General features: G+C 37.3%; 1 protein-coding gene across 1 annotated transcript; it reads left to right on the top strand.

Moving 5' to 3' along the window:
* The first annotated feature begins 26,090 nt into the window (after positions 1 to 26,090).
* Positions 26,091 to 53,630, top strand: LOC140237349 (uncharacterized). The gene is made up of 10 exons (XM_072317286.1): positions 26,091 to 26,151; positions 35,591 to 35,714; positions 38,317 to 38,462; positions 41,942 to 42,156; positions 42,473 to 42,629; positions 46,510 to 46,601; positions 48,878 to 49,127; positions 49,946 to 50,233; positions 51,535 to 51,689; positions 52,707 to 53,630. Exons 1-10 carry the CDS (start codon positions 26,091 to 26,093, stop codon positions 53,628 to 53,630), a joined length of 2,412 nt encoding a protein of 803 aa, XP_072173387.1.
* Positions 53,631 to 72,089: the final 18,459 nt, after the last annotated feature.

The raw sequence follows: 72,089 nt of genomic DNA, 5'->3' as shown, positions 1-72,089 counted from the left end.
TCATTGCATCACAGATGCTTAGCTCAGTGAATTTAAAAACCAGCCTGTCTCTCAGTACAAAGGACCCTTTCTGCTCATGCGCAAATTGGAACCCCGAACTGGCTTATTATTGAGCCAAAGTTGAGGCAGAGACAGTAGCGTATCTACGGAAAACGGCGCCCGGGGCAAGCACGAAAATTGCGCCCCTAATTTCTGAAAAAGTGTTCAACCCCAACCCCATCCCGGGAGGAACTTTAAACAAAGTCCACATGATGCTTTTTCAAGCACTTAAAAGGGATCTTTTGAGGGTGATTTAAATGTAATGAATTTTGATAGATTTTGGCGAGCGAGCGCAGCGAGCGAGCGGAAAATTTTTGTATTTCAGCTTACAAAACATGGAATTCTTGTCATTTTTTGCTTACCAAATCTTACAATTCTAATCAAGATATAGTGACAGCCTTATAGATATCGATTTATACCAAAAAACTGAGGACTTTAAAAAATACTCTAAATTAGTACGAGCGAGTGAGCCGAAATTTGCATATTTCTGCGTCATCATTACGGTTTTTTCTTATCTTTTTTGATTTTTTTTTTTGCGCCCCCCTCCCCCTTATGTTCGAAACCGTTGGCGTCCTCTTTTGATCCAATCGCCGATCGCTTCAGAACGAATGAAATTGCAGTCGCTGCTCCGTGTAACATTTTTCCTGCTAAATATAAAATGACATGAGTGAACACAATAGACATCATCATTTTGTCCGTTTCGTCACGTTTTGTTGTTACATGGTGTATCTTCTTCTCTTTTTTTATACAAATTTTGGCGAGCGAGCGTAGCGAGCGAGCCGAAAATTTTTGTATTTCAGCTCACAAATCATGAAACTCTTGTCATTTTTTGCTTATTAAATCTTACAATTCTAATCAAGATATAGTGACGGCCTTATAGATAACGATTTATACCAACAAACTTGTTTGATTTGTTGTTGTTGTTTTGCGCCCCCCCCCCCCCGATGTTCGAAACCGTTGACGCCCTCTTTTAGTGATCCAATTGCCGATCGCTTCAGAACGAATGAAATTGCAGCCGCTGCTCCGTGAAACATTTTGCCTGCTAAATATAAAATGACATGTGTGAACACAATAGACACTGTCATTTTGTCATCATCACGTTTTGTTCTTACCTTCTTTTTTGTATAAATTTTGGCGAGCGAGCGCAGCGAGCGAGCCGAAAATTTTTGTATTTCAGCTCACAGAACATGGAATTTTTGTGTGAACACAATAAACACTGTCATTTTGTCCGCGTCATCATCATGTTTTGTTTTTATCTTGTTTGATTTGGTTTTCTGCCCCCCCCCCCACCATTCTCCCTCCCCCTTCCGGGCGAGTTTTTTTTCTTCTTCTTCTTCTTCTTCTTTTTCTTCTTCTTTTCTTTTTTTCTTCTTCGTTTTTTTTTCTTTTTTTCTTCTTCTTCTTCGTTTTTTTTCCCGTTTTTTTGCGCCCCAAGGAGTGGCGCCCGGGGCACGTGCCCCCTTGCCCCCCCCCCCCCTATATACGCCACTGGGCAGAGATCAAACGTGACAAAATGATGTGTTCCCGTTTTGAAAGGCATCAACAGATTGGAAACCCTACAGAATTTCATATATCACCAGAAACAATTCAGTGATGTGTTGACGCCAAAATGTAGGTCTTAAAGGGACATTCCAGATGATTTCTATAATTTCAGTTCATGTAATGCATAAATCGACAGTTCCACGTATAGATTTGTGGAATTTGTTGTGGTCCTTGAGCAGAGAAACCCTACTCTGAAAATCTTAAACAAATTCCTATACACTGAACAGTGTTGATGACATATAGGGCCTCACATATTTCAGAAATGTAAACAGTGTAATTCTATTACAATTATACCGCTTGCTTAACAAGTCCACCTGTGTAGAATCTATGCATGCCTTCTTCTTTATGTTCTGCTTTCTTGAGCCCCAACTCATGCATTCTTATGGTGAGGCTGCCATGTCATCATCCTTGTTCATTGCAATTTGTTATACATTTTGAGAACATTCTTATTCTTCATCTCAATCACTATAAATTCTGAAACTTTGTACTCAGTATAACTAATTGATAGTTGTTCAAATGTAAAAGTCTGAAAAAAAAATCATCTAGATGGCTCCTTTAAGACAGCACTCTGTTATCAAACCAACACGTAGTAAACAAGAAGAAAAAAAATTACCCAAGTATTAGTATTTGTTTCTTTTCATTGTAGCACCATGGATTAACAACTGCCACCGCAAATCATTGTGCTGAGACAAGGGACATTCTGATTAATGCTAGTTCCCTCCTTGCCTGAATGAAATCAGCATCCTTGAAAGGAAAGAACTCTCCTTTCGTTTCTTTTATTCAAAATGAGATGTCTGAAAGTTATCTGGCTAAATTTAATTCAGAAAGTTGAATACACTTCGAATGGGCTGATTGATTACAAGCTATTTAAGTCTGCCCGACGCAACCGCTTTCGAAAGAACGATCTTATAATGAAAGAGAAAACCTGACGTACAAAATGCAAGTTTGGACAGTATAGTCCTAATCAGGGCCAGCAGCGAGAGGGAGAGAGGGAGAGAGAGAGAGAGAAAGAGAAGAAGAAAGATAGGGGGAGAAAGGGAAAATCCCGCCTTCCATTGTTTGCAAAGATAATGTCAGTTTCATGAGCAATAGCTGTCAAAGCCAAAAAGAAAAACAAAAACAAACAAAGACAAAACAAAAAACAACCAAACAAAACAAAACAAAACGTAAAAAACACAAACAAAACAAAGCAAAATGAAAGCAAAACAAAACACCAAAAAAAAAAATGCAGAAAAAGAATGCGTTCCGTCAGTATCAATTAACACATCGGCTCCACATCATGTTTAATTTCGAGTTAATGAAGAGAGTAAAATCAAAGAAACAAACCGATACTAGTTGCATCCTCAAAGTTTATTTTCATGAAGAATTCAAATTAGCTATTAGAAGCAACCATATTATGCCGATGAAATTACTTTAATCAATGGTAATCAAAGGAGAAAAGTATATCAACTTACATCTATTTTGTCGTCACAATAACCTAGGAATGATGAGTTTCGTTTGATAGTGTTACCATTGCTAATATTCGACCAATACATGATTGGAATTAATGTATTGTAAACAGAGATCAGTTATTCAGTTGAGAACTGATGACGTCATTCCCTTAACTGATTGGTATATTTAGTTGCAACTACTATGAACTTTAGACAAACACTTGTACAACTTTAATAACAATCAATGATTTTTCTTTTAATTCATTACAGTTCAGTTGTGGCAAAAATGTAATTGCAGTATAACATTTACACACACACACACACACACACACATATATATATATATATATATATATATATATATATATATAGTTATAGTCAATTCAACATTTCAAATATAGAAAAGGAAAATACAATTATATACTATGACTTTTATAGCTAAACAATACTAAAGTTGTTGAGAATCGAGATAACTGCTGAAATACAAGACTTGTGATCTGCAGTTCCCTCGTGAACAAAAACTAAACACTGAATTAATGAAACTAGGGCAGATTGCCTTAATGCCCACAAAAGAAAGGCATAGAATAAGAAAGAAACATAAACATAACATTTATGGATGTGCATATATATTACACGCACACCCACAAAAAAAGAACACGAGGCAGTTCTCCTATACGGAAGGATAAGCATTGGAAAGTGACAAAAAACTAAAGAAGTCCTGTTAAGGGGGCGAAGCAAGCAGAGTTGAATGGTCTATAATACGCAAACGAGTGGTGTTCGTTAATCCGAAGGTTCAGAAATCCTTAAATCTTTAATCCGGAAATGAAATAAGGTTCGTTATTCTGAAGGTCCGCTATTCCGAAACATGAAATTTCCTTTTCCTAAATATTCTTTGATCCGAAAATCAAATAAGGTTCATTATTCCGAAAGCATGTTAATCTGAAAATGAACATGATGAAATAAGGTTCGTTAATCCGAATGATCGGTAATCCGAAAATACAGAAAGGTTTGCTGATCCGAACACGAAATAAAGTTCGTTATTCCTGAGGTTTGTTCATCCGGTAATGAATTTAGGATCTTAAAAAGAAGAAGAAATTAAAAATGCTTACTTACGAACCTTCGGAATTACAAACCTTCTTTCATTATCGGATTTCGAAAATTAGGAATAGTTTTTTTTTTCGGATTAACGAACCTTCAAAATAACTATCCTTTGGAATAACGTATTTCGAAAAAATATCGGATTTCGAAAATTAGGAATAGTTTTTTTTTCGGATTAACGAACCTTCAAAATAACTATCCTTTGGAATAACGTATCTTGTAACTGATATCAAGGCACGCGATGCATGATAGAATGATAGAGCTCACGGAGGTTTAAAAGGAGGTTGTATTTTAAGATAATACACAAATTCTAATAAGGAACAAATTAGGACTTGAAAATTGAGGCTTTCAAGAATATAAAACTTCTGCTATGCAGGAGTTTTTATCAAAAATAAACCTTAGTTTAAATGTAAAGATATTAAATCTTAACGCTTCGTTTATGCTGTAAGTCAGAGAATTTCAAATTTTGGGGCAGTAGAAGGAGAATATCAGATTGTGTAAAAATGGTCCTAGTCAATGGCAAGTGCGTGGACATCATTTATTGGTCACGTTGGTTGCTGGGTAGGACATGAATAAACGATTTTTTTTCATTATATGCTGTATTCTTTTTTTATGAACGTAAAATCAAGCACAAAGGGGGGGGGGGGCAGTTATAATTTTGTAGTCCTAAATTGCAAATTTCTAAATTGTCCTAAATGCAAACGGTGCATATCAATGACCATTAAAGTGTAATTCTCATGAAATAAAACATCAGCGTGATCAGTGTGGCATCTCAACTATTGTCAATAATTCATTACAAATAATACAAAAAGCTTTTTTTTTTTTCTGCAAAAAAAAAAATCACGTTCTTTCTATATACGTACGAGGAATATGTTTCCCTATGCGAGTACATGTCATAGTTAAATTAAGATAAAATCAAAGTGGCATATAGCATTAAAAGAACGTTTGTAAAAAGATAAAATCTAACATTTTATCTAATCTAACTTTATCCAATTTCAAGTATCCTAATGTTAAGTCCGATTGTTATGAAATATCTACCATTCTTTTCCTCTAATTCTGTTCTATTCATGAATTTCAAATTTTAGTGATTGAAATAACTCCTCAAGAAGTTGAAGACTGGATATTACTTAAATCAATTCAAATCCATGAAATTCCTGCGTTGAGTTGTTTTTTTAATGCAACCGACGAATTTTCCTACATCGACGGAAATATTTATTATGGCTACTACTAGACACTGATGAAGTCAGTGCTTATTTACGTCGATGTACGGCAATTTTGCAATCAGGTACAATAAAAACAAAAACAATTCGCCGCAAGAATTTCATTAATTTGAATAAATACGCAGTAACCGCTGCATGCTATTAGAATTTAGAACCAGCTTTGGCTGTAGGGCGGAAGCTCGGTGGTGTAGTTGATAAAAAGCCTGTCCGATGATCAGGATGTCGTAAAGGTTCAAATCCTGCCCGAGTATGTATTTTCATGATTTTTTTTTTAAATCATGGCTACTGGTAAACACTGATAAATTCACTGCCTATATTTGAGTCATGGTAGGACATTTTTATCAGTCATTTTCAATACTTGAATAGATACTCATATAATTATGTATTTTACATCCTTCAAATCATTAAAAAAAGCGGTAGTCAACTGCCAATTCGGGACACAAGGAATAACAGAGGAAACAACAAGAAATAAACTACAGATGGGGGCAGAGATATTAATAAATTATAGTACATTGTATGGTGACGATTCGTTTAATATAATGACCAGCGGCACTCTAAAAGGCATTATACATGACTTTGCTATGAAATTTGGATTTGTCCAAGTATTACGTCTAAAGTTCACGGGGAGAATTGTTCCCTATACTGCCATATTCCTCAAAAGCCCTATTACAACAAAAATATCTTGAATTTCACACTTATTTCAGAGAGGAGATTCTTAGACTTTGAACGTATAGATTGATATGGCTTAATGAGGTCACTGAGATAGCCAAGGGCATTTCCATGAAGATATTTGAATACAAGACAATGTGATAAGAACCTTCAACTTGACACGAGATAATGGCATGAATGCAGACTATGAAATATTGTCTACGAATTCAAACCTCGGGTCGTGTGTACTTTCATCAATATGTACCTCTATAGCAAAGTTAGATAGTTTCAGGCATCCCAGACAGGATGAGAGCGGCGTCAGCTTCAGGCAATAAGTGCTCTGCTAGGAATTTGTTTTTTTTTTCGCCTTTTCCTGGAAATTTATCACTTCCACGATCAAGTTAAAAAGAATAGTAAAAAAATGTATAATAATTACGACTTAAGAGGACGCTTCATGGAAAGTAAACCTACATAGCAGCTGAATCAAAAGTCAACTCCATTTCAAGTGGAAACATTGACAGAAACGTAGAAATACCTATGGCAAGCATTATAGAGGATGTATGCATGGAGTGTTGTAGCTCAATGTTCTGTTTTAAATTGATATTTTCACGTTTACTGTCATCTATTAACATTTCACATGAAGAAAGAGTGCATTATTTGTAAATAAAGACCAATTAAATCACATTTTCTGAAATTCTAGGGGTTCTCATTGTGCTACCAGCTATAGGATTCCATGGAAGTTAGTTCTGGTATTCCCATTGTATTTCAGAGAGTAGGGATGATACTGGATGACGCGGAGTGCTATTAAAAAAAAGCAACTACAGAAACCAACGTCGTTCTCCCGTTAGATCTCGAAACCGCCTCATCTCTTTGTAAACTACACTTGGTAGTATTTGCCTTGTTCCAAGTTTGACGCGCCTTTCCACAGTGCTGGAAGACAGCGTGTATTTCAACATAACTCTGCTGTTAAATAAAACGATTTATCCGGTGAGACCTCTGCAACTGAGACTAAGTAGGCGCGATCTAGGTTCAATGACCATGCCCGTTTCTTAATATTCATATCAAAATAAAATTCCCCGTGTACTTAAGCTTTGCGGTGAATTTGTCCCAGTGACTGTATTTCAACGTCTGAAATTGAATCACAACATCACTGCCAAGCGTCTTGTAAACCCTATTTGCTCAAAATGAGCTAGTAAAGTGATTGAAATTACTCTGGTTAATCATGATATACTGTATTGATTAATAGACCGCAATTGAGAAATCTCGGCACTGACTTTTATGATATGCATATTGCGGCAGCTTATAGTTTCCTAGTAATATTGAATTTTGACTTATATTATCGAACAACAGAAGTATTTTACATTTGTTTTCCCCAGAGCTCCCTTCTTCAGAACACGTGCTGTTTGCATTTTATGTCATTGCCAAACAAACGCTGTACATCAGTACATAGACAAGTTTCGGATAGTAGTTTATGAATATTGTTTATCGAGTGATCTACGTCTTACAAGCTCCGTTTTCAGTATTTACTCCACTTCCACTTATACTTATACTTATACGTTCCCCTTATACACTTCTTTGTCATCTATACTAAGTGTGCATGAACTGTTTCTCTCATTATACATTCATTCGTTCCTATATATTGGCTTATACTTCTTAAAAATTGTTAAAACAATATAATTTGTCAAATGTACACTTTGTATTATGCATTAAGTTTTGTTGGATGGGATAAAGTATAATTAACTTGAATTGTGCAGGATATTGTACTTGTCATGCATTTATTCAGCGTATTTCTGATAAGTTACTTGCACTTGTTATGGAAGGACCAGTACACATACGACAGCGTGTCACGCGACTGATAATCGAACACCATCACCGTCTGGTAAACCGCTGAAGGAGGAAACATGCTATACGTAGTACAAAAATGGACAGGCAAATACAAAAGATGAATGATAAAGAAATGTGCAAAATGAGCAGATTTAGAAAGTGCGAGTCAAATATCGAGTGTAAACCAATTTCAGCATACACCGAAAGTCGAGGAATGTTAAAGTTTAACACATTTTTCCCATAAAGTGTGATAACAGAAAGCAAAATGGATTGGGTAATGATGTCATAGTCTCACAATAGATAACTATTGGCGTAAAAGTGTAATCTTCACTAAGTTTCCTCCTTTTTTTTTGGGGGGGGGGTAGACTTAAATGAGAAGAAGGAATTACATCCGTCATATCAACGATTTTCAAGAGTGAGATATAGAATCGATGACTTTGTGTATGGAAAGCACGGCATATTTGCTGACTCACTGCCAGCACGTTTACATACAAACCATGGAAGATCGAGTTATACACAGAGGATGCGCCATCCATCGCTTTACGATCGTGACTGTTTCGCGGAACGCTCTATCATTGTATGAAAAATTCCATGCTATTCTCTTCCTAACCTAGTTCCAGCGAAAGATTGACTTTTTTTGGCGCGTAAATTTACTTTTCTCATAAAAGTCAACCCGAACGCATTGTGGAATGTCTATCCAAGGTTCAAACCAGGTTCCAAGCCTTCGTAGATCACATGGTTAAATTCTAAGAACCTCTTTAGATTTTTTTTTTTCATTTTTACAGGAATAACCCTTGCTAGCTCAAACCACAGCTCTAGTCTGAAACCTTTACAAAGGCAATGACTGGTATTGTCGGTGTAGCACTGGTAGTGGCAAAAGTAGTGACGGCGGTTCCATGACATTTGCCCGTGCGACAATTGCTCTGGTTTTATTTCCTCCAAGGACTATAAGGTTGGGGTGGTGAAAGGGTTTTATGTTTGGCTTGATAAGAGAATTAGGATTAGGATTAGGATTAGGGTTATGTTTTGGGGTAGAATCTATGTTTGGCTTAACGTGCAGATATTTCATGGGAGCAATTGCCGCAGGAGCAAATGTCATGGAACCACAGTAGAAACAAGTTAAAGACCCGGTTGAAGATTTCAGTTTGAAGACGCGCCGTTGCGGTATGACCACGAACTTTCAGCATTAACACTCTTAAAACATCCGAATCAGAACTGACCCGGAACTGGGTCCGTTGGGGTCACACACCGTTCCGGGTCAAAAATGACTTGGAATTTGGTCATGAAGACCCCGAATGGGGTCACCTTGACCCAATTCATGACTCTGAATGGGTCATATCTGACCCCATTCCTTGTCATTTTTGACCATCTTTTGACCGGAACGGTGTGCGACTCCAACGGACCCAGTTCCGGGTCAGTTCTGACTCGGATGTTTTAAGAGTGAAGGTTTCTAGTTCGAATCGGCTGAACGTAGCGGTTGCGTCCGAAGCCAAAGCACTTTATTCTCGTTGCCTTTAGTCTTTATCAGGGGACTTACAGTTTATGAAAAACAGACAAAAAGAAAAACATCAGGTACTTCTTCACTGGACATGTGAAACATATCCAAACACACAGACTTGCATTCACACACACTCGTGATTTCGTGGTGTTAAATAAAATCAAATAAAAAATGGGACCCTATTAAAAAAAAAAATGTCCCAGACAATACTGACATCAAATGTTCAGACCATAATAAATCCTATACAAATATATGGCGATATATGGCGCTAATCAAATGCTGTGGATCATCATCATCATCATCATCATCATCAAATCAATTGTTTCTCATGAAATATACTACTAATGCCTCCACGAGGGACCTCATAAAAATGTCTCCATACACGAGGGAGCTCATAATGAATACCTCCACAAGGGGAATTACAAAAATATTGATTTTGAAGATAACATTCAATCATTACAATAATAGGGCCTAACCATGTCCCCAAGAAGGAGCTCATACATACACAAACACACACACACACACACACACACACACACACACACACACACACACACACACACACCTTTATACATTACCATACATTATAACTAGGATGATAGTAAGGTTACAATGTGATATCATCATTGATCCTGGCATATTACACAGACCCGGCCTCACTCAGGCGGTCAACCATACCAGTGCATACAATAATCCTGTTCCAGATTCCTAGAAATACCCCCTTTACGGAGGGAAATGGGTTAGGATTTTGACCCCCTATCATGCCTATCACGGGTTTTTGGAAGGGCAGCTATCAAAATTACCCCCGAAATGAAGGAAAAGTGCTGAGGTGAAGAGTGTCCACAATGTCAACACCTGCATGGACAAATACAATTATACTTAGAAACATTCTCATGCTGAATGTACCAGAGAACATCACTTTTCCTTCATTCAAGGTCCAGGTTGGGATTTCTACAGATGGACATGTCTGAAAGAAGTTGGGAAAGATTAGTAAATTACTCCTAATTAGAAATATTCCGGGGGGGGGGGGGGATAGTAATGAAAAACCCCCTATTTCAAGGAATTTTCAGGGATTTTTTTTCCCCGAGCTGAGCCCCGAAAATATACCCCTTTCGAGAAAAATTGGGAACGCGAATACGGTACAGATGACTACCTGAGTGTGTGCGTGTGTATGGGGGGGGGGGGGTACACAGATAAGATGCGAAGAAAGAGAAGTAAGAATGGAGGAATTCTGTCGTCCATGCAAAGAGTCAGGGATGTCAATGTCCTGCGTGAATAGTAACTTTCGTTGCAAATAGTCGCTTAACCACTTTTCGTGGTTGACTTCTTGTGGTTGACTTGTAAGACGCCTGTATAGTTTCAGGGAATCGTCTTCTCAGTAAATATATCGCCGACCATGCACGTAAAATTCTGCAGAAATTAACTCCGTTTACAGGCTGACTTCGGTGAACAGAGTTAAATCAGACAGGCAGAACAGGACAGATTCCAGTGAAAAAATAACAGAAAGTCCTTGAAAGTCAGTTTCAGGGAATCGCCTTCTCGGCCTGAAAGCCTAAGTTACCCCTACAGTAGCTCTTCCTCTTTTGAGCTTCTGGTAGAATTGAGAGCACTATCGTTAGGAGTAAAGAAATCAGCAGGCTTGGAATCAGCTCAACCCTGCGGTCCTGTTTATAGAGGAGACAAGACATTCAGCTCTCAACATCCGAATAAAAAAAAAGTACACTAAGAGAAATACATTAAATCAGGAATGGACTAATGTATACAAGAAAACGACAGCACAAGCAACAACAACAAACACCCCACAAAAAAAAAAACCACACACATAGCACTCAACCCCAATAAAAAACAATAAACATAATGAATAAAACAAGCGTTTTATTAAATTTTTCGTGTCCATGTTTTCCTGTTTACCAATTTCTGTTTTCCAATTTCTGAGTAGTTCATCCATTTGATAATTTTCTCTGTCTGTTTTTACTTGCCTCTGTTTAAGACTGCTGTGTGTGTGTCTTTTTTAACACGTTATTGCTTAATTTAATCCTATAGTTTCAATAATTCGCACGCATTATTACTTATAGTTGAGAGTTTTTAGTGTGTAATTTTACATTAATTATGAAGTTAAAAGCATTTCACCCTATAGGCCTACTGGCTGCTATGTTTTACTTATGTTTTAAAACCCCTTCACTCAATCAAGCAAGCAGTTAATCAATTAAACAACTAATATCACTATTTCTCCTTCTTTCGGTGGGTCGGTGCATAATTTCGTTTATTTTACCATATATGTTTTTTTTTTAATCAATAAACCACTCTCTCCACCAATTAATCAATCAGTTGACAGCCTAGTATATATCACTCTTTCTCTTTCTTTCTGTAGGTTTGTGCATTATTCCATTTTTCTTTCGTGCTATACTGGATTCTATGTTATGTCCTCTATAAAATTGAACGCGAATCACCAAAAGGGGTGATGATCGTTATTCCACAGGTTTGTTAATCCAAAAATGAAATAAGGTTCGTTATTCTAAACGTTCATTAATCCGGAAATGTAAGAAGATGGTGAGTACTAACGAACCTTCGGAATTACGAACCGTATTTCGTTTTCGCTTTAACGAACCATCCGAATAACGATATTTATTTTTTCCATTTTCGGATTCACGAAATTTCGGGAAATCGATCCTTGTTTCATTTTCGGATTAATGAACCTTCGGAATAAAGAATCTTCGGAAAAACGAAATGTCACCTTAAAAAAAGTATATAACGAGTGGGATGGTACAGGATTCCGCATTCACGAAGTGACAGTTTTGAGGCGTTTTTTTTCAATGAGGTGAAACTGAATTTCAATAACAGAAATATAAATCTTCATCCAGCATAATATTCACCATTATACCTTCCGAAACATTTGAAACGTTAACGGGCATAACCCTAGCCCAAACTTGAATGGCAAAACTGTCAATTGGATGAATATTGTAAGAGCCTATCATCTGTTCCAATGGAAGTATAATAACACGATTTTGTAGATGTTTTTTGATGTAACATTTTTCAGGGGGTAAGAATGCCTTTGATTTCCTTTATAATAGATCCATTTAACTTAGATAGAAACAGATATGGAGCTTGACCTGAAAGTGCAAAATTGCAAAGTTTAAATTAATTATTAAAAACTAAATTGCATCTCTTCCTTCCGAGATTCGAAATTCAATCAAGTAAAAAAAACAAAAACAAAAACAAAAACCACCAACAACGATCACTACTTGTAATCTGCTCCTTATGTAGGGAGACCTGGCATTATTTTTTTGTCGGAATTCAAATAAAAAGGCTTATAGAGGGCATGTAGCCAATACAATGTTTACGTGAAGTTTCAATTGCATTGTATCCATAACACTGGAATCTTTCCAGCTTTGACACAATGACACAAATGTCCCAATTCTTTAAAAATTGCAAAGGTAAACCCAGTGTTTAAGAAAGATGATCCTTGTCAAATTAGTAACTATAGACCAATTTCTATTCTTCCTAGTATTTCCAAAATTCTTGAAAAAATTATATATGATAGATTTTATAAATGTTTGCATAATCATACAGTTTTGAATTTACCTCAATATGGTTTCCGAAAGAACTATTCTACAGATTTGGCTTTGGTCCAGTTGTGTGATCAAATTAAAAGCGCAATGGCAAATAAAAAACATGTTATAGGAATTTTTATGGATTTAGCTAAGGCGTTTGATACGTTGCAACATGATATTTTACTTAAAAAGTTACAGTTTTATGGTGTTCGCGGTGTTGCACTCTCGTGGTTTCGGGATTATTTATCATGTAGACAGCAATATGATGTACATAATGACATGTCGTCAAATTTTTTACAGATAAAATGTGGTGTGCCCCAGGGCTCAATATAAGGTCCCCTTCTCTTTTTGTTATATATCAATGATATCGTTAATTCGTCGTCTATGTTATCATTTATATTATATGCCGATGACACCAATATCTTTTATTCCCATGATAATATAGAAACGTTAGTATCTATACATTTAATGCAGAGGTACCAAATGTATCAAACTGGTTTAAGAACAATAAATTATCACTTAATATTGATAAAACAAATTATATCTAATTTATGCATATGAAAACTCATACAAATGATTTTGTAAATATTATAAAGATTGATAATGTACTTCTTGAATGTAAAAGTTCTGTTAAGTTTTTAGGCATTTTCATTGATGAAAACTTAACCTGGAATGATCACATACGTGATGTTACAACCTGTATTTCTAGAAATATAGGTATTCTTTCAAAGATGAAAAGTTATCTTCCTGAACGTACTCTTTTTATGCTTTACAATTCTTTAATCATACCATATATTTTGTATTGTAATCTAGTGTGGGCTACAAGTGCAAAAACTAAACTCAATTCTATTCATTTATTACAAAAGAAAGCCATTCGCATCTTTACTGGCTCACAATACTTAGCCCACACCAATCCGCTTTTTTATCAGTTAAAAACACTGAATATATTTGATATAAATGCATTTCACTTTTTGCTTTTTATGTTTAAGTATTTGAACAACTTACTTCCAAACACTTTTCAAGCATTCTTAAAACTGAATTTTACTGTCCATTCGTATCCCACTCGTAATTCGCAAAAATTTCATTTAGTAAATCCCAAATCATTAATTGCACAAAAATCTATAAGACTTAATGAACAAATCTTTGGAACACACTCCCAAATTATGTTAAATCATGTAAAACGTTATATTCTTTTAAGGCTAGATTGAAAACTACGTTACCGTCAGATTACAATCTGTGAACATAGCATCTGAATATAGATTTTGTTTTGTTTGATCACATTTCTATTCCTGTAAATTGGATTTAAAACTACAACAAATATGCGCAATGTTTCTGTGTCTACCATTTCATTTCATTCCCATTATCTTCATCATCACCACCATCACTTTCATCTTCATTATCACATTTTTTCCTCATCATTACCCTGTCATCATCATCATTATCATCATTATCATCATCATAATTCACTTAAAATTTTATTCGTATCTATGCATATAAAACATAATGCATTTACAGTTTATTACATTTTGTAGTATTTCCCCATTCCGCAAACATGTAGATACATGATGTAGGTCCCTGGGCTGCCACGTGTGCAAGCTTTTGCTTATAGTGGCAGTCCTTCTTCCGCATAATTTCCCAGGTAATTATTTGGAAATTTGGTAATACGAGTTATATTTTGTTAATGGAATCAATTTACACATCAAATTTCCTTCTTTGAATCATATTCATTGTAATCTGCTTACTGATATTCTATGTGATATTACTGAAAAAAAAATCTTGATTTATGTATGTAATAATTTCATACATAAATCAAGATTTTTTTATTATTGTGTTGGAAGAAAAATAAATCAAACAAACAAACAAACAATGTCTTGTTCTTTACCTCGAATCTCCTTTGTCTCTTTTCTGACTTCCCTATCTTTCTACTGTCTCTCCTAAAACGACTATGATGGCAACATCCTCCACTGCAAGTACTTGCGATAATCGGGGTGGTGTAAACATCTTTGGCATTGATGAATTAATGTTTTTAGTTTTTCGTTTGCTATTGCGCCATCGCTATCGTTGTTATTCTCATTATTTCCTCTCTCTGTTCTTCTTCTTCTTCTCATTATTATTATCATTACCATTATCATTACTGCTGTGAGATAGCACGTTTTCTCAAAGTGATAATGAAGGAACCGCAATGAGAGTTCAACTCGTGGACACGGGTAGGTATATAATCAATTTAGAAACGGCACTGCCAAACAGAACTGAAACTAGGTCATGGCAGTGACATGATGGACCTTGCACTGATAGCCAAACGTCTCACGTCTTTTTCGTTCTCTCTGGTATGATTGATAATTCATAAGAGTCCAGGATATGACCTCGGAGTCAAGACTACCACTGTGGTAAAACACCGTGTTCACAAGGGGCATCGATGGAGGGGGGGGGGGGGGGGGCAAACGTATCATTTTGCCTCCCCCAAATTAACAAACGTTGCATCTAGCTACATCTAAACTTATCAAATGCTTTATTATTCTCCAAATATTCCACCGTGTACCAGACCGTGTTATTTCAATTCTAGTAGGAACGCCGAAGTTCCTTCTTGTGGGAGGGGATACCCCCTCCCACCCCCTCCCCTCCCGTCCAGACTTTGTACACAGAGAAGGGATGCACACACGGAACCGCAAGTGACAGATAAACAATGAGTATTATAGTAGTCATTCATATTTGCCCTGAATACCTATTTTCCTTAATATTTTAACTAAAAATTTCCCAAATATATCACCCAAAGTGTGCATCCGCTCAATCCACCTTCTGAGCATGTAGGACCTTATGTGCACTTTGGGGATTGAAAAAAAAAATCTAAATATTCCTCAAAAAGTGTGCGCAAGATTGTTCAATTTGAATTTAACAAACCTCAATCATGAAGAAGGGTATATCCCCCTCCCACACCATTTCACCACTAAGCATACCTCCATAGACTTAGCACTGGGGAATTGAATAATTTCCACATATTCCACCCAAAGTGCATCAAGTCGTTAAATTTCAAGTCTAAATTGTGCAAAATCACCATCATGTCGGGGGGGGGGGGTGTTACAGCATCTGAGTATAGAGTATTTTAGTTTTTGTGTTTACTTGCTCAGACCTCCAAGAGACAAGTATCAAAAGACAAGTACCAAAATAGCAGTACAGTATTTATATTGGCTTGGCTCCATATCAACGGAAATATAATGGAGGCGTAGGAAATTGAACTTGGTTAAATATCTCCTCTATTTCAGTTATTCGAACTGATCTCCACATTCTAGGATTACTTCGTCAACATGTAGAATCAACCTAATCGACAGTAGATGAGAAAACAAACACGGGGAGGGGCGGGGGGGGGGGGGCAAGGAAGACGGGGGTAGTGGGTGAAAAGAACGAGAAGTTGAGTGGAGTAAAGAGTGCGGGGGAGAAGGAAGGGAAAGAACGGATGAGCTGGTGTTAGAGAGAGAAGAGAGCATGATTACCACAAAATACGCACTCTCTAAAGTCGTAAGATTAAAACTTTAGTCCAATGGATTAACTTTTTAAACTCACGCGAATTGTCCTTTTAATCTAAGAAAGATTACAAATATTTGTTATCTTATAGGATTAAGAACTGATCGATCATTATTACAAACTAATCAATTGTTATTATTAATTTTGACCAAAATCAAGCTGGACTTTTTTTTGGCCATGCTAAATCGGAGGGGAGGCGGATTCCCAGGCGGATTCCGCCACCCACCTCCCCACCCCCTCCCCCTCCCCGCCCCGACCTTGAGATCTCGGCCTTCAGTGGCACGATCACACTCGCAACACCCACGTCGTAATAGGATGGTACAGTATTGGTGGAGCTGAGGATTTGGCTTTTAACTTTTTGCGAGATACCAAGAGACAACTTACGAAATGGTACAGAGCATGCCATTCTAAGAGGAATTCAAAGTTTACTTGATGAAAATCGGTTTTGGAATGGATGAGGCATCCAAAAACAAAGTAAAACAAAGCGATCGTAATAAAATGTGGGTCCCACATTTTATTAGTATTGCTCTGTTTTGGGTATCTGAGTCATTTCATAACCAATTTTCATCAAATCAACTTTGAATTCCTCTTGGAATTACATGCTCTTTCATATTTCATAAGAGGTTTCTCATTATCTCACCCAAAAATGTTAAAAACCTGAAGTTAGGTCAACCAAAACTATACGAACCCTTTAAGTCTTATTTCATTTATTTATTAAGAAATTATCAATTTCTAATCTTAAATACTGAGTAGTCGATTGTGCAAATTAAGCCAAATTTTAGTCTATCAAACGCGAATTAAAAGCACTGAGAGTCTAATTTTTGGTTCTATTTTAACATATTCAACCATTATACATCATCATAAGAACTTACAAATTTCACTTCAATTCTTTTGTATTTTTTTATAAATCTGTTATGTATTTTGTTTTTGTTTTTCGACTTTTGTCTTTTCTTCATTGGAAATTTTCACTGACCGCTTTTCTTCTATAATTAGCATAAAATGACAATCAATCAAAGTGATTAATAGTAAAAGTAATCATGTTTTGATGAGTTTCATTACAGAACACTGTTTTCCATAGAAATGGTACATAAAGTTACAAAATTGCGCCCGTTTTGGGATGACATGCAGTTACAAAAATTGGGCGTGGCTTCGTAAGGTTATATTCGCGAGGACATTGCAAAGTTGGTCTCAGAAGCTGCGAGTGACTTGAAAAAAAAAAAGGTCAAGAAGCCTCATGACGAGGCCTTCTCGCGTTAAAATATTATTGCGCGAAACGTGTGTGTGTGTGTGTGGGGGGGGGGGGCAATTCCACCCCCGGCCCATTTAGGGTTACAGGAAATTCAAACCCCGGAAACAAGTTGATTTCAAATGCAAAATATGAAAGAGGTTAGTGGTGCAAAACAAGTTTCATCCAACTTATTTTTGCATTGCTATCCTCTTTTATATTTTATCATTAAAATGAACTTGTTTCCAGGGTTTGGCCTCTCTCTCACAATTTCTTACACTAGTAGGCTTACACTACTTACCTAAAGCAAAAATAAAAAGCAATATTGAGAAAATGTGTGATAATATAAGTTTTATATCTTATCTATCTATATCTATCTATCTATCTATCTATCGATCTATCTATCTATCTATCTATATTTAGCAATCTGGCGGTCTCGGGTTCGGATCCTGATGGAATCTCATTTTCTTTGACCATTTCCCACTAATTATATTCATTTATGGTCAGTTGCGTTTGTTGCATACTAAAAAAAAAGTTCCATCACTTCGGTGATCCCTCGCATTTATCCGCAAGTTGAATTAATCTTCGGGTTTATGTCAGAGTGCGTGCGTGTGTTACACACACATACACACACATGCACTGCTATAGCTTCTGACCACACGAGCATTGACAATTAATGGTTTCTGGGGCTAACACTATGTACTAGGGCTTTTTATAGCTCAGTCGGTAGACCAACGGGGTAACAATCCGTAGATCTCGAATCCGATGCTCATTTTTCCGTGAATAGATTATATAAGATTTTATTCTTATTTTTCTATTTTCTCATCACAACAAGCAGTATACCCTACAATTACAAAAGGATTGCATAACAGCCTCAAAATACTGGCATACTCAGTAATGCTAATTCGTGAAACCTCATCGGCATCTCAAGTGAGTCACTTAAAAGAAAGGCGAGTTGCATAAAATGCATATAAGTAGTAATTAGTAATTCAATAAGAAAAAAAAAAACTTGCACGGAGCCCTAATCGTTCACCACTTGGCTAAGCCCACTGGTGATTTCATGGGACATATTCTACTTCAAACATATAGGTCATCAAAGTAAATTAAGAAAGAAGAGATAGAGTGATTAAAATCGAACAAATAGCAATAAAGTGTTGTTGGTCTCAGTCAGTTATTCAAATAAGATGAGTCAAATATGTCTCACCATGCAACTCTTTCATTCGATTGTGCTTTAAAAAAAATACACGCAACATATACATGCAAACCATCTCTTTTCAATATATTTGTTACCCCACGAACCTAGCAAAACAAAACGACTTGGAAGAAAATGAGAATGAAATAAATGAATTGAATTAAATTAAATTGAATTGGATTGAATTGAAAGCATCATGTAATTTCATTCTATACCAAATTAGAATGTCTACTTTCCAAGTGTCATATACTATAAGGAAATAAGTACATCGGGTCGTCTATGCAGCACCTAATTTTTAACAACATGAATGTGCATGTACAGTGATAATGCAGATACAAATAAATCAAATCAAATCAAATCAAATCAAATCAAATCAAATCGAATCGAATAAAATCAAATCAAATCAATTAATACTCGCCTTCTTATTTCCCAGAGATTTGTCTCTCTTTTCCGTACTGGTCAATCCCAAAAGCCCCACCTGTGTAGTTTGGTGCAGTATCTCTTCATCACAAATTTTCCTAGTCAATATTAACTTGTGTACGAGGCAGAGAGTAAAATAAAATCTTTTGCTGTTCGTATATATTTCTTCGAGAACATCATATCTATATAATTCTAGAACCAGTCATTCAATTGAAAACATTAATTATAGAATTAGATAAAAGCTCCTGTTTCTCTATCAATTTCTTGCTTATTTTGTGCAGAATTATATCCACTTCTTCCTTCTCCAATAATGTAACATGTGTTCTGCAGCAAAATCCCCCACGGCTTACCGGGTTGAAAGAAAAATAACTAGTAATATATAACAAAAACACGCAAATTACACTGCAATTATGTAAGACCCACGTATATTTACAAAGATGGTATCCGAATAACTCATCATCCAGAAAATATCCTACACCAAAACAGGACCATGCATGTTCTCCAACTGCTATGAAAACTTCCGTTGTTATCTATCATACATTCAACGCTTTTGTTTTTGACGTGTCATATCACATGTGACATATCACATGTCACATAAATACCAACCCACACACACACACACACACACACACACACGCACACACACACACATATATATATATATGTATACATACATACGCACATATAAACAAGCAAAACAAAAACCACACACAAACTCAATATTAGTCAGAAACACATACGTTCAGAGGCACGAGTACACACATGGGTACACAACACATTATACACTGGATAGGTCCACACTCGTGTAACACATTCTTACAGGGCCTGTTTTATAAAGACTTGAAATTGATTATAAAGTTGATTTCTATGATAAGTCTATAGCAGCCTGTGTGTTAAGGAATTTAAAATCGATTTTATCTTTTGATAAAACAGGGCCCTGGTCTCCAATAGGGTCCTATAAATAAATATAAGTGCATCTTCAACTGCAACTAATGATAATTCAATTAATTCGCCACTCTTCACACTTATCATCTCAAGTTGTTGCTGTTGTTTTCATAAATAGGCCTACACATTTCTTTTCTCTCCTTCCCCACTCACTTCCAATTGTCGAAATCATTAAGTTACTACAATTCAAGGTTCAATGGCAAATTGTTTCTTTCGTTTCTTTTTGTCTATTATTTTTTCCTGAGGCTTCCATCATTATCTTGCATCATGCTTACAATGGTAGACTCCTATATTCTTCTCTCTATATAATTATCTGGAAATAAGTATACTGCTGATTTCTTTGATATCACTGTATTTGTTAAAACACTTTCAATATTATAGTGATTATCATACTGTGAATTTATTATGTATATATATTTTTTCGACATTGATATATCTTCCTATTCATCCAGGTAACGTTCAATCAAAGCAAAAAAAAAAAAAAAAAAAAAAAAAATCCACTGTATCTTGACTTACCGTTTCCACTCAGATTTTGTTTTTACATTTTCGTTCCGTTTTTTAAATTTTGTTTAAAATACACTGTAAATATATCATGAACTATGCATGATTTTTACGGGAAATGCAGAAATAAAATCAAACCGAATGGAAAAGAACATTAGATTAATATTGATAATTGTCTCTCAAAATCATTTATACGTTATTACAACTCAGAGTTCTTTGATACGTTTTGATTTAATTTTGTTTCTAAATGTATGTTACCGAAAATGCATTTCTATGGATTCTCTTTTGATTGAACATGGCTTTTCGTTTCTCAGATTTCCATTTTTTTTTTAATATTGAACATATTTGGTGAAGCCTTTATCATTGGTGATAGATTCTACAACTAAAGTCATCATGACTACTGACAGTCTTTAGGCGTACATGTTTTCGATAATGATGAGAAAATCATATTATCCACATCAGACATGTGGCTTTGTATACAGCGAGCTCAATATAATCAACGATAATTGATATGAGTATACACCTTACACACTATTGAAAGTATAATGGTATGCTGTCTGCTTGATTTGGAGGAAAAAAAAACCAAGGGAAAAAAAAGAAACTTGCTTCATTTCTGTAATGAATAGTAGGTCTAAAATCACAATGTCGACCTGTTTGTAATTTGAGATCTCTTCTCCATCCCAGAAACCTGCTGAAAAATAGATTAATTGCTAATATCGAAATATTATATCATAGAGATCAAGTCACGAACTGAACATGCGCATCGTGTCTATTTCAGCCCCACTTGCTGTTTTCATAGAAAACAATATCCTCAGAATGATATCCGTCGGCTCTGTGTAAAGAAAAAACAACTCACTCCTCCAAGTTTAGAGTAGCATGCCTCTCTCCTTTGAAATTAAGAATTGTATACTATAGTGACCGACTGGAAGCTCGATTATTATAACCCTCATGTCATTTAATTTTGAATTTACGCAATATACGTGTATCTGACATGATTCCACTATATTAAGAGATGGCAATATCATAGATTTTGTGGCAGAGGTTTTTCTTTTTCTTCATTATTGAAAGAGCTAAACATCATCGATCACTATCAGCCAAATTTAAATCTGTCTGCTCACGGGTATGCCAGACAATACTTTTACAATTGACTTCAACTGAATAAACTTAATTTCACACGTCTGCATGAATTCGCTGGTCAGAAATCTTAGGGCAATGAAAAGTTTAAAAGAAATAGATATCTTCGAATATTTTGTATTTAATAACGTTCTATTGCCTTACGAGTACTGCAAAAATCAAGCAGATTTTCAATGGCTCCTCTATCAATTCATTTTCCCCTCTTTACTTTCGATATCCTCGAAGTTTGTTTTGAATCGCTCTTGATGACCACTTCACATTGCGTGTTCATACCCGTGAAATGCTGCTATGGAAAACGCTATATGGAGAAGAGAAAGGCAATTATGGGAATTTTCAGTAGTATTTCCTTGTTATCATTCGTTTTATTTTCTCTCCAAACTCCACCTTATATCATTCTGATCAACCTGCCTCATAATATTAACAGTTTTCGTTTTATATATATCTGTATCATCTGCTGTGAAAACACAGACTTGTTTGGTTGTATATTTTCAACAGTAATATTGGAGTACATCCCGATGAAAACGCGTTCTTTCTATTTCAATATAAATAAACAGAATAAATAAGAAAAACAATAGTTGTGTATTTTCAACAGTATTTCCTCGTTACGATTATCTCACAGAGTATTTGCTTCGACTTATTAAGATCGTTATCCAAATAGGCGCATGACATGATATGACCTTTGAATGGTCAATTCTAAGAGGAGAGATTCCCATAATGCCGTGCGCCATCCTTCTCAGGAAATAATAACATAAATGACATTGATCTGTTATTCAGGGATTAACCTGCGCTTCAAATTCATTGAAAAGGCTTCAGATGTGTGGAAAAGGGACGGATGTCTGCATGCATCCCTTTTCAACTGTACACCATACGGTTTACATATAAAAATAATTTTCAAAAACTCCATTGCGTCTTGATATATAGCATTGTCAAGACTATTATGACGATTTTCCCTCTAGGTTTAATTTTACATTTTTTTTTTTTTTTTTTTTTAGTGGAAATCTACTCATTGTTCCAGAGGACTCGATTACACAGGGTGACTTGAAATAAAAAAAAAAAACAAAAACAAAAACAGTGAAAGTTTCATGTGAATCAAGTGAAAATTTAAAAGAAGAAGAAGAAGAGTTGTGTTCTGTTACAATTTTACATCAAATACCAGTAGCCTATCGGTTTATCTGCAAGTAAATCCATGACGATGCGAGGAGGGAAGAATCCCATTCGATTGCACACACGTCTTCACTATAAGTTTTCGTTTTGACGTTCATTAAATCGAGGTACATTGTATGATGGATAGCATCCATTGCATGTGTTTGTTGTTGAGGTTAGATGATTGTGTATAATATTACCTATACAAAGATAAAAAGGGGGATGTCACAGGTTTATTTTTTTTAATTCATTACAGATAATCGCTTTTATGTACAAACCAGTGGGAGAGTTGTAAGGGAATGGTATCGTCATTTCATCTAATAATGTGAATGTGAATGTCTATTCAGACGATAGTTTCATTATAACTCACTGAATTTTGAGATGTCATGATGTCAGATTATAGTGAAACACTTATCATTCCGATCGTTTAAGTTTGCTTTTACTAAGTCAGCATTCACAAGGAATTCACATTCCTCTCAAGATAGACAAACCCAACTATTAGATCACAATTTGTTGTTCTTGTTGTTGTTGCGTAACTAAAGAATATTCTTTCCACTATCTAGTTTTTTGTGCATTTTTTTTTGTTCTATCACAGAAAAGGATAAGATTATTTTACAGATTGCATTATGGGGCAGGCCCATAGGAGTAGAATTCAAAGAAATAAAGAAAAATATTGACATCTTACCCAACATGATGTAAGTTCTGATTCTGTTTCTTAATTGACTTCTCACCTTCTTCAGTTGGAGAAATTGGCAATGACAATGCCACTTTGCTTCATTCGGACTGAAACTGGACCCGATCAATGAAACAACAGTCTTATTCGTACCAAAGTATGTAATATACCAATCATTTCTTACTCTGAAACCAAATGAAAGTTCTCACGATCACAATAATGGTTCAAATTTTAGTTTAGTTTCTGACAGCCTGTGTGGTAAGGAAATTTAAAATCAATTTTATCTTTTGATAAAAAGGGCATCTGATCTTCTTATCAACTCTCCGTTTCATATTCACAAACATTGATCATTCGCTACTTACAGCCAAACAAGCTTGCTTTTTATATAGGTTCCGTCATAATTTTCTTTGTATAACCAGATTTCGATTTCGACCAGTTATCATTATAACTACTGTATGTAGTATGTATCCTTATTCTTTGTTGTTGTGGTTGTTGATTACTGACAAGGTGCTAAATATTGTGCTATTATTCTTGATATAATGTTGATATATGAGAAGTATGAAATAAATTGCAACTTGAAACTGAAACTTGACTACAAGCGAACTAAAGGACGGCCAAAATTAAAACCATCGTTAATTATTCACAAAGTGTTTCCAGCTCTCGTTGTAAATCTAGTTTCATGTACGAAAATAGAAGATCAATTATATATGCACAATTGTTGTTTTACTATGTTTGAGGAGAATGCACCCTACAATCATTGCTTCTTTAGCATTGCTCCCCATCCCCTGTATTTTCTAAACTTCAGAATGTTTGTTTTCTTTTTCACCCTATCAATTGTTTATCCATAAATTCCATTTATCTTATTTTGTAACGTTGACATATTATGTACTTAGGCCCTATACTTTATGAGAAAAAATGTATTTGTGTTAAACAAGTTTTGTTGGAGATGGAAAAAATGAATGAATAAATGCACGAATGAAAGGACATCCCTGCGTATGCGATGACCACGTACGAATACTTAATTCATGCAAACCATTTTAACAAATTTTGTTTCCAACAACCCGAAAGCTTGTACAAATCTAGCCCGATATAGCAATAACGTTTGGATGTAAATTGGATTCCGAGTACACTCAAAGTCAAAGGAATGGTTTTCTTTCTCCAGAAATCAGTTCGCTTCTACAAGAAAACGTGTCAACTGGACCATGGGGAAGAAACGTCACAAATGTAAGTACGTGTTTATACGTGTATTGTAGATGACGATAAAAAAATCTTCGGAGAACATGACGACGACGTGCGCATGACTGTTGCATACACCTGCTGCGCGAACACTATGTACCGCAATTGGTTAAAAGTTTCCCCGCATGTTTAATTTTATAACTCTATTACACTGTGCGCGACCTCTCGTGGATCCATAATGGCCAGAGTGGTTGGTGGTGCGTGCGCGTTGCTGCTCTTGTATCGAATCTGCAATCGGCACACAATACAGTACATGATGCAAGCAGCTGCTAACAAAAACGCAGTACTTCGCGATGTGATGTGCTTCGTCTACACGCAGTTATAGGTTACAGGTACAGTACATGTACGTGGTGGTACATGGTGGGTACCATAGAGTCTACTACATTAGTATCACGGTCCGGTCTATAGAGCTCCCGGCCCCCACAGGCGCTTGTGTGGATGACAGAAGGTCTTGAAACGTTTATGTGCCTACAGTTTTATAGACGTAAGGGAACGGGAGTAGACTCTTCACGTTGTTCTGTTTTGATATTGACTAACTTGGAGCGTGCAAGTACAGCATGAAGAGGTGCATGTCCGTCATAGGTAGTTGACTGTCTTCATATAAAACGGAGCGCATCTACACAATTGTTATCTAAGCACGGAGCTGGAGCCGGGTCTTTATCATCGATACGGACTGTTTCCTGTCGGGGAGAAGTCGGCGTCGTTGACGTTGTACCTGGCCTGGGTAACCGATCGTCCGCACGAGCGTTCTTCGTTAGCTCTTTGTAAATTTAGTGTTCAGTTCAAGGTTTTACTCAGGCTCTGAAATTCTCTCTTTGAACTGTTATGTGGAAAGAGAAAGAACTATCGACCCAGTATCACGATAAACATTGTTGAACGTTAGCACCGTATGTAACGGTGTTAAACGTAGGCCCTATGTCAAGGCAGAGAGAATCAACCGACATCAACGAGTGATTAACGCATTGCGTGCGTTGAAAATACAAGTAACAAGGACAGACCTTTTACCAGAGACAGATCTTCCACAACAGACTGAGTGTTAGGAGATCTGTATCCTACATTCAGTTACAAGAATAAGGGCCAGAATAAGCATCGATAGTCAAGTCTAGACTGAGGTCAGCTCAGGTACCAACATGATTTTAAGGAGACAAAAGTGCTTCCAATCCCACTGAACTGACTGCATGTTGTAACTAATTTCAACATGACGTTGAATTTCAGGCACTACCTGAAATTGAAAGTGAAGTCAGCATGGGAAATGCACACATGTTCAGCAGCTTTACTTGTCCTGATTATTCTTGCACTGATCAGCTGTCGTGGTGAGTATTTTTCAAATGAATTGCCATTGACCAATGGCAATATGCCAACAACAATTACAAAATATTCAAAACAACTTTTCCTGTTTTTATGCTTCTGTCAACTAGAGTTCTTTCTCTGCCCCACTTGTTAGTATTAACTAACAACAGTCGCATTAATTTCGTCCTGATTCTGGGTCTCGGGGGCGCTCCTTGTATGCAGTTACAATTGTGGGAGCTTTGCGTTCGGGCTGGTGGCAGTTAATTTCATCCCAAATTACGTAGAATGTGCATTGAAAGATTGATAATCATGAATATGAGGTCAGTGCCATGCATTTATTAAAATTAAGTCAGTGGACAAAAACAAGTGCAAGCTAGGCCGCACTACAATTGTACGTTGCATATCATTTAACTATACACAGCCCAGTCGCTGTAATAGCGACAGGCACAGCGTACTAACAGCGTCTGGTCGGGCTACATATCACCCTATGATGGGACACCCGTTGAGGATGGACTGATTTTGCTTCAACATGCACTTCCAGTAGACCCTTACCTGAGCGTACCCGGGACTCATCCTTGATGGGTTTGATAAATGCAATGTACAGTACATGTTTGTTAAAGACACACATGCATTTGTTTTTTTAGGCTGTAGCTGAAATACAGTTGCAAATTTGCGCTTTCATCATAATTTTTCTTTCCAGGCGATAATCAAGAAAAAGTGTTGCACACTGTCTGTTGCCCTCTGTCAATTCAATCCCTGTACACATGCTACTGCCCCCCCAAACTTTATGTGGACTTGGATATAAAATACATCTGTATTATTAGATTTTCTTACAATTTGCTCAGTAATTGAGAAAGTCATGCAAAAATAAAAGAATTTGTTTTTTTGATGTATTTCTTGTGTTAATTACATTTCTTGTGTCTCATTATTTTATTGCATGACACATTGCATTATTGTGGTATCTGCCACCACTCTAATCACTGCCGATTATTTTGTCATTGCCATTGAGCGTTATGCACCTCCATAGACTCGGCACACAAATGAAACAAGATGTGACAGATGCCACTATTTAGCCATTCAAATTCTTTTTTTTTTAACATTCCTTTCTACTATGAGTGTACCCCAGATCTTTGAATCTCAATTCTAAAAATGCAAAGGCTCCCACATCCTCCCCTGCTTTACCACCTCCATAAACTTAGAGCACAGGTAAAGATCATATGTATACATGTACATGTATAACTGTAAAAATGTCACGATTGTTGAATTTCAGTTTTGAACTTCAAGATAGAAAGTTCCCTCATGTGGGAGGGGGATACCCCCCCCCCACACACACACACACTCTACCCCTTCAGTCCATCTATGCTACAGAGTATTAAGGAAGATGCAGAGGCAGAAAGAGAGGTGGCAGATACTACACAGCCCTTCACATTTACTTGAATATTTTTTTTTCTTAATTAAGGGTTTGCAATTTTCAAAGTATCACACCAAAAAGTTAATAGGGATGGTATATGCATGTAGTTGGGGTGGAGATGAGGCTTCAAGTTTTCAGTGTACACGTATAATGCGAAACCTCTTTAATGAAATATAAAAGAACATAGAATTCTAAGAAAAATTCAAAGTTTGGTGAAAATTGGCTTTGAAATGGCTGAGATATCAAAAACAAAGCGATCCTATTAAATAAAAAGTAGGACCCACCTTTTGTTAGGATCGCTTTGTTTTTCCTTGTTTTTGTATATCTCGGCCATTGCTCTTTACCATCCAGTCATAAAGTTGTTTCTACAGTAAGTATCTCACAAAAAGTTAAAAGCTGAACTCTCATCGCAATCAATACTACACGTATCACTCCTTTAAGCTCCCTCGTGTTAAAGGGGTATACACCCCCTCCCTCACCTCAAGGTAAGTAAACAAGAAATCACTCAATAGCTAAACAATTTAATTTGTTTTTGTGGATGTCTATTCTGCAATTTTTTATAAATAACCAACACCTTTATGTATCCTCTCCTTTTTGGATAGAAATTTTTCCAAATATCCCACCAAAAGTGTACATCAGGGGGGCATTTCACGAAGCAGTTTGGTCGGATATTTTTCTTACAAAGCGTTACAAGCTACTGAAATCCTTGCATCTGATTGGCTGAGAGCAAATTTGTCTGACAACTTTGTCCGACAAAATGCTTCATGAAATGCCCCCCAGATCATTGAATTTCAATTCTAAAATTGAAAAGCTCCCACCTGTGGGAGGGGAACACCCCCCTCCCACACCCTCTTCCCACTCAGTCACCGTGCTCCCTCGCTTGCTTGTTTCCCAAAATAATGAACATATTGGCCCGAATTCACGAAGGTGGTACAAACAAAACCATGGTTTAAACCATGGACAAAAACCATGGAGCGCCAACTGTCGCACGGAATATTTCGTTACGAAATTGGTCATTTAGTCGATAAAATGACAGGTTTCGTTAACGAAATTATCATTCCGTGGACGAAATGTTCATTTAGTTACAAAATGTTGTCATTTTGTTACAAAATAATAATTTCATTGACGAAATGACTGATTTCGTGACGAAATATTCCATGCGACACTTGGCGCTCCATGGTTTTTGTCCATGGTTTAAACCATGGTTTCATTTGTACCACCTTCGTGAATTCGGGCCATTGTGGCGGGCTTGCTTGGGCTGTTCGTTGTCGTTGTGTGACGCCCTTCTTAGTTGTTGTTTGTTGTTGGTCGAGGGCGCACTGTCGCCACCACAGAATAAAATAATAATAGGACCGAGATGTATTAGCGGTGTAGATGTTGTTGTGTTTTTCCGGAAAGATTGATCAACTCCGTGGGCGAGATGTTAAGCCCAAATGTCCGAGCGGTAAAAACATATACAGAGTTAATCGACCTTTCGGAAACTAATAGTCTCGGTGGGGATGAGTTCTTAGGTCAAAGTATATGACCGTGGAGGGAAGATGGAATATACAAGGGGAGGAATATATGTGCAGTTTGTGTGTGTGTGTGTGTGTGTGTGTGTGTGTGTGTATGTAGTAGATGTGTATGTTGTGTATGGGTTGTGTGGTGTATGAAAATAGAAACTAATTCAAGTGAGTCGTACACAGAAACAAAGAAAGACACAAGGTTGTAATACTCAGATTTCAGGTTCAACAAAAACAAAAGTCAAGTTTAATATTCCTTTTACAAAGTTCCAAATAGATCGCCACTGTTACATACTCATATATATGAGACCAAATGCCTGAAGTAATTAAAACTATCTTCAAGTTATTCATGCATGCCTAGATACAAACCACTTCGTATATTCTAATATAGAATCCTCTATATTTGATTTGTACATTGCCTAAGTTCCTTTGTTCCGACTTAGTTAATGACTGGCCAGAATCCCTAAGATCTCCTGAAAGTAATACAAAGCATGTCTCTTATACTCTAGTAGAATTTGAATTTGCCAAAAGATCCCTGAACATAAGTTGAAATTTTACATGGGGACATAAAGGGGGGGGGGGAGGGAGGTTGTAGTTGGTATGTTGAGGAGTGAGCAGATGCTCGATACCTGGAGTAGAACTCCAAGAGTCTCCTCTACATATAGGGGGAGGGAAAGAAGAAAGTTTAAGTTATACTAGAGTGTTGAGGAGTGAGCAGAGAGTAGCTCGATACCTGGAGGGCTCCGGTAGTCTCCTCTACATATAGGGGGAGGGAAAGAAGAAAGTTTAAGTTATACTAGAGTGTTGAGGAGTGAGCAGAGAGTAGCTCGATACCTGGAGAAGGACTCCGGGAGTCTCCTCTACATATAGGGGGGAGGGAAGGAAGAAAGTTTAAGTTATACTAGTGTGTTGTTGAGGAGTGAGCAGAGAGTAGCTCGATACCTGGAGAAGGACTCCGGGAGTCTCCTCCCGAACTGAAAAATTTTACTGCTTATATAGGCTTAATGCGGACGTCGAGGGAATCACTACGCGGAGGTAGCTACGGTCTGCGCTAAGCGCCGAACTTGTACACTCCGTAGATTTTGTGCTAGTTAGACGTCGCAAATATCTTATTATCTCGACAAATATCACTCTCCATAATATGGGTTCCGTGTTACAATAAATTATGAGTTATCTACCTAATGACCAGATGCATACAACGGACCAAATTTCTCTAGTATTGTCCAGAATCAACAAAATAGCAGTAATTTTCACACACGAAGGATCCAAATCACACGCTGACGTGGCTACGTCTTAACAGCGATGCGAAGCCAAAGCTCGCATGCAAACTTATATCATTTTGCAAGTTAGCTTCCGAGGAGTAATAAAATTCATTTCTATCACCAAAAGCTAATTAGTGTATTAGTATTTCCACCTTATTTTTCTGAAAGAAGGTGAATTTAAGGAATTTTGGATATGAATTAAAATGAACAGCCAAAATATTAAAGATAATGAACGAGGGAAGATCTGTAATCCTGAATGAACACTACGCGGTACGCGCATCTACCGGCAGTGTTTGGATTCTTCGTACAGGACAAGATATCGTATTCAAACTCCATATTCCTTCATATTTCTGTCAACATGGGGTAAGTTACCACTCAGATATTCGCTACACATACTAAATCCTTCAATTATCAAAATATTCCTGGCCGTCAGTTCATAACAAACGATATTCCCTACATTCTTCAATGTCTTATAGAATGTATAGAGTTGCTGAATGTAATGTGCATTAACCGTTTCTATACTTATAACACGTATCCAAGCAAAACAAATTCAGCTACATTAGACCTCTATAGACCTCTAGGTCAAGTAGTCAAGTCAGGACTCAACAGTAAATGTCGCAAACTTCGACTAAAAACTATCTGACTGTTCGTGACGAGGTTGGCTCGTTACAATATTCTTGCCTCCCCATGAAGATATTTCTACTTATGTCCATGCTTGAAGTAATTCTGGGGGTAGATCAAGCACAGATTAATTCCAGTCAAATTGGTGTTGATATTTAATAATTTTATCACGCTGTTTTGGCTCAAGACTGGTCATGGGATGTATGAATTGTCAATAGATTACATACAGTACATGTACAGTACATACAACCGTACATACAATTGTAAGCACAACACTGTACTGTACATTGTGCATTATAGAGTGAAAGGTTTTTTCCACTTTTACAAAGAACCTTTTATGGCTTTACAACTTGTGTTAAATGTACAACTGTACATAGTAGTCAAACTTTAGGCCTAGCCAATCATGCAGTTTAGAAGAGGAAGCATAAGTGTGGGATCAGTATCGGTGTCTTTAGTTTCATAACCCTTTCGTTTTATTGTTTGTCCAGTTACTCCAACATAAAGAGATGTCTGTTGACAGAGGGAAATGCCAAAATACATTCATGTAGTCATTGTGACGTAAACGTTTTCCATCGGCATTCATAGAGCTCAGTCATTTCTTTCTGTCACCACATCTGCACTGCCAGCGGTGCACTGTATCAGATACCAGTGGTGTTGTAAAGAAGTGTGGGATCCTGACTTTATAGTAAACTATAACAACATCATGTCTGTGTAAGATTCCACACCGGATGTGTAGACTCACTGAATGACTGAAACAAAGTTGGCCCAAACGTGCTTAAAGTACAGCGCATACCATGTTTTATCATATGCAGTATTTAACATTCTCTGGCTGATGATTATCATCTGGTCATTTTCACAGTAAGGGGTATAAATTTGGCCTGACAGTGGTCAAAATTCAAAAATCTATTTCTTTCATAATTTATAGTATTACTGCAAGTTCTTTTGAATACTGTCAAAAGTGCAATATGTATTTTTGAGCTTACAATTCTAGGACTACTATGAAATTATGTGATCAGTTGAGAATAGTAACTTTGATGCTTTAAAGCAAACTCAACATAACAAAACAAATATAGACACGATAAATTGTGCAAAACTGCATATACATAGCCATACTCATATATAGTATATTGAAAGCTAGAACATTTTTTGGACCAAGCTGTCTTGGGTTTTGGCATTAATTATTATATTTTATGAATTTAAAAGTGTCCCCCCCCCCCCTCCCCCGGGGGGAATTTCCTGCAAAAACTCTAAGTTTATTGCATCTTGTAAAAGGAAATAAAAAAAAAAACAACAACTGCCTTTCACACCTGTATAAAAACACAATCCACAGAAATTACATAATTTATTTGTTTTGAAAAAGTTGAAGTATTCTGATTTCACTGTTTCAGAGACTCCAACATTGTTTACAATTAATCTATGTATCCAATACATACTGTAAACACAGGAATTTTTGTGGTACCGGTACCGATACATTAATTTTCACGTATTTTGTGCTACTTCTGGCTAGCGCAAATTCCAAAGCATGCAATAAGTATCTTAATGATTTTCTCTACACATTGAGAATGGATTGACAAAATTAATTTTGCAGCGCAAATTCAACAATCCGTGAATGTGTTTTTAAACCGCTCAGCGCGAAAATATCAATGTTTGCTACATTACAGTAAAAAAGTATATTTTATAGACCAAGCTCAATTGGTAAAAGTATAATTTCAGTTTTCTTCTGTCGCTACCATGTAGTGTCATACTAATAAAGTAACAATGACATTATAGACAAAACAGTTTCATAGAATTCACATGTCATTAACTAGTACATTACACTTCGCACTGGCTGATGATGACATTATATTTATTTGAAATTAAAAATAAAAAAACATTGGTTAAAAAGTTAAGGTGATCAAGAGCATTGATGCAACTTATTAAGTTTTCCATAATTCACAACATCTAGAGACAATCAGAGGTAAAGTCATCTATCGTAAATTATTAATTGTTGTAATATTCATAGAAGTTTGATTGAATGCCTAGTATCAGTGATTGAGTGATGTGCTGACAAAGTAAAGCCTGGTGTGCTTAAAAATAGCAGTTTAATGCTGTTCTGACTTCTTTATATTGAGTGTTTCCAGAAATGTATGAAAACACTTCATGTGACTTTGCATGTACACTTTGGATATGACTCAGACTTGAGGTATCTTAGTACTTTACAGGCAACCTCTCCACGTGGCTAGTGATTCAGGATTGACTGTTCAAAGGAATCAAATGTTGATCCCTTGCAAAAGCAGTTTCATACTCCAGCACAGTGTAGCCATCATTTAGGAATGAAGGCAAAATGGCAACAAAGAGAATATTGGTCTGGAAAGACAGTACAAGTTTCAGTGATATGACATGAACCATTTTACTGTAAGTAACTACGAACTTTGAATGTTACCTCACTGCATGTAATTTGGTGTGCAGATTTAATGGTAGCCAAATTGCATGCCATTATTTGGCTCGCTGTATTTTTAACAGGTTGATTTCATTTGCCCTTGCCTGTTTGCATACTGCCTGTATCGTAAAGTCTTGCTTCATTGTACAGTATGGGATGCAATTATGCAAAGAAGGTGGCGAAGTATTCACTGCTTATTAGCTCATTTTAATGCTCATTGTCTGTTAGAGTTCCATGAAAGCCCTACAAGTTGCCTACAATTGTCAAAGGCGTGATACTGTCGGTATAATAATATTCAGAATTCTTATGACCTTATAATATTACATTTAAACAGATCTTTTCTTAACAATATGGCCATCTCATCACTACAGTGCACTCCTGTTTTAGTGCACCTGGTTATGATAGCAAAATTTAATTTCCCAAAATTACTTTCTATATTCTCAAATACACTTTGTTTGTTTGATTATAACAAAATGTAAAATTAATGACGGTAAATTGTTGGTCCTGAGGACTTTGTTATAATGGGAGTTGCCTGTATCTCTGATATGAAGCTACAGTAAATGGCCCTATTAAGGTGATACATAGTAAAAAGTGAATAACATGATACTTTACTTTGAGATATACATTGTAAGCACCTGTAGTTTATTTTTAAAAAGTGTTCTTGTACCAAAGGATCATGATGCCACCTTGAAGTCATCAGACAATCTCTTTTTTTCTCTCTCTCTGCCTTTTATTTTGTGAAATTATGCCTTTTGTTGTAAGATCCTGGCTGTGAAGTATAGCAGCATTGTTACATTGTAATCAGTGTACCAATACCTTGGAAATCAAAGTTTTGTACAGCTAGAATGTACACCAAAACAATCACAGTTCACCTGTGATACAAGTAGCCCCTGAAAGTATACAGATTTTGATGAATCAGATCATAACAATTTGGCACTTGCGCTCTGCACGTTTTTGTTCTGCTTTGTAAGCGCCTATACTGACGTGTGTGCATCCTGCAGTAGCTATACAAATTTTAACGAATAATATCGAGATTCCATGTCGATCGGTTAGCTGATTGTGCGTATGCATTGCATTCTGTATCAGCATCATTCAGTCTTGACGTATTTGGGAAAAAAACTCATCAGTAGCGCTATCATTTGATTGAAAAAATCAGGTGATCGACTAGTCAGTTACAAGTCATTTTTGTTTTTGTATGTAACTTTTTAAAATTTACGTTTAAACCCCAATGAAAAGAAATCAAAGTGACAAAAATTGTCATATTTTGCAGAGGGCATGTTTCAAGTATATTCGACAAAATATAGCAAATATAATACTCGTGGTATTGATACACTTTGAGTCATTGGAGACAGACTGATTTTGCTATGTATACATGCAATTCCCATAGACACCTGCCCGAGAATTTTCGGGACTTTCTTCAACAGGTTAAAAGTTAACATGTCGAGGCAGCATTAATTGTTGTGTATCTCACATTCCATACCTTTTTTTACTCTATGAATGTAGGGAAGAGCTGATGCATTGTTGAAAATATGGCATTTGTATCAGTAACATACATGTAGTACAGCAACAAAAACTATATATAGAGTGACTTCACAAATGCTTATTTTTTTTTACAGCTACCACTAGTACATGTGTGGTTAGGTAGATCACAAAATTCAAAGTTTTGTGCGTTTGCCTTTTAGAGTAAGCTTCATTCGTGAAGATAAATACAGGCATTGCCTTTTGTTTTAATAACATGACCATTGGGACTCTACATTACAAAACCCCCAAAGTTTGCATGGGTTAATTTTCAGTACCGTTACGCATTAAAAAAAAGGGGAAAAAAATAATTTGGGGTCAACTTAACTGACAAGTTTTTTTTTTTTGTTCTTTTCAACAATTTCTGACCTAGTTAACTTTTTAGCTCACCTGAACTATTGTGGACATTCATCATCTGTCATGTGTTGTGCGCCATCTGCTGTGCATTGTGTGTGAACTTTTATGCATTTTTAGCTTCTTCTCCAAAACCCCATGATGGATTTTCATCAAACCTGTTTCTATACATATGCTTGATATTGAAAGCTCAATATTACAGATTATGTAAGTGGTGTTTTCAATAGGCTTTATAGCTATTTTCGAATCATTTATGAATGGTAACTGCTTTTCAGTTCATTTTTTTCTTATTACCCTTTATCTGGTCCTACTCTGTGGCTTGCCTCTGTCAAGCATTAACTGCTACCAACTGTTTTCTTACCTTTATATCCGTAGGAACTGTATATGGCAGGAATGTCTGTGGACTGAGTATCACTGGTGACAACTTCAATGTGACAGCCAGATGGAATGCAGCTGAAGGGGAAAATGTGACATATGTACTTCAGAGAGGTTTTGGAAAGTAAGTGAGCTTTAAAGGTCCTGTTTACCTTTGGGAACAGTGATTTAAAATTTTTTTTTCAAGATACTGTATGACATTGAATGCATACATAATGTACTGTATGTGTAGGTATGTTGTACCTCGAAACATTCAGTCATATAAAGTTTTTGCAGTAAAGCCTACAAACATCAGATATCTTTAATTTTCTCAATAAACCGTAACTGTACATACGGTTTAGTCTGGAAACATTTTTATTATAACTATTGTTCACATTTTGTATATTTAACAATACTTAACATCAATTTTACCAATTAAAATTTTTACCGTGGTTGTTTCTATCCCCAGCTCACATTTTAGAACTATTTTAAGGTGCAATGCTGTGCTTTTGTTTCATCTGCAAATGGTAAATTATGCCTTTAATGGCAGTTTTGCATGTTGGACTATCGTAAGGCCTTTGCCCCTTGGTTAACATTTGGAGGCTGAAACTTTGTGACTTTGGCTTATTCATAGTTTGAAAATATTATTTGTGTGTGTGTGTGTGTGTGTGTGTGTTGCTCTCTATAGTGTACAGAGATTCTGTCATTTGTTATTCCCAACCCCATTTGTTCATACCAAACAGCCAGTGGAAAAAAATAACGTGATGATCAAAGATTGGTGATGGACCCATTTACGAAATCTAAGAGTGAATATCTTACTGGGATCAATAGTTCTCTGAAAATGAAGTGCCATGTTATGTTCACTTTGACTTTAAAAAGTAAACTCAGACAAAAGGAATTAATAAAAAATTGTGATCAGACATGAAACAAGTCATGGAATTAAAATATATAAAAAATCAGATATAAAGCATGAAAGTCATGGAATTTCAGAGTTCTGCATGTTACTTGTGATACTGATTACCATATAAACTTTGATATGCTAATTTGACCTTGAGTTTTTGCTGAATATTTGTTTAACATATTGTTGACATCTTTGAAATCATATCATTGACATCACTTTATGTGAGACATGCTGCTGATATTTACAGCTGATGACTTTTGTAGGGGAGTTGCTTGTACTTGCTAAATTACAGGATATAATTTCCTTTCTCAAAATTAAATAAAATGTTAATTTATTCACATAGCATACTTGCCAACTAGTGTAGTAAGATTTTATCAGATTCAGTAAGATTTTTTTACGTTAAAAATAGCAAAATCAGATTTTCTGTCAGAGAAATCAAATTTGTAAAAAATATTTAGATATACCTTTCATGTGTATTTTCTGAAGATTTGACCGAAAGTAAGATTTTTAACTTCAGTTGGCATATAAAATAAGATTTTTGCAGTCCATGAGTAAGATATTTCATCTTGAAATGTTGGCAGGTATGACATAGAGTTGCATATTTAAAAAATAGTATACCATTCTATGTAATGAAATGTCACTAAAGCATGATTTTTCTTCATATTTTTAATCATACAAAAGTGATATGATTATGAGATACATGTAATTGTAGAGTATGTAGGCAAAGTCACCTGGATTAATTTGCATTTACATATGACTGCAATTAATATCACTATTCTGTATATTCAAGATCATGTGACCCTGCATCACAAAACCAGCAAAAAGTCGCCAGACATGGATTTTTAGTTAAGGGCAGATATTGAAAGAGCTGATTCTAAGCTTTAAAATGATGTATAACTCAATTCAAATGGACTCTCCTAACCTGTCAAAATATTGGAAAGAAAGCACACACTCAGGAAAAAGTGTGAACTGAGAAAAAGAGGCTCTGAAGTAAAGGATCTATTCAAGTGCTTTTATCTTTAGAAACCGTGCTGGCTGTGCGATGAATGGGACAAAAAACAGGATGTAAACTACCGTAGCAACAACAATGAAGGGATTATCAGTTTAAGCTGAAATTTAGCATGCTCAATGAACACATTCAGCCTATAAGAAATGCCATTTTTCAAGGTGGTAGCACTGGCTATTCAAAAGTTATTAGAGTTAAAGTGAAGGGTGTGCAAAGGATTTTAAAGAAATGAAAAGGGACCTCCAAAGACATACCTAATGGCACTACTCTACAAAAAGTGGTTGTAGAAAAACTGCTGAAAACACACTTTCCCATTCGTTTCATGACCCCAAATTTAAGAATAATGTAGACAAAAAACAGCTCTTTCAGAAAGTATGACAAACTCAAGATTGACTTGGTTGACCCGTTTCACCTTTTTGAGGTTCTCACGCAAAATCAAGGGCTGCGACTTTGTGTTCGTTTTGTGATGTACGGTCACAAATTGGGCCTCCTTGAGGCTGGTGTCTCACTGTACCAAAGTTTACACAAGATGACCATGTGAATACATGGAATTTCAAACTTCAAAACTAACTTGGTAACATGACATATGTGTTTGAACTTGTCTACAAAGAGTTCATTGGCCCATCTGAAAGAGCTATTAATTGTATAACAAAATCAATTTGTCCTCAGGAGAACTTCATGATGCATGTGGGATTTCATTTATGTAAATCTGTCAAGGACAATGGAGACCCCTCGTGGGGGGGGGGGGGGCACAGTGACATTTCTTTAATATTCATCCACTCAGCATCTTTGCTGTGTAAAAATAACTTTTTCCTTATTTTTTTTTTTTCTTGTCACCAGTCCCACTGTTCTTTGTGAAACCAGTGCCTTGAGTTGCTACCTCGGGCAGACCATATTGATCAACCACATAAGTGCAATTGGCTACTTTTTTGTGGCCCTGTCATATGGTGAATGCCGTGCAATTTACTCAAGTAGGAATGTTACCGGTGAGTAGTTTATGCAATCAGAAATTTTCCACATTCCATGATGCCAAGATTGTCTCAGTATTTTATCTGCCTCAGCTTTGAAGAGGAAATCCCGTCCAGTTATAAGTTAGTCTGATAAAAAAAAGAGTATAATTTTACAAATTCAACAGTAAAAATTTTACTGATATCGGATGAAAAATAAGGAAGTTATGAAATTTTGAAGTTTTGATAATTTCTGCAAAACAGTTCGTGTACAGTGGGTATGAATATGCAAAGTAGTGAGCTAACCATGTCACACCCTCACAATTTTCCACTGATCGTGTAAAAAAAGAAAAAAAAAGAATGATGAAAATTCAATGTGTCTGTCATTGAAGTCTGAAACGTGACATTATTCCTGGTTGAATAACTTCAGAATAGTGATCAGTTATGAGGATTTGAGCCTCAGGCATGATTGCGTTTGAATGAAAAACAGGAAATTTCATTTGCATAGTCATATTGATTGTTCAAGAACTGTTTCCCCCTAAAATAGAAAAACTTCAAAATGTCATAACTTCTTTATTTTTCATCCGATTTCGATCAAATTTATACCGTTGAACTTGTAATACTCTTTTTTATCAGACTGATTTTTATTTGGACTGGATTTCCCCTTTAAGAAGGGTGCACGAAGCATAATGTACAATGTATGTAATTTTGGGGGTCGTTTGTCCATCTGTCTATCTGTCTATGCTAGATCTTATCATTGTGATTTTAAGAAAAACGGAACATTGCTAATTTCTGTTTTTTCTTCTGTTTTACGTGACTCAGATTAGTAGGTAGAAGGTAGGGAGAAGTTTACATAATGATCAATCATGTGCTAGCAGTAGTACAAGATATATTTCTTGACAAGCTGCATGCAGTTCAATTTGAAGATTGTTGCTGCTGCTAGCAACCACATATGTTTTAGAGATTCTGTGAGATTACTTTTTACTGCCAGCAGACATTTTTGGCTAACAGTTTGCATTTTTGTTTTTACAACAGATACTGTGTCATCACAGCTTTATTTCACACATTACTATGCATATTTATGTGTCCATTTTAGAGCACATACATTACAGTTTATGCAAGCATACAAAATGTATCATGGAAACTGTTTTATCTTTGTAAACTTTCAAAGACATCCAAACATGTATATCTGCAATTGCACTCTTCACACAGCGTAGAGGGATCCACGTGCTCATTAGTGTGCAACAAGTGAATATGTAATTCATATTGGGTACTCTATAAATGATGTGTTCTTCACTTTATTGTGGATGTTGTTAATTTAAATTGTAGGAATTTCAGATGAAATATTACAATTTATGGAAATATTTCACTTGGTTCAGAAAGGGGGAATTTTGCCTGTGTTGATTATGTTCAAGATTAATTGATGAATGCAGATAAATGTTATTGGTGTTTGCCTCTTTATGAAATGAAAACTAAAACTAGGTGGATATGAGACAGACTATATCACATTTATATACATTAGACTGGTCTCCCATTAAGATGATCTACTGTGTGAAATTAATCGATTTCAGTCATTTAGTGAAAGTACAGGTAACCTGCGAATGCGAAACATCCGCGTCAGCCTTGTGCACAAAGTGCATCAACTATACAACTATCAGCTCATTTTGCTGTTGTTGTAAACATGCCACATTGTGGTACTTTTGAAACAGCAGCTCATGAATAGACCTGAAGATGCAATAATTGAAGATGCGAAAAAAAAAATGTATGTTCTGTGCATTATACTATGATGCTCCCCTGCATAGTTATTATGAATGAACACCTTCTTAGATCCAGGAGTGCACATGATAGTGATTAACTAAGGGACCAATGATAAATGAGTATCGTGCCTGGAAATGTAATATTCTTCACAACTCGGTTTACAATAAAGGCAATTTACAAAGTTAGTCAAATGTCGAGAAGCTGTGTCAGGATGGAAAATATGCTTAAACTACAGGTTGATACTGTATGACCTGGATATACATGCATGTGTTACTGTGTGTTTGCTAGCCTGAATGAATAGAGTTAATGCAGCGATATTAGTAGTGCTAACACATCAGTGAATTTTGAGGAATATTGGACAATCCATGCAAAAGTTTCGAGTATTTGAAGTTCAGCGCCACCATCCCTCGCTGAGAAAACTATTCTCAATTTCTAACGTCACTACAGGATGGATACATAAGAAAGTATTAAGAATTAATATTTTCATGTTTATAGCATAGTGGAAGAATGCTTGACTAGTACCTCTTTCTGAAAACAGGGAAATCAATATTATTCTTAACATGTGGCAGTAACAAGTAGAGGGAATGTGACTGCACTTTTCATTACAAAGTTAAATTTATGGAATTCCTATATTTTCTCTCTATTATTGTCCCTATGTGTACATAACAGCATGAGCTGTAGTAGTCTTATATAGCAATGATGGCACTAGAACTGTTAACATCTATAATATTTGAATTGATTGTCCGATTTTCCTCAAACTTTACTGATCATTGTGTTAAATGCTAATATTGCTGCATTTACTAAATCCACATGTGTATTTGGGTATCCCCCAAACAAAGTGTATGGCACAAATGCAGGAAATTGGATTTAAGCAGTGCACCTCTGTACACAACATACACTTCCCCAAATGGTTCTAGGACAATAACCCCATGGACAATTACCACAGACCCTGACCCTTACCCTAACCCTAATCCTAATCCTGAGCCTAACTGAAACTCTTAAAGGGAAGGTAAACCCAAAGAGCAATGTGGATTGAGTGAAAGCAGCAACATTAGTAGAACACATCAGTGAAAGTTTGAGAAAAATCGGGCAATCGATGCAAAAGTTATGAATTTTTAAAGTTTTGGTGTTGGAACCGCTGGATGAGGAGACTACCAGAGGATATGACGTATGAGTGGACAACAATACAAAGAAAATATAAAGGATATTCAACAAAAATTCACTTTTCTAGAATTATGAAAGAGCAGTGGACCAACCGCTTTCAGAAAGCAGGGGGAATAATTGCTACCCTTAACATATGTCAATATCAAGTTGATGGAATTTGTAATTTTCATGAAAAATGGATTTTTGTAGTATTTTCTTTATATTTTCTTGATATTGTAGTCCACTCATACGTCATAACCTCTAGTAGTCTCCTCATCCAGTGGTTCCAACACCAAAACTTTAAAAATTCATAACTTTTGCATCCATTGTCCGATTTTCTTCAAACTTTCACTGATGTGTTCTACTAATGTTGCTGCTTTCACTCAATCCACATTGTTCTTGGGGGTTATCTTCCCTTTAACACTTACGTTATTTAACCCTATGAACCTATATTTAATGCTGGGGTAACATATGGTGCCTTTCATACAAAAAACTGAATCTTTGATAGCATAAATACAGGATTATAATGTATAAAATTTTCTGTGATTGTTTGTTTGTTTGTTTTTTTAAGCAAGTATTCTTTCTGCTATAATTTCTTTTCTTTCTCAAATTTTCAGTCGGGCCACCAGATTTTATTGAACCTCAGATCCAGTCCAGAAACATCAGTGTGGTGGTACGTGGTCCAGGAACAAACCTAGCCTTCGAAGATGGTAAATTTGTCTGGTCAACCTCCGAGCAAGACCAGCTGTACATGGGTCAGTCGGCCCTGACTATCCAGCCAGTAAAGTGCCACATATACCTCTACAATGCTTCAGGAGTTGTACCTGTTTGGGTTAGTAATTTTATTAATCCAGAATTATTATTCAATTATTTAATTCTAATATGCTGATAGTGTTCAGTGCCACTGTTGTATGTGCAATGCCGAGCCCTTCCAATTAGACCATCACTGCCATTACATTGTACATAACTAGTGACAGTAATCTGATCATGTGAAGAATAAATATTTTGGATAGAAATACTATTCCAGCATGTTAAAGAGAAGAGGATGTCCTATTCCTCCTCATTCAAATGCATTCTGTTTCATTCCATCTCACAGGATCAGTTGCACTCGTAACCATCAGTTTGTTCATCTTTTTCAAATGTTTTAGCAAGGCATTCGTACGCTACAAAGAACATCTGGAACAGAGAGCGTGGAGATTACAAAGCTGAAGCCGTTTTCAGAATACACTATCAAGTCAGGCTGTGAAATCAATCATAAAATGAGCACTCACCTGTCGACATTTAAGTTCACCACTTTGGAAGAAGGTTAGTGACGCATGTTGTAGGTCAGATACACTGTATGTTTTTACTGTAAATCACAGGTTTACATGCATAATACTATTCTCACTTCTTTAGACATGAATATTTAAGTATTCTTGCTATTGATACCATCATGATGCATTTTTACCTTTGAAGCTGACATCCATCCTTGGCAATGGGAATTCAGTGAATGCCGCTTTCACTGCATTCAGATGATCACCCGCTCCACGGGGAATATCCCGTTTACCAGGACTTTCCCCGGAAATCCCATCGTGTGAACGCTTGATGGGACATTCCCCGCTCCCCCGGCAAGCTTGTCGAGTCCGGCAGCGAAATTCTGGCAGGGGACTGACCTTGATCTCTTGCGCAGCTGTTTTCCTCATAAGTGTGCATGCTCAAAATGTGGTGGGAAATCACAACAGGCAATTGTATAAATTTGCTGTCGCGCGCCCTACAGCGCCACATACGGTGACCTAACACACAGCTGAAACCACCAGCCATGATTTTGTCCCCCTTTCAGCGGGGGATTTCAATGCACGTGTGGACGGTCGACCGTAAAACTCTCCAACCTGCTCCCGTGATGCGGGGGATCGTCTGAATGTAGGGATAATCAATTTTGTTAAATCAAGGAAGTTCTGTAGATGGAGTTCCAATTGACTGCACTTTTACGAAACAGCTGTCAGTTTTCTGTGGATGCACAAAGAAATTCCTCAGGTGTGTCTGTGCCTCTAATGGTCAGGGTTCAATGCTGCTGTTTTTCTGAACAGTATAAACATTCATTTTGATCTCTGCAATAATGTCAGCTATATTTCCCTCGTTTATTTGTTCTTATGAAATAAAATAAAACCTGTAAATTCAAGTAATTTTGATTTATATTTCACCAGTCTTTACGTAATTCTTATTCATGCATTCCTGTGTCTGTATAAGTACATGTATGGTACCGCTGATCTTTTAAAGCAGGGACTAAGAAAAGTGATTACCATCAAATATTTTTGTGTAGCAGCATCGAGTATGGGATCAAAGGAATTAGACTGTTGTGACTCCATCTCTTGAACCTTTTTGGTTAAACCTAGATAACTGAATCTATAAAGTGCTAACTGCTACATGTTGGTATGTGAAATTCAGAGAATGTGATTCCAAACTCGAAAGGTTACTGTGATAGATTGGTAGTACACATGAAAGTCTCGTTGCTTTAGATATGATTTATATTCATTTTTGTGATGGGAGGAAAAAATATGGAAAGCACTGTTGAATCTGATCTAAACCAAAGTGAAAGTGGACTGTGATTAATGGCAGTGAAAGTCGTAGGTGTGCAGTTTTTAATAAAGAGGCCGATATGCGTGTGTATTGAATGGACAGAAAACACAACCGGGTCGGCATGATTTGTTTCGGACTCACTTGACTCAGATATTTCAGTCAAGTAGATGATTAATTCTGCATTGTGTTGTCAAAGTGAGGCTGCATACAAAACACATAACCATGTGGTGAGATCTCTCGGAATACAACCCACACACTTTTGTACACGAGTATTCCAAAGACATGTGCTACACTCAAGGAAACCTAAATCTATTGAAGTATAAATGTGCATTGAAAGAAAGCAGCAATATAAGTAGAACACATTAGGGAAGTTTGAAGAAAATTGGACTTTCGATTCAAAGTTATACATTTTTGAAGTTTTGGTTACCATCATCACTGGAATAGAAGTCTGCTTCAGTTCGTGATGATGTGATGTATGGACCACAATATAAAGAAAATATGAAGAATATTCAACGTTTGTTCACTTTTATAGCATCATGAAAGAGCACTTGGCTTGTCTCTTTTTAAAGAGAGGAGGGGAAATAGTATCACCCTTAAAGGACAAGTTCACCTTCATAAACATAAGGATTGAGAGAATGTAGCAATATTAGTAGAACACATCATTGAAAGTTTGAGGAAAGTCAGACTATCCGTTTAAAAATTATGAATTTTTGAAGTTTTTGTGCAGTCACTGCTGGATGAGAAGACTATTGCAGCGTATGATGTCACATGAGTACAACAATATCAAGAGAATTTCACAAAATTTCATCTTTTGAAAAAAGTACACATTCCCTTGACTTGTTACTGACATATGTTATGGGTACATGTAATATCATTCCCCCTGCCTTTAGAAAGAGGCAAGTCAAGTGCTCTTTTATTATGCGAAAAAAATGAAAATATGTTGAATTTTCTTTACATTTTCTTTATACTGCTGTACGCATATGACATCACAAGCTGTAGCAGTCTCCTCATCCAGCAGTTCCAACACAAAAATTGTAAAAATTCATAACTTTTGCATCAATTGTCTAATTTTCCTCAAACTTTCACTGATGTGTTCTACTAATATTGTTGCATTCTCTCAATCCTTATGTTTATGAAGGTGAACTTGTCCTTTGATATATATGTCAGTAATAAGTCAATGGAATGTGTGCTTTTTATAAAAAATGACATTTTGTGGAATTTGTCATATTTTTTCTATATTCTTGTCCATACATAACATGATGAACTGTAGCAATCTTCTTATCTAGCAGTGACGGCACCAAAACTACAAAAATTCATGACATTTGAATCGATAGTCCGATTTCCTCAAACTTTGCTGATGCGTTATGCTGATATTGTTGCATTCACTCAATCCATGTACACTGTAGGTACACCTGTATACTTGGGTTTCATTCCCCTTTAACCCATTGAGGATGGGCTGATTCTGCTCCAACACACATTTCCCATAGACACTTGCCCGAGTATACTCGGGACTCGTCCTCAACAGGTTAATGTTGATGCCCCCATGCTGAGGTTGCCAAGGAAATGTGACATGTCCCTGTGCAAGGCGGAGATAGTTTCTGAGTGTTGATTTTTCTGATTGGGAATATTTTTTAGTTCTCCCAACTCTATTGCATGCAGCATTTTCCATGGTACACAACTCCTCCTATGCTGCTGCCAAATCTACCACAGAAATATTGAGAAAATTTGCAAACCAAGTAATAAACTAGTATTGAGAAAAAGAAGTGTATATATATATGCAGTTGAATATGCTGGAATAAGGCTACATGTATTCAGTATCATAACAACATGCATCAGAAAAAAAGCAAACAAGAGTTCTATATTCTAAAATGACTTTTGATATGCGGTCAAGTTGTGGTGAAAATATCGAAGTTCAGATTTCTAAACAAATGGTACTTTTTTGTTTGATCACAAATAACCTCATCCAGTTTTTTTTTTTTTTTCCATCCAAATTAAAATATCTGCAACTTCATTGTTCAATGCAGTTTGATTATGGGTTATACACATCTTTTAATACTTGACACAATTTGTGATAGCCTTGTTTTTTTTTTTAACAAACTTTTCTACTTAATTGATATTTGTGGTAACAAAATCACACCAAAATATTTTCCCTAATATTTGAATACAGTGTATGTCAATAGATATTGTATGGAATATGCAGAATACAATCGGTTACCAGCGACCCCAGTACATCCGTATCAGCTACTGTGATTGTTGATCAAGAGCTAACTATAGATCTACGGGTAGTTACCTCACAGGTCGCGATTCACAAATATGGCATGAGATAAAATTTTATGCCTTACATGCGGTAGTTTTAACATACATGCCCATCTGCAAGATAAACCAAAGCGTTCAGAATATTCTCATTTCCACCACCCCTTGGTTCGAGTCTGAAGCAGTGGGACATGATGCTGGAAAATTTTGCACAGTCATGATGAAGTCTTGTCTTGACCATGCCTGATGTCAGATCTCCCCTATCATTGCATTGCAAATTATTCTTTGTTCAAGGCAGCTTCTGAATTAATTGCCAAGCTTCTTTATCTTGCCATTAATTTACATTGACTGTTTTAATGTGTGTTTGTTGGCCCAGTTCCATCGAGTGGCCCGTCCCTCCTGAAGCTAAGCTCAAGTGGACAAGGATGTGAGGATCGGGACAAGAGAAACATCACCCTCTCTATCCAGGTAGGAGCTGAGTTAGTAGTTACCAATCAATTACCGAGGGAAAAAAAAGGAAGCAACAGCACCAAAAAAACAAAAACAAAACAAAAACAATCTGTAGATTCACTCATGATTGTAGTGGACAGAGATTCTCATAGAAAACAAAATCATTTCTGTGCGATCAGCTCACCACTTTTAGTTTCAGTCTGCAGTTTAAAGATCGTTGAGTGGTATTGTTGGCCTTGAAACTTTCCAGTTATGATCAGGCATCTTGTGAAAGGCGGGCTATTCACGACCAGGGCCTCTCCTCGGTGGCATAACAACTGGTGAGGTGAGGGGGGGAGGAGGCTACTCTTGATGTCCAGGCTGTCGCTGGCCAGAAATGCGACTTTCATACAATTTGCCACATTTCCGGGTCTTGTCAAGATTTTGCAGCTAACTCTGATTATTTGGAATCCGTTTTAAGATGCGTGATTGGTGGAAAGGAGTCTTTGCCAAAGTGACCTATTCTTTCAGAAATGATTCCTGTCCTATCTAAATGAGGCAGTCATCCAGTAGGCCTACTCTACTAACATTGAAAGAGCTTCTCATGTGTGCACAATGTCTGTGAAGTGTTTTGAATTCACCTCTCAGAGATTCCAGTTGTTACTTCTTTGCAGTATTTTGTTTTGTTTGTTTGGGGTGGGTTTTTTTTTTTTTGGGGGGGGGGGGTGGTTTGGTAAAAAATGCTGCAGGTTTCATGAAAAATACTGTTTTCCCCAAATTGTCTTACCACTCATGTCTATAGCAGGAAAACTAAAAGTACTGCTTTTCCACCAGAGATACTCCTTTTGAAATTTGTTTGTTTGTTTGTTGTTTGTTTGTCTGTGTGCAAAATAACTCAAAAATTGTTAACAGATTTGGATGAAACTGGCAGGAAAGGTTAAGAATGACACAAGGAAGAGATTATCAAAGAAAAAATCCACCTTAAAATATTGATAAACTTCAGAAAAAAAAAGAGAAAAATAATCCCTACAGAATGATACAGTAATGACAAAAATTGGATGAGAAATAAGGAAGATATGACATTTTGAATTTTTTTTTTTTACATTTCTTGACCAGTCATTTTTTTTTTCCATTTTTGTATCGTTCTGAAGGGAATATTTTTTTCTTTCTCTTGAAGTTTATTTATTTTTTGTGGATTTCCTCGTAAAATTTTGGTTGTAATCTGGGAATTTTTATGGATTTTATAAAGGATTTTTGATATTTCGGTAGGGAGGGTCAATGACCTTGGGAGCTCAAGTTGCGCAGTCTTTTTTTAAGGTTTGTATACACACACTGAAGTACGTGCTCTACTCGGGCGAGGAGCTGGAACCCTGATGATGTAACAAATGCCACCTATATTGGAAAATCAGAGATTTTCAGCATACATATCGTACGTATGCGTGGAAATCACTGATCTCATTTTGGAGAGCAAGATCAGTGATGGAAATAAGCTGCTTGGTGGAGGTCTGCACTGTCAGAGTGCTTCTCTGGTTTGGTTAAGATATTCACCAGAACTGGTGCCATACTTGCCAACTTGTAAGATTTTATCAGATTCAGTAAGATTTTTTACGTTAAAAATAGCAAAATCAGATTTTCTGTCAGAGAAATCAGATTTTAAAAAAATATTTAGATATACCTTTCATGTGTATTTCTGAAGATTTGACCGAAAGTAAGATTTTTAACTTCAGTTTGCATATAAAATAAGATTTTTGCAATCCACGAGTAAGATATTTCATCTTGAAATGTTGGCAGGTATGTGGTGCTCTTGAACAAAGTGTAAAAGTGAGGCGCCTGACTCAGTTCGTAATAGTGATATCAGCCCTACCACAACTTCCTCCCTCGTAAGAGTACCAGTAGTACCATCACTGATACTGCTACTCCAGAGGTGTGCTCTTTTAAAATAAAAATCCCAAAGGTACTTTTTTTTTGCAGCATAAAACTTTTGCGAATTGCCACCGGCAGTCAGTACATTTTGTAAACAAACTCTTTTGTGTGCATTTTACTTTTGCGTATCTCGGCTCCTCACACAATTTGTGAAAGTGTCCTGCACACAAAATTTCTAGTTTTTCAAAACCACAAATCAATTCCAGAATTAAAATTTTGTTTGTGGACAAAAATGAGTGTGGAAATGGGCATCTATTATTTTCATTTTATATGCAGAGTTGCAGTACAGCAATATTTCATTTTCTTGATCTTCAATTTGTTGTGACTTTCGTATCATATGTTACAATGAAAGTGCTTGTCCTAACTTCTCTCTGTCTCTGTCCATTCTATAGCCACCTAAATCAGAAGATCATAATGGTATCCTCACCTTCTACGAGATCCGCTACTGCCTTGTGCCAGAGGGCCAGGGTGGTAGGAACTGGACCCCTGTGATCCTACCGGTCCCGTCCCCAGTCCCGCCGTTCACGGAAGTGGTCCTTGCCGATCTGTCCCGATGGGATGCCTACGAGGTCATGGTCTACGCCAACAACTCAAAGGGCGGCGCCCCGAGCTCTGTGCACACTGTGGATCCGCTCAAGCCCAGTAAGCAAAAATAAGCCCATAGAGATCCACTGGCGGTGATATGGGCTATAAAGCATCATATTATTAGTATCAGTATTATTATTGTGATTATTATCGTTATAAAAATAATGCTAATCATAACACTAGTAATCATGATAATAATGATTATCATTATCATGAAAGGGAAAAAAAATGATAGAAAGATAGGGGATTTACTCAAGTAGTAAGTGGTTTGTCCATTTTTCAGTGTTGGGCTCTATCAAGGCCCACCTACATCAGCCATGGCACTATCAAATGAGAAACGTTGATTGCGGGAGGAATGAGCGAAAGCCCCCAACTTAGGGAGTCTTTATAAATCTTCTCTAGAACCAAAAGTGACAGAGCTAAGTTAATATGATGAGTAAATTAGATCCCATTGATCTCCTCAAAATCCCCACACAGTGAAAAGTGAGTCTTTGTGGGTTTCACTAGACCCTTAACATATTTTTCTATTTCTTTTTTTTTTTCTTGTAATGTACATGAGAGTCACAATATACTGTAAAACCTGTCTAGAATGACCACACAAGGACAGTTACCAACAAAGCTACAGTGACTGGTTACTCTGCTGCAGTGCTTCTGGGAGTTGTTATGTATAGTATTGTTAATTGACGGTGGAAACCATGATGGTCATTTTAGACAGGTGGTCGCTATACGCCTGTTCATAACTACACATTTTTGTGGTTGGTATGGGCAGGTGGTCATTATGGACAGGTGGTGGCTTGAGCAGGTTTAACTGTACATGTACGATGAGATTACATTTGCATCAAACTGTGTGGCTACGTGATTTCTGTCTCTTCCAGAGGAGGGTGCTGCCGATTCTCGCCCGGCCAATAAAACCACGCGTGAAATCTCGCCCAATTTGTGGCTATTGGAGTGGCTGCCCCCCTGGTCCCGGGATACCCGGGACTGCATCATGAACTACGCGGTGCAGGTGGACAATCGGCATGTCGCCACGGTGAACACGTCTTCCTACCGTCTGGACCTGGATGAGATAGGGACCAGCGGAGACACAAATGTGAAGATTAATGCAATGATCTACAACGGAACGGGCCCTTTCGTCAAAGGGACCCCGCTGGAAATATCCATTGGTAAGAAATTTGTCTCTCTCTTTTCTCTGTTTTCATACCGAAACATTTCTTTTCAGTTTTTGGCCAAACCAGAGTTTCCTGGCGACTGGGATTTTCCTGTTTAACCCGTTGAGGACAGACTGATTTTGCTGCGACACGCATTTCCCGTAGACACCTGCCTGGGTATACTTGGGACTCGTCGTCAATGGGTTAAAGAAGGGATGGACAAAGTGCTAAAAAACGTTTCTCTTCTCTATAGAAAAATATTATTGTAATTATGACTCATTGCTTATTTCACAAATTTTTCATTTCAACTGATACGAAATTAGCAACATGCCACACTACAGCCCCAAATAACATCAATGCAATGTGTAACATGTCCAAGGTGAGAAGGTACTGACTGATGTGCTATGTAGAAGGGATTATCCTGATTTCTTTAAATTCCATTGCTGTGGTTCTTGGTTTTGAATTTAACCACTCTGAAACTTGTCTTACCAAGTCCAAATTGTGAAATATGCTTGCGTCAATGCATGGTTGACTGCAGTTGAGCTAAACTCTGACGTAGAGACTGTAGAGATTTGGAGACTGCATGCCATACTGTTAAAGGTATCGTATAGTTTTGGTTGAGACCTAATTTCAGGTTTCTAACATTATTTGGTGAGATGAGAACCCTCTTATGAAATGTAAAAGAGCATGTAATTCTATGAGGAATTCAACGTTTATTTGATGAAGATTGGTTTTGAAATGGCTGAGATATCCAAAAAAGAGCGATTCTAATTTGTTTTACTTTGTTTTTGGATGTTTCAGTCATTCCAAACCCGATTTTCATCAAATAAACTTTGAATTCCTCTTAAAATGGTATGCTCTGTACTATATCATGAGTGATTTCTTGGTATCTCGCAAAAAGTTTAAAGCCCATTTCTCATCTCCACCAATACTGTACCATCCCTTTAAAGCAAGAAATATCCTTAGCATGAAATTTTTTTACGAATTCGAGCCGGTGGCTATTTTCGCAGGACAAAATTTTCATGATTTGCTACCGGCATTTAATGCATTCACAGTGTAGACAAGAATTTTTGCATGCATTTTAATTTCGCAAATCTCGGCACTCATGAAATTCGCGAAATAAAAATGCACGCGAAAAATTTCTGGTGTTACAGCACAGCTTTGTACGTAAAGCCAAATGAAAAAAAAAAGCCTAAGGCTTGTCAAAGCAGGTTTATGCCTTGATATCATTAATTTGACTCCAATACACCATACAGTGGCACCACCTGTTCACCTCTTTCCGTCCTCCCCACTGTCTCACACCCCCTCCACCAAAGAATCCGATGAGGCAGGAGCCCCCAAGATCAGCACCATCACCATGGGTGTGGTCATTGCGGTCCTGGTGATTCTGGCAGTCGTCTTTGCCATGGTGTTCCTCCACTACGGGCCCCGGGTGACGGAGTCCTTCGACATGAGCAACAACCGGATCCTGGTAAGGTCTTCGGACTGCAACCTGGCAGTGCGTAGCACACCGACGATTACTTCAGTGCGGGGGGAGTTTAGGCCCCCAGTTGTGCTCTGTAGACCGCGGAGAGGGCAATATGACCCCAAGAGTGTAATGAATAAAAAGCTGCAACAGAGATGGAAGCAAATGTGAGCAAAGTGAGGCGAATGACATTATACAAAGTGTCCAAGTGTCATGTGAAAGTCCACTGTCGTTGGCATCTGACTTTCACTAGCTTGATATAAAATTTCAATGCTGTACGTCCAATCCATGGAATAATGTCACTGGTTTCACGTTTGCAAAGTAGATCAATTTTGTCATGATCCTTTTTAAAATCCATCAAGGATAACATACTTACGTACTCAACTCCTGGACAAGTACTGTTAGTCAAGTTCTTTTCTGTTGCATCATTTTACTTACTTTGTAAATGGAAAGTGAGGCTGGTACTCTTTTGGTGTGAAGCATGTGTGAGAGAGCGCCCTCATTGTTCAGCTAAGACACAACTGATGTTTTGTGAATTCTCCACAGGAAAGTTCCACGGTAACGACGTACCGTATACAAGCCATGACTGTGTAATCACTGCTATATGGGACAAACTGTGTGAATGTGTCTGTAAATGATTGACCAAACAGGGGTAGTAGCCAAGAGTAGTCTACTCACAAGTCAACCTAAGAGTTTCCACACTTCTAGAGGTGTATTGTACAGACTTTAGATATTCATGATTCTTTTACAGAGGATTGGTAACAAAGACAGCATGTGGGCATGCAGTTCCAACAGAGTACAGTTTGGCAGATCATATATACAGAATTCACCGAAGTTTTGTTTATTTGGCTTATTAATTTTGATCATAGTAATCATTAGACAAACAGGAACAGTGTTGAGGGAAATGAAGAAAAAAAAAAAAGGCTGCTCATAAATCATATCATAAGAATATACATGTGTGTGTTTACTCCTTGTTTTATTAACAGACCAATGGAACCATGTGAAATTGCTTTGTGTTTGCAGAAATCTGCAAAGACGATGGGAGAACAACATCCCAAAGCACCCCCAGAAAAGGAAGAATTTGATGTGCTTCTCAATCTCCCGCCGCCGCATCACCCAGAGAGTGGGGACGAGGTGGAAGAAACATCTCTCATCACGACCAGCGCCTTGCCCCCGATCACCACGCAGGCAACCTCACAGCCTCCTACCCCGCTTGAGACATCACCCGCATCAAGCAGACCGTCTAATAGGTCCAACAGCTCTGCCGGAGACAGTGGCGTTCCCATGGAAACAGAGAGGGGAGAAACCTCATCCGACGAGGAGGGCCATGGTACGGCCTTTGCCCCCCTCTTGACCCGCGATGACTCCAGGATGAGCTGCAGTGAAGACAGTCTCATCTCCAGTCCAGCGCCCTCGTCCGGCTCGTCTGGCTACGTCAGTTACCCACCTCTCAACTGGGCAAGCCTGGCTTCCCGGGCGAAAGAAGGCAGTCCGTCCGTCACCCACAGTGCCCATAGCAACAATGTGTGTCCCGTCGCGGTTGACGTCACGCCCAGGTCAGAGACTGAAGTGGTGTTTGAGAGTGTTACTGTTGACAACTGCAAGGAGATAGAGACGGAAGCTGTCCCGGAGAGCCTGACTGTTGAAGCAGTGGGCAGGCAGCTGCAGCTGAAACTCCAGCCAGAAGATGGGACCAAGCTGTCTGCCGTGAGGGCCTGCAAGGCTCACTACTCGCCGGATTCAGAGGGAACCAACGCCAGCCTCTCGCCGTCCGACGCCGAGATGAGCGACGGCGTGGACAGCTACACTAAGCTGTCGCGCCCCAACACCCCACTCTCTCCGAGGAGTCAAGCCCAGACCGACCCGGAGCCCAAGCTTTGGGCAAAGGAGTGGGCTCGTTCAGCGCAGGAACTCCCGAAGCAAACTGGACTGTCCAACGTTGGCTGACCACACCCAGTATTGTGAATCAAGGAGGCAGAAAGAGTGCTAGTGTGTGATGTACATGATGTAGCATAGTACATCTCATCCAAAATGTGCTAGCAGCCAGGGTTATTGGGTGCTTGCAGTTTAGCAGTTTAGTCATTCCTTGCTTCTTTTTCCTACTCAGATATCATTTGTTCACCTACAGAAGGGTGCTGGAAATCTGCTGCAGAATTGAATGAAAATATGAAGTAGAACAAAAAATCAGAAGGCAAACCGATCTCACAGCAGGTGATAATCAGGGTAAATCATTGTATGACTTGCTTTTACTCAGGTAATAATCATAGCAGACAATCCTTTATATTTCAGTTTGTTATATATTATTGTGCATACGTACCATGTCTGCTTCGATGTTTCATGCACTTTTTTTTTTCCTGTGAAAATCTGATGAATCTTGATAAAAAGACATTGACTCCCAGATTGGTGATTTGCATATCAAATTGAAGAAAGAAATGTAAAGGCTATGCCTGAAAATATAATGAAGGTGTTCCGCAAATATTCATGGCGTGGATCTTCACAGATCAATGTTTTGATTATAGTGCATGCTGCAGGCAGGTTCTGGAGGAATTTATGTTATCCGCAAATAACAACCGGGTGTGCTTGGGAATGCCACCATGAGTCTGGATGACAATGCGGCAACGTGAATACAAGTCGTCTGAACATTCCTAGATGTACTGGCTGTGTGATGTGTTTGATCGGGGAGGTGTTATAGAAGGAGACGAAACCGGAATATCCCCTATGTATCGATGCTCCATGGTGCGGAGACAGTTCGTGGAAGGTGTGCTAGTGGCGTCATCGACGTTTTGCTGTGTACAATCTGTACCTTTACAGGATGGTACATTTGCAGGTGCCTTCTGCAAGCCAATCAGTACAGAATTTCCAAATCCATCTGTCAAGTGACATGAGATTCTGTGAGTTTCCCTATCGCATGTAACTCAAAACTCACTTGGCGGCAGTGCTATTTAATATCTGCAATAATGTGTAGACACTGTGCCGTGCAGAGTATGAGCTCTATTTGATCATACAAGAATAGCATAGAGCACTGTATCTCTATCTCCAAACCGCCATAATTTTGTAAATTTCTTGCGATAAGAAATATCAAGATATAAGCTCTGAAAATGTATTTCTATTGTGACGTTGCGTCGTTTTATTCATGATAAAAAGGCAAGAATGAGATGCGATTAACACATATACGGTCTGCCTGCTGCATAAGGAACTTTACCTTACCGGAAGTGCACAAGTTCACACCGAAAGTGTAACTGTACTTGATCGCTGCATGTTGCGCATGGGCGTGTAGGGTCACCTCATTCATTTGCACATAGCGTACAGCCAGCGTATGGACCTGGCCGCTAGTGATAAAATGTTTACATTTATGTGTGATAGGGAGAATTCTATGCATTGTCGTCATACTACGGTATGCAGCTTCTACATTGGTTGGCCTGGATGGGGTTCATATAATACAAGAGGCATCACAGCCAAATAAGGCAGGATTATTTACATGCCAGTGGAGTAGTTTGTTATATTGTGGATGAATGGGTTGGCACATAACAACATCAGACCTTTTTTGTGTGTGTGTTTATATATTTTCCTTTTACATGCTCTTTTTTTTTTCTGGCATAAGGACTGACGAGTAACAAACAAAATATTCAAGGACTGGTAAAAATTATTATGTTTGGTTGGAGCCCCTTTGTACCTCTTCCAGGAATAACTACTTCACCAATGAAGGCAGAATCTCATGCATTGTGACTCTTTAGGACTCTAGCCTTTGATACAGCACCAAATAAATGAATGGATAAGTAAATAGATAGAACACAAACACAAACAAACAACCCCCCCCCCAAAAAAAAAAAAAAAAAAGGAGGAGAAATAGCAGAGAATGCCTATCTTTTTTTGATATGTGGCAATGTCCCAGGTGGCTATAAAATGAAGAGTGCACTTACCTGTTTGAGATTTTTATGCAGGTAGCACATTGTGTGTAATAATAAGGAGAGTACTATTGATGCAGACAAGAGCTAGCACATCTCTTCATAAAGGATTGTGTGGTTGGGGCAAATTTAACAATAAGTGCAATTATTTTCACAGCGAGGTGCAGGCATGTATGTGTGTGTGACGCACCCTTTTCCTGTGTGTCACTACATGTGTGTGGCAGTTACAGAAAAGCCGGGGGCTGTTCTGAATTGATTCTAATCTGGGAATATATCTATACAAAATCTGCAAGGACGAATGTTAATGATCTGAGTAACATTTACAGTGATTGTCAGAATGCTAGTGTTACTTTGTGAGCGTGCAAATGCACCATCATGTGGAACACATGTCAAAAGGAAATGCTGTCATCAGTCACTACATATGCATTTGTTTTCATTCAAGAAAACGTAAGATGTTTAAGTGTGCCTGTGCACACACTCAGTGGCCAGTAGAAAAGTATTGTGTATCCCCTGGGTCTGATGACATATTACAGAGCTGAACTACATAATTCAGAGAGTGGTGGTCTTCAACGGAGCCCATATAAGTAAGAAAGTTGATGGGCATTATATTCATAGTGCATCATCTTAAAGTATGTCATGTTTGACACTGTATATATTTCAAGTGTTTTCACATTCTAAAAGTGTTTTTGAATGTGGGCCACGAATGAGGACTTTGAAGAGAGAGAGAGCGAGAGAGAGAGAAGGTAGAGTGCATGCAACCTATGGTGTATGCAGAAAACACACTATATGTGACTTAAAAGTGTATTACATCTGCACTGTATTATTGAGGTCTTTCAGTGTGATGATTACTTCAAAGATTGTAGCTCTTGCTTAGCTTCCCGGTGTGATTATGGTTGAGAAAAGAAAAAAATCATTTCACCGTCACAACAGTGTTGTTAATCACAAGAAATTGTAGTTTTGTGTGATACGGGAGAAATGAATGTAAGGGTTAAATCATTACTTTTTCATGATTACTGTAAAATATAAATGTCAGCGGAAATGAGATGCTATTTGCTGGTGAATCCTCATGCCTTCCAGTGGATCGTAGGAAAATTACTCTTTTGTCAGTCTGTTTCATACTCTCAGAAGCCGGCGTACATAAAAAGGCATGCACGCGATCTGCATTGTAACATAATATCATCAAATGCACATTATATCATTACAGAATGTTTACTTGTGTAAGCACACATCACATCATACGTACATCCCTCCCATGATGCACACATATTAATCACGCACTGCAAACCTATAATGACAAGCTTGTTCAATTTGAACCAAAAAAAAAAAAAAAATGTGTATGCCTGCTTTTTCCTGCACTTGGTATTAACCTCATAATACCAGACTTATGCATTGGACCGTACATACTTGCTGGCTCGGGCATGCTTGTACCATTCACCACTTGTAGTAGTACTTTAGTAGTAGTGAGCCGCTTGGTGCCATTTGTTCGCACACAAATCAATCATAGAAAGTGGCAAAATCTGGTCTGCCATATTCTTGTGGGTTGAAAGGTTTCTCAATTTTGCCTGCGGCGGGACGTACATCAAATAGCTGTGCCAGGCTGGGTTGTGGAAATCAATTGAGGTTTAGAAGAGATGATTTGCTGGATTCAACTCTCTTATATGCAGATGTCTGTGCTTGTGATTCGTATACACAGGAATTCCATACCTGAGTTTTGTAAATGGCCAGTAATCTATGTGACTTTGCCGTGTGTAAGAATGTCTGACGATACTGTCTGATAATACTTCTTTGTATTTTCTCTAAAGTCACACTTTCCTTGCAACTCTAATCAAAGAAGAATCTGTTGCATCATACAGGTTTACATCATCAGAGACGGAGATAATCTATCTCTATTCCTTCTACTGAATTGAAAAAGAAAATAATCATGTTTCTTTCTGTGTGAAGGAGAGTCAAAAAGTATGATGCAAGCAACATTTTGGATCACTTTACCAAGGTGAATATTTTCCACTGGGCAAGTTTACTGAAATCATTGGGATGTTAAAAATTAATTTCAGTATTATTGAAGCGTTTTATGTTAATTAAGAGGATTAATTGCTGGAACACATTATCATTTCCCCTCTACAGCAGGAAATGCATTAATCTGCTAGTAATTATCATAGTCGGATGACATATTATGATTTTCGGAGGTCGCGCCAGAGAACTTTATCAACGAACTGTGCGCTGTTTGCCAAAGTACTTGTATTATAGCAGGACATACAGTCATGTATTCAGTTTCTACGTCTCCTTCTACGTATGTAATGGGCAGCGATTATAAACTTTTAAAAAATTCACCCCATTTTCCGTAGATGGTTGGTTTGATTCTGTTGTCAAGTGGTATTTTCTCTGTCATGCCTGGCTGATGCAAATAATCTGTTGGCATGAAATGATGATTATTCAATATTCATATTTATTCCAGCAGTAGGTGTATATATCTCATGGTGATCTGTACACTTCATTTATTGTTTGAATGTGGTCTAAGAATGAGTGAAATCTGTACCAGTAGTCAGATTTAAAATGGAGATGTCTTTTTTTTATCAAATGTTTACTCTTCATTCCAGCCATTCCATTCACTTTGTATATGTGTTCATGGTATTGTTGACATTTTTATATAATCCTAATGGTGCCTTATGCTTTATCTTTTTTTCTTTAATGGTATTCTTGACATGCTAATAATCCTAATGGTGCTTTATGCGTCAATTGGTGCACATGCTGGAGTGTTTTCTATGCCAACTGGCACAGATTTCTGGATGCAAATTGTAAATGAAATGAGATATACTTAACCCCTGTTGTGACACCGTGGCCTTCCCATTGGACTGAGGCATATTGCTGATACACGTGATGAGTGGGCTTGTAAGCTTTACACCTAGGTCAAGTTTGGATGGATTTCTGAGTGCTTATTAAAAAAGGCTTGGCAAATTTCACTACATGTACTACAACAAGAGCCTGGGCACACAAGGGGCAAAAAAAGAAAGAAAAGAATGGCACTCCTTACTCTCAAAATCTGCAGATCATTTGCACTTCATTCATGTGGCTCAGTACACGTAAACGAATAAAACTCTATGCATGTGCATTACATATGCGCCATATATGTGACTTGGTATTGTACAGTCAAACCTGTCTTAGCTAACACCTGTCTATAGTGGCCACCTGCTGTGTACAACCACTAAAACCAATTCCCTCCGAGAGAAAAAGCATGTTAAAGAACTTGTCTATGACAGCCATCTGTCTATAACAGCCACTTTTTTCATCTCCCTTGGGTGGCCGCTGTAGACAGGTTTGACTGTATTGTTCAAGCTGTTTTATGACTTTGCTTTCTATGGAGATACATTGAATATGCTAGTACTGAAAACAATGTATGTTGAACACATTATATGATGAGTATTCGGTAAACAGTGGCATTGTCATGAATACTTACTTTTTTGGTGTAAGTTTTTGTGTCTACCGTAATCTTTTGATTATGTTAAGCGTTATATTTATTTATCAAAAAGTGTGGTCTTATTTATCAAATGATGTGGTTAATTGTTACATATGAATAGGAAATGTTGCAATATTTTTGTTGTTTGTTTATTGTTCTGTCTCCATGTTTTGAGGAATGAATGAATACTTTAAATAGAATGCAGTCATTTACTTTACTCATAACAGGAATTTCTGAAGGTGATACTATGCTTCTGGCAATATATGCCTTTATTGATAATTGGTAGGTGCTCTAACACTGAACGTTTTGATACAATATGCATTTTGTTATTCGTACGTCCATCTTATTCATACTGAAGTAACAAATGCACAAGCTATCTAACTTGATGAGCTTCTTCCAGTAGGACTGTTGTTCTCTCGAGGAATCGGTGGATTGTCGCTCAGCAGCAGCACGCAACTATGCAGCGCACTGCGAGCACTGGCGCGCTGCGGTGTTAACAAGGATATCTTAGCAAACTTTTAGCAAACTTTTGATAAAACTATACCTGGAAAGATCAAAGGCTACCGTTTCCTACAGATGAGAAGGAACCATTGTAACATGAATCTCATTACAAGCTAAAATCATCTAGTTTCAGAATCTGCCCGAAGAAAATTGATAACATACTCCAGTAAAATTTGACGAGCCTTCAATTGTACACCAAGCCCTCGAAATCAGGAAATTTAGCGAAATTTCCATAGGGAAGATGAAAACATTGATATTTTAGTGCCAAAAGGGCTACTCTTTCCTCTCATAGAATAATATTGCAAATTTAGTATCATTGTACGCAAAACATTTTAAGATTTCAAAATCTGCCCGAAGGTTTTTGTAAAAAGTGACTTGCTTTGCATAATTTCAGTCAATTCATCAAAAAGTGCTAATTTTGATGTTCACTTCCCGTGTTAAACGACTTCGCATGGGGTGTGTGGAGCAGATGCGCGCAATTTTTCCATATGTAAATAGGCATCATATCAGCTAGACTATGGAGCTTCCAGCCTACAGCCAGTTATGGGTTCTCTGATCCCTTATAGCAGTGGGTACTGCATCCCAAACTGGTAATTGATTCAAATGAATTGTACTCTCATCATGGCTAGTACTCAAACGCTGAATAATCTGCGTTTATTTTTGACGAAGGGTGATTAGTCAATCAGTTGCCATTAAAAAAAAAAAAATACTTAATTCAAAGAATCATTAATTTGAATCAAAGAATGTTTTCTCACCTTTGAGAGAAAAATTTCAATATAGGTAGATTCCAATGATTTCTACATAATATGTTTTTCAGATATTTCGCATCTTTGCACCAAAAGCTACATTAAAAAGTGTACTTGCCATGCCTAGAGGTATGAAACCAACCAGAAAAAAAAAAAAAAAAAAAACCAACAACAACCTTCCCATTGGTAGTGACTGTACATCTCTTGGAAGTCGGTAGATTAGCTATGTGTTATGGTTTGGAATACCACACAACTTGAAAAGATTGAGACATCATGTGCCTTTGGAAAAAAAAAAAGTCCAAAACATTGTCATCCAGTGTACGTGTAGGCTGTCTAAATCTTTAGACTATCATAGTTTGAGAAAGCACTATTCCTCAAGACATAACACTCTTCAAATTACCTTGAGGGGGGAAACAAACTTCTCTCCTTACACTTTGCTATCAAAGTTTTGTTTTTTGTGTTTTTTAAGAAAGTTTTTTTTTTTTTTCTCCTCCTGTCTACCACATAGGTAAAGGGAATAATAGCTCTTAATTAAGATTTCAACACAATCTTTCCTTTTAGGTAATAATGAGAATCTATATTACTCCTGTCAAGTTTACCTTATCATCGGGCTCCGGAATAAGTGTTCTACAAATCTTTCTCAAAGCTACTATGATATACTTTGGAATGAATTATGTGTACCAATTTTGTTCAACTGAATAATCCTGGTGCTATACTATGACAACGAGTAACTCCAAGTGGTGGGCAGTGCCATATTAAAGTGGGATTTCAACTTCCACAGCCAATGGGTCAAAGGTCAAATGTTAAGAAGTGGCATCTGTCGTCTCTTGCTTGGAAGTTCATCCTCACTTGTAGAATCCTCCGTCATCATTTTTTCTCTTCTCTCCAGCAGAATTTGATTCACTTCACTACATCTTGCTGCATTAGATGAAAGTATTCAAGAATTGTAAAGCACAAGTCTGGAGACACGAATCATAGGGATTTATTTTATTTATTTATTTATTTTTTTGTGGACCAGATTTATCTTGTAGTTTGATTCCACTTGTTTTGTCTGGAAGCAGCATGTTTAGATATGCATAAACCCTGCCAGACTATAAGTTTTCCCCCCTCTCTTCTTAGTTATTCCGTAGTATGTACATTTCTTTGTATGATGGTCTATGCAAATTTCATTCAAGAATATGAACGAGAAATTCCGTCATCATGTCTTTCACAATTTGTCATTCTTATTTATTTCTGTCTGTAGAGGTACAGGTGGGTACACCCAAATTCACATATCTTTAAAGTACTGCACTATTTATTGATTGCGACATTTTGTGCAAAGTCATGCACTTAAAAGAAATTGAAGAACGATTTTACAATTCTGTCGAAAATGATGGTTACGTAAGGCTAGTTTTTCTACAAACAAGGCATATGCCACAAGTTGATAAGTGTATATCTTTTCATGCATTCTCGTTTTCCATTGTTGATTTTTCACTGTGCTGTGCAAATGTGGTGTTTATTTATGATTGTGTGGCTAGGAATTATGATAATCGATTTTGTTTTATGGCAAATGAATATCACAACATTGATGTTGTGGTCAAGGAGACAGAACAGCGAAAAAAACCTCTGAGCCTCTGTATCTCCCTAGCGTGTGACAGCTGCAATACAATGACATGGGAAGAGGGAAATATTGGATAAATATTTGTGATCTGGACCACCACCAAAGACTAATCATCTGACCCTCGATCTTACCACAATGGACCAATCCATAAAGATTCATCAAAATCTTTTCATTAAATTTTGTGAGTAATATTGCTGACAGAGACAGCAAACAAAGGCCGGTAAAAATGTAACCCCGGCACAGGTAAATGGAGAAATTATGATAACAGTAACAAAAATGTTAGTTATGATAAATACAGGGCAGTAAAATACAAGCAGTAGGTTACAATAGAGCTTTACTGACTTGAGGAGCATTCCATTGTAGCCTACATACATTCTTTTATGTATATATATCAGTGTTTTAAACAACATCCCCTCTATTATGCCCTATGTTCCATGGATTGACCCTGACAGTTGAAGATAGTAGATCCAAAGGGATTTTTTTTTTTAATGAAAATGATAGTGCATGTATACTAGTACTATGGATGATGGTAATACAATCTTTGTTTTATGCCACAAATAATGTGAACATCCGTATATGACTTTTTGCGGTGCTCCAGTGTACCAGTGTCTGGAGGCACTGAGGTATTTCCACTGTCTGCTTGTGGGCCAGTCATTGGATGCAAACCCACGTATGGTTCTTTTTGTGAGTACGCCCTCTACAGTTGGTTGCCATATTTTGGTTTTTCCTGTCTTGTTCTCTTCTTACGCTTAGTGGAAGAGGATGATTGTGTGAGGTCGTTAGGGTTTGTTTTTGTGTAGTGATATATGATTATCATTGTTTTCTTCAATCATAGTACCATGTTCTTTCATATTCAACAAGTAATTATATTTTGTTTGGCAATAATGATGGTGCAGTGTTACATAATGTGTATTGTAGATGGATGGTACACGTACATTTGCATTTAGGCTTCAATGTACAAGCTGTATCAAGGTTTCATCTCTTATTTGCAGGGCATTCATGAAACACTGAAAAACAACGACAGCAAAAACGTAATATCTGTCATAATACTTGTTGCAGTGAGCAATAAGGTGCCCAGATGATATCCTGTGTCTGTCAACTAAGAATCTGAATTTTACATCTATATTATCTTCTGTTGTGTTTATTTATCAAGATTTTTGAAGAGCACTTTTCCTTTTTTTTCATATAGTTTTCACAGTTGGTGGAGATGGGGGGGGGGGGTGATGGAATACATGTATCTAATTCATAATCTGTTTCAATTTTCGTAACATTGTTGTGGTACTGTTAATAGGAGTTTTTGTTTTGTAATCGCACATACATGGAGGAAAGGGTTACACCACTTCATTACCTTCCTCAGTGAGGTATGTCTGTGTATATTTGCATGACACAGTTGATTCTCTTTAATCTTTTGATAACTGGATGTATTATAGTGGGGCTATTCACTCAGCACATGTATGATACTATATAACTCTTCCCACACTGTAAAGAATGCACATGTCTTCTAATAGCACCAAGCCAAAGTGTATCATGTACTACATCCTGCAGTTAAAGGACAAGTCCACCTTCATGTACATAAGGATTGAGTGAATGCAGCAATATTAGTAGAACATATCAGTGAAAGTTTGAGGAAAATCGGACAATGCGTTAAAAAATTATGAATTTTTGAAGTGTCTGCGCTGTCACCGCTGCGTACAACGATATATGGAAAATAGAAAGAGAATTTCACAAAACTTTACTTTTTTAATAAAGTGCACATTTCTTCGACTTTTTACTGATGTATGTTAAGGGTTATATTATTCCCCCTGCCTTCTGAAAGACAGAAGTCGAGTGTTGTTTTGTTATGTGAGAAAAATGAAAATTTGTTGAATTTTCTTTATTCTTTCTTTATATCATTGTACACATGTGACATTGCAAGCTATAGTAGTCTTTTAATCCAGCCGTGACTGAGCAGAAATTTCAAAAATTCATAAATTATGAACGGATTGTCTAATTTTCCTCAAACTCTCACTGATGTGTTATACTATTACTGCTGCATTCACTCAACCCACATGTCTATGAAGGTGAACTTGTCCTTTAAAGTGACCATATAGTATCCACCCCCCCTTCATTTTTTTTTTTCTTCCTTTTCAGGGTGGACTCTTGTTAAAGTGAGATATACGCCATGTGTTGGACAGATGTTGGAACACTCAACCCTTTGTGTGTTTTGAGTGCTGATTAGCACAGAAAATCCCATAGCATTGTACACACTGTCCAAAGTCCCTGGCACTGAAAGGGCCGAGTGTCCCAATATTCTTGTGATTTAAACTCAGGGAAGCGAATTTTCTTTAATAGTGCATGTTGGATGAAGCATGTGCATTTTCCGCTCTGTACAGACCAAAGCTTTGTAACATTGTACTGAGATCGAGTGGTGCTGGTAATTGTCATTGTTTTAACTTCCATGTTCGAGTGTGATCAGAATTTCGAGTTAATCATGAAGATGCTGTGTATGTGTGAGTATATTGGTATGTGCTGATGTGGGACAAAAAGTCTGTTGTCGCAAATTACAGTAGAATCTTGTTAAAACCAGTTGTGATTTGACAAAACTCTCCTATAGCCGTGTGATTTTGCAGGACCAGCTCTATATTTCTTTGCTTTTGTATACAGAACATTGTGTAAGCATTACATTTGGTTATTACAAGGTACACAAGAAACTCTGTTCTTTATGCTGACTTTGACAAGATTCAATATTACTTGAGGTTTATGCTTCATATACCTTTGTAAAAACATGCAGTGTTTCCTGCAGGTTTTTGTGACAGCATTTTTCTTGCATAACCCATTCCCTCAAAAGAGAAGATGAAGAAAAAGGATAGTGGTGTGTGGGTGAAAACCGTGACCACAGAGCAGAGATTACCATGTTACTTTATGTATTCTAGTGTCTGTTGCTTTGCATCTGTGGTATTTCTTCAATGTTGATTTCACTTGCCATGTTGCAGTTGCATACCATGTTCAGAATCTGAATAGTCATCATTATTCAAGTGTTTTACCTTCATAGGGTTGCTGTATAATAACCAGACAGACAGACAGACAGACAAAAGACAGAAAGAGAGATGGTGGGAGGGGGGGGGGGGGGTAGAAACATATATCCAGAATAGGTGTAAGTGCCATATTGTAGCTATGCTTAGAAACAATTGTTAATCTATGCTCAGCTCATTATATGTGTACCGTAATAGGGATTGCATTGAGCAGGGAGGTTCTCCTGCATTGAGACAAGGCTGTTCAATAATACATACTGCTGTTTCTCGTCAGATTGAAGAAAAAAAAAAAATGGCCTACAGTGTATAGTTTCGGTTGCAGCCAGTGCATTGTATCATGCAGTGTTGTGCTATTGTGAAAGAAAGAAGGCATAACGACCAGAGAGTGTCATCGTTCAATGTCAGTCCAAACTGGAAAACTAAAGTGTTTTTTTGTTTGTTTTTTATTGAGTACATGTACAGTGTATAATGCATGTCGGTAATGAAAGCTTGCTTCAAGAGAGATAGAGGCAAGGTGTTGGGTACATGATAATTTTGTACAATGCAAATTGTGACGATGTACATTCTCAAGGTTGTGGATTACTTAACGCTGTTATGACCACTGGTAAACACACCACACAAGTTGTTGATTTTTTAAACAATGCTAATGGTCTTAAGGGTTAACTGAAAGATCTCATAAACTAACTGGAGTTATTACATGAAAAACACACACACACACACACACACACACACACACACATGTACGTATTATTATGTACGTGTACAGGGAATAAACCTTTGTTGTTAGTATGACGGATTAGCGTAGGTCAAGTTTATTCAAATCTGAATGATTCAGCTGTCATAAGTTGCAACAACAATTTTAGTATAGAAACTTACTAACTGATATTAAGAGATAATCCCTGTCATGTGATACTGAATGAAAAAAACAAAAAAGATATTTCTTTTTTTTTCTGCAGATGAGTTTGCATCTGATTGCACTGTAAGATTTCAAAGATAGCTTCAGATGAAGAAGTTTGGTTTCATGATCAAATTTAGAGGATGTTGACAAGAAATTTTCCAATAGCGGCTTCAGAGTCTAAAAAAGAAACACACTCACAGAAATTCCTGAACTATAGTTTTGACATTCATTTCGTAGTCACGATGTAACCTCTAACTTGATAATGTTGTCACTTTCATTGTAAACATCCAGACAAACGAAAAACAAATGGAGTGGACTCCAATTATAAATAAAAGGCCCACATTAAGGACTTTGTGACCTTGATTTTTGTTTTTGTCTTTTTTTTTTTTTTACAAAGGGACAAATATTAGCTTCTCTAGGAAAGCCTTGATTGTGTAATAAGAAATATATAGGCCCCAATGCAGACATTTTGCACTGATTTGAGTTGCTGACAATAACCTTGGGGGAAAAAAGACTACCACCTATTATAAACAAAGGAGATGCTATGAGAGACATAACACTCAGGATGACATGAATGATTGGCATTAAGTTTAGTCTGGAATGAAGCCTAGAAGAGATGAATTTCACACTATGAGGTTTGGAGTATTTATGTAATGTTTAGGGAATGTAATGAGATGTACTTGTCAAGAAAATTATTGTTGAAGATTCAACATACTCAGAAGTAATGTAGATTTTTGGGGGGTTTTGCTCTAGAAATCCCAGAGAATGCACGAAATTCAGAGAAGATGAAGAAATGATGTGCGACATTAGAAGAAGATAACATGGAAAAATAACATGTAGATAAATTATGTAATTGGAGCATTAGATGTTAAGTCGGGCTGATTTGCATCAGTATATGCATTGAGCTCTGGTTGAAATCCTTTTGTTGGCATTGTTGTAGTCAAGAATGAATTTTGAGATGAAACCAAGATAATTTGTGACTTTTGTTTTGTACATGGTTGGTAATTCTATGCCCACCCTTGTCATGTCTTGCCTGATCACTGTTGTTCGTAGCGTAATGTTACCAATAAAGTTATTTATGTTTTATTCTGATACATTGTGTGAGTTCTGCTCGTTTGTAGTACCTTATGTTCAGTCATCATGAGCATAGTCGAGACTGTGATTTGTAAAGTTTTTGTAGTGTAAACAAAGTACTTAGTAGATAAAGATAATGAGACAAGTTTCTCCCCCAAAATGAAACAATACAACATTTCTCTACGTGAACAACACCATTTAACATTTTACTAATATCACATTTCGATTCTATTTTGAAAAGTGTACGGTTGAAAGGTATACTTCATAAAAAAGAAAATATCCTCGTACACTGCAAAAGGAGCAGTGTTAGATTTAACACCATGGGTGTTAAACCTAACACTGATTAAGTGTCAATAGAGGACCATACCGACAGGTGTAGAAGGTATTTTGTGATAATGTTGAAAAGCGTTCACATGGCACTTTGTGGTGTTAATTTGACACCGTAACTGGTGATTTTTTTTTTTACACTGAACTGGTGTTAATTCAACAATGACACTACATGGTGTTGATTTGATATTGCTGGTGTTAATGTCAATGGTAAAACACCATGCCTAGTGTCAATAGGAGACCACACCAACTGGTGTTACGGTGGCGTAAAAGAGTTCACAACTTTTTTCTTTCAAAAATCAAGTACTTTATCGGAAAGTAGTTGTTTGTCTTTTTGAAATTCAAATCATTATGTACCATACATTTAATGATATTTCTACTATTTTTCTTCAGATTAGGCCTACTTGGATACGCCCACACACACACACACACAAAAAAAAAAAACCCTTCTAAACCAAAATTAACCATCCATTATGTGCAAATCATTGGTAAAGTACTCATACGAGCAATAAAAGACATTGGAACACACCTCCTAGACCGAGCATAATTTCCATGTTTCCTCATGGTGTATTTTCTTATTAATTCATTTTTTTTAAAGTCAGTAACGTGAAAATATACAAATTGCGTTCAGTCTATCTTATAGGGAAAGTGGTAATCATATTGGTATGATACTTTAAGAATGATTGACAGATGATGTCACTGGTAGTATCTTGGTTTGAAAGATTCTTTGTGTGTGTGTGTTTGTGTGTGGGCGTTCCTAAGTAATCTGAAGAAGAATAGAAATATTATTCTAGGTTAATATGACACATAATTAGATATTCATTTGGCCGCATAAGTGATGTTAATGGGATGAATCAACACAAGTCAACTGTCATTTGCATTACAGTTCCTTTAATTTCCCTTCAAAGGATTATACCCGCAATGAGGTTCAAAGGATTTAGCCGCAATGAGGAACTCATTAGACGTATAGGGGCAGTCCCAGGGACTCGAACCAATGACTTGATGAGCTGAACAGTATGTCAAAAAAAAAATACAGTCGGATTTTCGCATTTATAACTTCCAATAATGATTGAACTGTCTAAATGCTATTTCAGGGTCTTAAGATATAACAGCTTAGCTATAGTTTGCAGAAGACCCCATCCGATTTGGTTAAGTAGTCACAGAGAAATGTGGATCGTTGTAAAGCATGTCGTGGGTCTGATTCTTTCAAGTTTTGCATATTAATGTGTAAACACGATAGACAAAACTTGGAGGGAAGGGATTCCTGACATGCTCCACACAGATCCCTATTTCTCTTTGACCACTGAATCAAATCGGATGGGGTTTTCTGTAAGATGTAGCTAATAAGTTATAGTTTTATACCTTGAAATTGCATTTGGACCGATTCACCATTTTTAGAGTTATCATTGCGGAGGGTCCCGTTGTAATATTTAGGGACATACGGTGTAGTTCGAGGTCGTATCAAGGAACCACAACCCCTTAACTATGCTATTATAATTATGTCGTGTCAAAAGTCCGATGTTGCAATAACATTTATAATCATATCTCTGTGTATTAAAGAAATTGGCAGATTATTGTTTGAATCGAATCTGTTCGAAGAAAATTAAGGAGAGCTGTACATTCTATACCATACTGTGTGCCTATATCGAACATATCAACACGTTGCGACAATACACTGCTATCAATCTGTGTGAATGATATATACACGGTGATGATAAATTATCCAGTAATGACCGACAGATTAGAGTTCAACCTTTCAAAATCAATGTACATGATGTATAATCCAGAAGGATGTATTGAATCCTGGGATAGCTTAGCTGATCACATGACTATGATGTGGAGAGGGTATAAATGATATGATATGAATCTAATCTGATCTGATCTGAAATTATTTAAACTATGGAACTCATATTCCTCGTGTACAACGGGGGGGGGGGGGGGGAGACTTGTAATAAAGAAATTAGTAATATCCTCGGTCTTGGCAAATTTTAGAGATTAGCGAGTTTTCGCAAGCACGACGCAGCCGGTAGTTGAGCGTGCCGTGTGCAAAATTTGCTTCTGCACTTGATCAAATCCGAGAAACGTCCCGTCGTAGGACTTTCGGCCAAAATAGCGTCCGATCCCGATGCTGGGCAGGAATGAGCCAGCCAACCAGCCAACCAGCGATATTGTCCCCATGCCTCCGTCCCAACAGGAAATAGAAACTGCTTTATTGGGACGGGAGTCCGAGAACGGGGACTGTCACAGCTGATTGCTTTCGCGAATGATTCTCGGTCTTCCCGTCGTGGGGCGAAAACTCCCTAATGAAGAGCTGAGGACACATCAATTACCCGGGGATCATTAAAAAAAGTCATTCCGTGTAAAACAGTTTCATGACCTGTATAACTGAATCAACGACCCGCTCACACAAATATGATATGACAAGCTTTCAGATGCCTCAAAGTAAACATTCATCACAGGTGCCGCGGAACGGGGGGGGGGGGGGCTGTAGTCCCCCCCCCCCCCCCCACACACACACACACCTTCTCAGCTCGTTCCCTCCCCCACCCCTTCGGAAAAAAAGGGGAGCTTCGAAAAAAACAACAACACAAAAACCTATGAATTGTCAACGGTTCCGTCGTTACGATTCTTCTATATACGTGGGTTGGGGGGGGGGGGGGTTAAACCATTCACTTTGACACCCAAAACCCTGCCCCCCCCCCCCGAAAAAACAAAACAAACAAACAAACAAACAAACAAACAGTTCCGTGGCCCTTTCATGATGAGGTCATAATTTCTGTGAAATTAATTTATTTTATAAAACTTTTGCACAGCTTTAATGTATGAATATTCCTTTATTTCAAGTCGACTTTGGAAGTGAATGTTGAGTGTTTAATCATGATGCCCTTGAATACCATGCCTTATACGTCGAATGCGAAAGTTCCCCAAACCGAAGATGTGCTACGTTCGCACGCCTGTCGCCAAGGTAGGCGGAGTTCCAAAACCGCTATGCTGATTGGTCGGAAGTGTTGCAGTGTGAGTGGCACGTACAGAGAAATGAAACCGCGAAGTTCGTATTCCTTGCATACAGGATCAGCATCGTACATGCAGCAAAGATATTCCAATCGCACTTGTATACATTCCCTTTGAGCTGTAGTTACATGTGCATTGTCTGTGGTGTATGTGTGCTGAAATGAATGTCGGGCGTGTTCTCCTTCACTGATACTTGTGCAAAAGGAAGCGCTGAAGTAGCTAACTACAGCTGCCACCCTCGCATTTCTAATTGCGTCCATGATATATGCAAGTATTCATGTTATTTGTTATCATAGCAGAGCCAAGTGGTCGGTCAGTAATCGCACTATAGTGCGTGACTTCACAGATCACGGAAGGAAGGATTGCTCTCAAGTATGCAATCCTGCTCCGGGTCGAGTCTAGATAAAAAATAAACTGCCGGTGGAAGCAACCTCGCCGGGAATGCATGTTTCAGAAGGGTAGCCTCGGGCGGCACCTCGCAGGACCATGGAGCTGCGGGTAGTGACGCCAAAATGTTCCAAGCCGCCGTCTAGGCTAGAGATGTCGGGTTAAGGGCACCTGTAGTGTTAACTTAAGAACAGGACTCTTGAGAGCTTACTACATTAATGAAGGGATGTGTGGATGGTCTTTTAGCGTAATGACATCCACAGGGCCTCAACTTGTGGCCAGAGGGTAATCAATGGACCAATTAAGGATAAGGATGTTACGTTTCTACAAAGAGTGGAACGTTTTGTCGAAATGACGCCCGTCTACAGCAGGCATCGTCTTACTTCCTTGACGATAACGCTTCATGATCGACCCTACGACATCGCTTTGTTTATCACTGTGATACTGGTCAGCTTTATTGTCGGTAAGTAATATCAAGAAAGTTTAACCAACTGGTTGTAATAATTATTCGAACAGTTGTCAGTTTTCTGTTGATGTATACAGATATTCGGCAGGTGCATTAAATGTACCTTTGATGGTGGGGCTTGATGCCGCCGTCTTGCTGAGCAATATGAAGATTCATTTTGAACGTTAACAAAATGTTGGCTATATTTTGCTTGTTCATTCACTAAATGAAATGAAATCTCACTTAATGATAAAGCATATAAAACAAAAGTCAATCCCGCGTCCAGAAATATGTGCAAAAGTGTAAATCAGAGCTGTATCAAGTAAAAGTGTTTAAAACTGTACCCTCCTGGAAAGCCGGTTATATCACTTTCCACTTAATTCTGACATTTAAAATTGATATGGAATAATGTTCAATTATAAGGAGATGTATCAGATTAGTGTCCGGGCCGGCCAGTCGAGTAATTTTCATTTTCATCTCATCATTTTTTATTCTCAATTTCTATTCGCGCATCCCCGTATCTTTTCCATTGAAATTAATTAAAATGCCTGTGCATCACTGCTTTTATTTTCGATTGTTGGTATTTTACTCCAATGCTTATTTATTCATTTATTTATTTGAAAAAAATAAAGGGTTTTAATGTGTGAGTTATATAATAACGAATTTTATTACATGTACATTGTATGTGAGGGTATGTGCAATTTCCCTTTGGTTAATGCCTTCTTTTGTCAGAATTGGTGGTATAAATTTTAATTTTAATGTAATTATAATGTGGGGAGGTGTTTTTTTTTTTTTGGGGGGGGGGTAAATATGAACCAGTTGTTGTGTAAAGTGTTAGTTTCCTTTATTCTTATTTTTTTTTTTGTCTGTGTCTGCCTGCTGTAAAGTTAAATTATTTGTTTTGTAGCCAAGTTTGATGTAAATCAAATACGGTTAGTCTTCGGACTTTTATTTGGTGTTTTTATAACAAATCCGAATTGAATTGAATCACCTTTTTTATGCGTAGGGATGGCGAAAAGTAATTACCATCACAAAGACATATCTTCCGT

Source organism: Diadema setosum, chromosome 13 (assembly GCF_964275005.1).
Source record: "Diadema setosum chromosome 13, eeDiaSeto1, whole genome shotgun sequence".
Classification (NCBI taxonomy): Eukaryota; Metazoa; Echinodermata; class Echinoidea; order Diadematoida; family Diadematidae; genus Diadema; species Diadema setosum.
The sequence above is the reverse complement of the archived record's forward strand: the minus strand, read 5'-3'. Positions and strand labels throughout refer to the sequence as shown.

Excerpts from the sequence above, each read along its gene's own strand:
- LOC140237349 (XM_072317286.1), top strand. The coding sequence starts at position 26,091 with ATGCACACATGTTCAGCAGCTTTACTTGTCCTGATTATTCTTGCACTG. Across the intron at positions 26,152-35,590 it reads TGCACTGATCAGCTGTCGTG|GAACTGTATATGGCAGGAAT; the intron begins GTGAGTATTTTT and ends TTATATCCGTAG. Across the intron at positions 50,234-51,534 it reads CCCGCTGGAAATATCCATTG|AATCCGATGAGGCAGGAGCC; the intron begins GTAAGAAATTTG and ends CCTCCACCAAAG.